Source organism: Calidris pugnax, unplaced genomic scaffold (assembly GCF_001431845.1).
Source record: "Calidris pugnax isolate Ruff unplaced genomic scaffold, ASM143184v1 scaffold74, whole genome shotgun sequence".
Taxonomy (NCBI): Eukaryota; Metazoa; Chordata; class Aves; order Charadriiformes; family Scolopacidae; genus Calidris; species Calidris pugnax.
The window spans coordinates 1950606-2004088 of NW_015090790.1; the positions used below are offsets into that span (position 1 = coordinate 1950606).

The 53483-nt window shown below is 42.6% G+C and overlaps 2 long non-coding RNA genes across 3 annotated transcripts; both read left to right on the forward strand.

Moving 5' to 3' along the window:
* Positions 1–30180: 30180 nt before the first annotated feature.
* On the forward strand, positions 30181–32436 carry LOC106902795. The gene is made up of 3 exons (XR_001414592.1): positions 30181–30412; positions 30865–31029; positions 32284–32436. It is a non-coding gene; the product is annotated as an uncharacterized LOC106902795 (long non-coding RNA).
* Positions 32437–40601: 8165 nt separating this feature from the next.
* LOC106902788 lies at positions 40602–44489 on the forward strand. 2 transcript variants are annotated; one of them, XR_001414589.1, is made up of 5 exons: positions 40602–40747; positions 41018–41190; positions 42539–42673; positions 42816–43195; positions 44413–44489. It is a non-coding gene; the product is annotated as an uncharacterized LOC106902788 (long non-coding RNA). The 2 variants fall into 2 exon arrangements; XR_001414590.1 differs by having other exon boundaries at positions 43045–43195.
* The last annotated feature ends 8994 nt before the right edge of the window (positions 44490–53483 follow it).

Sequence of the window (53483 nt, forward strand, 5' to 3'; positions counted from 1 at the left end):
GAGAGATAAACATGGTATAGCAATAACTAACAGCCCTATTTCAAGTGCAGATTTAATAAGAACACCTTCTTAGCTCAACAAAATCACCGCCCTCCAACAAAACCCTCGCTAAAATGGGACCAGGACTTCTGTACCCAGAAAGAAATGGCGTCTAGATGGTGCAAGAGACTGTTCATCATGCTGCTATTGCATATCACATCCACCCAGGTGGCGGATCCTGTTTAACTAAATGAGAAGTGCCTGCAAGATTTCTAATGAAGATGTGGTAGTTTTTTCTGTAACTTAGCAAGCTGGTTTGATTTTTGAAAGAAGTGCTTGGAAAAGCCACATCTCAGGCTCTCTGCCTGTTGGAGTGCAGTCTTGCAGCACCCCAAACGCAGAGCAGCCCCGGTGACAAGAACTGGGATGAGCTGCAGCCAAACCACTGCTGGGCAAAGCCACAGCAAGGAGGTGGGGCCACCTTCAAGCCAGAAAGGCAAGTCGAGGAGGCAAGGGCAGGATCGGGTACAAGGGCAGGCATAGCCCAGCCTGAAGGAGACTTCTCCCAATTCTTTTCCCTGCAGTCTTGTCCCAGGTTACAGAGCTGGACCTGAACAGGGGCTCAAAACCCCTCGGAGCAGGGGAAAGAGACGGCAGAGTGTGTTGGTGCACAGAAAACTAAAATGCAGTCATATTTGTTAGGGCATGCAAAAGAACTTGAAGAAAACCTGAAACCAGTGAAAGTCACAAATCTGAAACTGGGATCAAATTCTGTGTAAGTCTGGCTAATTTTATGACCTGTATCACTGAACCTGAGCCACGTGTTCAACAAATCTGTCTTGTTTTATGTATTCTGGCTTACGTTGGTTTAAAAACTGAAGTTTTAGAATGTTTGGATAAATAATCATTTATAGCTTCCTGGTTTCAGCCACTTTTTTGGCCCCATACAGTTACTATTATAAGTACTCTCTTCATGCAGAGATGGAGGAAGCCTGTATATGTGAACCTGGGTGGGACTTGAAAAACCTTAGAAAATGTCACTTTTTACTTCAAGGGTTATTTCTTAGAAGGCAGTCTGTGTAGGTTTTCAGTATGAAGTGATCTCTGAATTAAAGTAGCCACACTATGCTCCCAAATGCGTAATTAGAAAAAAAAATGCATCTTTGTAATACCTCACCATAAAATGTTTAATGTCCAGTGAAGATATTGCCCCGGATTCTGCAAGGACTTCGCTTTATGCACTGTGCTCACATGTCCCTTTGGAGTCACGGGGGTTCCACTCAGTGCTAAAAGTTGAACATTTCTGAATCTTGGCAAGGTCATAAAATGTTTGAAATGTGTTTTGAGAAGCCTGTGAGACTGTTGGTAATAGAATTATGATGCAACTTCCTTTCTTAGTGTTGAAATGCTCTCTGTAAAGATGGTAAATAGATTGAAATGTAAAGAAATTATTTAGGTCAAGGTTGATAGTTGCCTAATGGGTCTCCAGGGCTCTCTTAACTCCAAATAAAGTCAAGAGCAGCCAGAAGTCTTTAACACCTCTGCAAACCATTATGTTGTTAGCAGGCATAAACCTTATCGAGTCCTTTTTTCTCTCTTTGCTTCTGTACCAATATCAGGGAAATAAAGACACTGATTTCCTTTGAAGATCAACTAATGAAAAGTGCCAGAAAAGCATTTGTGAATAATTTCCATGCAACATTTTCAGATGCAGAAACCCATGTAGAAAAATATTATTAGATTGAATCCTCTGATGTTTCCTTACCGTGAACAATTAAAATATGAGGTATAAACTGCCAGCAGAGTCCTTGATAAAACAAAAGTGATACCTTGCAAAAGCTGTTTTCACACTCTTCCCCACATGGTGTAATCACACTCAAAATAAATGAGAGTATAGGATTATAACAACATGTTTGTTGTGCTGGAAAATCGATGTCAAAGTCCTATACTCATCCTCTATATCAGAACAGTAAAAAACATTACACCACAGCATGGATATGTCCCATATTTATCATAAAACTATTTCACCAAGGCATAGAACCAAAGAAATTAATCCTGAAGATGACAAGAGAGAGGCTTTCAAGAGGAATATCTAACAAATACCCACCAGACAGAAAGCATATCACATGTTCCCATGACCAAGAGCCACAGCCTCTGCAGTGGGTATCCCCGAGGGCTGGGAGAAAGGCGGGTACCTCATGGGCAGGAGGTGGCCCTGGGTCCCAGTGGCTGAGTAAGGCTGGAAGAGGTGTCCAGCTGCCTCCCACAGTGGTCCTGGGCTGTCCCTTTGATATCCCCATCTGGGTGGTGCCTCCTCTGCCAGGGCTTGTGCACTGACAGCCATCACACCAAAATCCCTCTGCGCAGCCAGGAGGTCAGGGAACAGCTGACCCCCCATCTCTCATTGCTCATGTGCTGCAGCTCCTTGATCCGTCTTGTGGGGACACTGAGTTAAAAACAGATTGACAGGCTGAGAGAGCTGGGGTTGTTCAGCCTGGAGAAGAGAAGGCTTCGGGGAGACCTTAGAGCAGCCTTCCAATATCTGAAGGGGGCTCCAGGAGAGCTGGGGAGGGACTCTTTGTCAGGGAGTGGAGTGACAGAACAAGGGGTAATGGTTTTAAATTGGAAGAGGGGAGATTTAGGTTAGATACCAGAAAGAAATTCTTTGCTGTGAGGGTGGTGAGGCACTGGAACAGGTTTCCCAGAGAAGCTGTGGCTGCCCCATCCCTGGAGGGGTTCAAGACCAGGCTGGATGGGGCTTTGAGCAACCTGGTCTGGTGGGAGGTGTCCCTGCCCAGGGCAGGGGGGTTGGAACTGGATGATCTTTAAGGTCCCTTCCAACTCTAACAGTTCATGCTCTAGGTAATCCTGCTTCAGCAGGGGAGTTGGGCTAGATGATCTCTATGATCCCTTTCAACTCTAAAAACTCAGTGAAATTCAGTGAAGTATCTAAAAACCATGCAGGGCTGGGATCTAGAGTTTTTTTCCACAAAGACTCTTCAGGCATATGAATAAAGGTCCATGAGATGGAGAGGGGAGAAGAGAGTGTTTGACCTGAAAAAAGTTCTGTATGAAGGGCAGAGTTGACTGAAGAGTACAAAGTTTGATTTAAAAACAAAAAAATCACAGGACAAATCTATGGACTGTGGGTACAGGGGGGGGAGCTGCAAAATGTTTAGCTAAGGAAGTCAGGGAAAAGACGTGGAACTGTTTTTTAATATCTCTGTCTGGGAAAAGATTTTATAGAGATTAAAGGCCGTGCATGTTTGCAGAGATAATGCAGATTGCAGATAGGTCTGGGTACGTTGGTGTGACGTGCGCTGAGGTACTGCAGACTCTTGCTTGTGCTCCATGCCCACCAAAAGCTGTGTGTCTGCTTTCACCTGGGGCCAAGCCCCAGCAAAAAAAGCACCCTGGGAGCAGAGTATATTGACTTTAAATCAGCCCCAGGCTAATGTGATAATGTGGCTTTTAGTTGGCTGCCCAGGCAGAGCTCGCTTGGGTCTGTGGGGACTATACCATGGAATGTTATGCTATTTAAAGGCTGCTTGAAAGGTACTTGTATAATAAAAAACCATCACGTATTCCTTATTGCTTTATTTATTCAGTGATACTACTACCCCTGAGTGCCAGTTTGCTCCACTAAATTTAACTGTTAGCCTCCTCTTTCCCTCAGAAATCTGCTCATTGGGCCATGGCCTCTGGGAAAGCTGCGTGTTGAAAACCAGTTGGTGTAAAAAGCTGGCTGCTACAATCAGGGCAGAAGATACTTGGATTGAAATGGTGCAAATCAGCGCATGGCAAACAAGAGCGAGTAGTGCCGCGTCAGCGCAGAGCATCTCTGAGTGTGTTTTTCTCAGCCTTTTGCCAGCCTGGGTCCATCTTTGCTGATTATCTGGAGGTGGGAACCAGTCTTTAGACAGGTAATGGAGTCCAAAAGGCTCTTTGCTGTTTTCTAAAGGAGCTTTCTCCAGCCTTTTCATCAGCAGCTTGCTTTCCTCTTTGAAATCTTACCTGATGTGTGTAAAATTGGTTGGAGGATTAGCCCCCTTAAAATTTGTGTGTGAATCCCATGCGTGTCACTGCATTTTGCCTGAAACAGCTGTGGATGCAGCTTTTCACACCACTGAGTGGTACTTGTCAGGAGAGAGCTCCAGGGTTTCTCTCTAGTGAATATATGGCCATTTTTGTAAGAGAAAACAAGAGTTAAACATGTGAAAGGAACAAATGAATGAAAAATGCAAATCCTTAGTTCGTCTACCAAACTTTTAATCTCTCTCAGGTCTCTCTCTGCCCAACTCAGCTGTGTTGTGCTTCCAATAAAATACTTGCTATTCAACATGGCCAAACTTAAAGAAAAATTGGGGAGGGGGAGATGTATTTTTTTTTAACACAGCTGTGGCTACATGACCCTCATCCTTCCTCTCATACTGTTCTGTACTCTGGTCAATGAGCCACTCAGGGCTTTTCTTTTTGGGGGGAGAATTTGAGACATTGAGTGCTACTTGAAAAAAATACTATCAGTAGCCAGACATTTGCAGTGTGAGTAAAGATCTGTAGTTAAAAAGTTTAAGTTAAGTTAGAAACTGGGGTAAAATGTCTGAAAAAGGCAAACCTGGATTTACTCTTCCTGAAAACATGGTGAGAAAATGCACAGACTCATCATGTTTCTGTGTTACTAATTGGTTTATTCTGATGAACTACAAAAATGGCTGTTGTAAAATTGGACACATGCAACATGGCAAAGTTTTATAGTTGTATGGAAATATATCTAAGCACATACATTATGCTACTCAAAATCTGGAAATAAGCTAGCTACCTGTAACTAACTTGAAACAAAACATTAGAAGGACAGAGAAGGGATTGGTAAAGATTTCACTGTAAACATATGGGGAGTTTAAGAGTTCATCTCACAAATGATGTCTTAGCCGCCTCCTTTCTTTTTCACCAGTTTGGTGGTTGCACTTGGGAGCAGATTCATACTTGTAGTGACTTTCAAGAAAGAGATACAAACTACTGGGTGGAAAAGCCACCTAGTGGTACAGAGAAATGCTGCCAAGCAGGAGCAGGTACCTCTGAATTCCAAGGAAGGATTTGTTCTCATACTGAGCCACCGTGCTGTTGAATGCTATAAAGGCTATTTGTTATTATTCATGGGAGTTTGGAATGTGTATCACACACAAAGAGGAAACACACAAACATATTAAAGCGATTTTCTGAAGGACAGCACCACAAAACTTTATGTTGGATCATTGCCTAGTTTATATATGCTATGTAAACAATAATATTTCATTTAGAGCTGGTTCAGAGAATTAAAAGAATAAAAAATTAATGAGTTTGCCCCCTTTTTATTTCCACCTGTCCAAATAAATGCAAGAGTTGCTGTAAGTCCAGCTGTCCAGCGCTCTGAAAGAGAAGCAAGCCCATAAAGCATCGGGGCTATTTACTTTAAATAATCTTCATTATGTCATGGCTTTAAAGCACAATAACTTAATGCCTTTGCAGAACTAAGGAAGAGCACTGGCTTAAAGCTGGATCTCCATTCTGGATCTCACTGGATGATTTCTACATCTGTTGAAAAGAATTGGGAAAACCATCCAATTTGGGAAAACAAAAATTCACTCCCTTAGCAAAAGGCTGCTGGGTGAAGTGGGTCAGGACAGCGCAGGGTCACCCCGTGAAGGTCTGTCTCTTAAGAAAGGCTGCGAGGAGCTGGCAAATGATTACAACAGCTCTACTGCTTCAGGACCCTTCACCTCAGCACAAGCAGTGGAGAGTTATTGCAAGAATGAAGGCATACCTCCTTTCGGCACGTCAATGATTAAACCTGAGCCTTTGTAAAGAGTAATAGAATAGGTGGCATGTTCTTATCTAAATAGTTGAAATGCAAAGTTACACCCCGTGTGCTGGAGGCTTGGTTTTCATAACATCAAGGTCTCTGCAGCTTTGTGCTCAAACCGTAGTGTTTTCTCACTTGCAGATTCAGCTGTGAACATACAGATCAGGGAGTTATGAACGAAGTGGACTATGAAGATGGAGCCTCTTGAGGTTAGTGAATTTCATCTTCAGAACAGGAGTCTTAACAAGTCAGGATAGGCAATTAGAATAATTACTCCTAAATGTTCAATTACATAAATGCATCTGTATGCACACACCAGACCTGAGGTTTGCTACACATAGTAAGTGCATAAGTGTGCCAGTCTGTGCATCAAATAAATCACAGCATTTATGTATGTATACCAACAGAACTGCATCTGCTGAGCTAAAGGAGGAACGAAGACGTGTAGGAAAATGCCCAGAAGTACCAGCATTGCTCCAGCTGGCATGGAGCTTGGTAGCCAGAGAGGCTGGGATGCAGGAGATGAGAGCAAGGATAACTGACCTAACAACTGGCTTGTGCACACAGAGACCTGCTCCAAGTCATGGGATGTTGCTCTGAAGACATAGACCTCATCTATGTTTACAAGTTCCTAAAGGGTGGGTTGAAGGAGGATGGAGCCAGACTCTTCTCAGTGATTCCCAGGGACAGGACGAGGGGCAACGGGCACAAGCTGGACCATGGGAAGTTCCACTCCAATCTGAGGAAGAACTTGTTTGGGGTGAGGGTGGCAGAGCCCTGGCAGAGGCTGCCCAGGGAAGGTGTGGAGTCCCCTTCTCTGGAGATCTTCAAGCCCCGCCTGGATACTCCTGAGTGATGTGCTCTGGGCAGCCCTGCTTTGGCAGGAGAGTTGGACTGGATGGTCTCTAGAGGTCCCTTCCAACTCTGTCGAATCTGTGAATCTGTGACACTAATTTCTTTCTTCTTTCTTGGCCAGAGCAAGCCTTTTAGGCATCCTTAAGGCAGGTACGGTGTGGACGAAGAGAAACCTAAACCAAAGGGATGGAAATCTATGGCAAAAAATAAAATGGACCTGGGAAGGAAATTCTGGAAATGTGCCCCAATTGTAGGGTTGTGAGGAGCAGCGTTCTGTGCACAAACATTACACATAGCTTGGAGTGAATTAGTCAGCTTTCCAGACAAAGGTAAACAGAAATCTGTGAGACTGTGAGAAGGCACATATAAACCTCCCAGGACACTCGCCTTTGGCTCTCCGTGCACATTAAAATTAATTAGGAAATTTTGGGGATGGATATGGGAATGTTTTTCAGAGTGCCTGAGAGCACTAGCATTTATAGGTGGACTCAAGGCTCCACTGATTTTCTCTAGTTAAGTCCTTTCTGTTGACTAAAGATTTCCAGAGGTGCAGTAGCCCAAATCTCGGTGGGCTGTCCCTGTGAGCGCTTCCCATGGGTCAAGACATCCTGCATGACTATAGGACCTGCACGTGCCTGTGCAGTGGGTCCTCTGCTTTCCAAAAAACTCAACTGCTTGATGTGTCCAGCGGCTTGATGCGCTTCCCAAAACCATGGGATTTACAAGCAAGTCTCACCTGTGTAGGCACCATGTCTCACCGCAGTCACACAGGAAGTCTCACAGCATGCAAGCATCCCTAATTAACACCGTTTACAAGCAGAGTAGCCTCATCTCTAACCCATTTCCAACCTGTGAAAGACGTGGAGGAGTCACGCCAGTTTGCACTCCATTTGCTTCAATGACTGTGAAGAGAAACGCGGAAACCTCCCAAGCAAACACTCTCTGGTGTCATTTCTGTAGTACCTTTTCCCAGTATGCCCAGATTCCCAAATCTCCCCTAGCGAAGATCCCTCCTTTCAATGTGTTTCCCGCATCTATCGCCAAAAAAATGTAATCAGTAGAAATTTAACAACCTCCTGTTTACTTCAAGAGGGGAAAAATAAACCAAAACCTCTCACACCAAGCTGTTACCATCCCACTGTCTGGATTTTCAGTGAAATTTCTTTGCTGCCCTTCCACAGAGCAAATTCCCCAACCATCTACTGTTCCCAAGTTCTTATCTGTAAATCTCCTCACTGACACAAGGACTCATGGCGTTTGAAGCTGTTTCTGATTTTCTGCTCTGCCAACCTGTGTAAGGCAGGCCGGCAACATTCACGTGCTACTTCTGCATCGCGTCCCTCACGTTATGCGGGGAGTTGTAAAAGGTCTTAAACAAACCTGGCGAAATCAGTTGGGGTGATCCTGGAGTAAAGTGCTGCTTGACAAGTATAGCAAGAATTCAGGCATCACCAAAAGAGGTTACTGCTTCTTAATAAACTAGTGAGAGCCTTGAGAAATGACAAATTAAAGGGACCTTTTGCTTTAATTGCTTTCCTACTTCCTGTGCACTGGCTTGGGCTTTATGGGCATGCGGCGGGGACAAAAATAAGTTGTGGCTGGTAAATAAGTAAAAAAGGAGCACTGCTGCTTTAGTTAGTCCCCTCGTGTGGCAAGTGGAGATTTCCCCAGTTGTGTGGAGGAAAAGGGAGCCCTGAGTCTGCACCCTGAGCGATAACATTGATGGAAAGGAGGGGTGGGACTGGAAGGCGTGTGGTCAGTAACATTCAAGGTCTCCTGCAAGTTCCTGAGAGCTTTAAGATGTGAGCTGGCCCATGTAAGATGGGCAGAGGTGACCACTCTCAGTACGCATGATAGGCAGAGAGCAGCGCTGTGCATGTGTATCTCTTGCTGTCTGAAAGCCTCAAGGTGGGTACTGGTGTAGGCGTTTGAAAAGAAAAAATAAATACATACGCACATATATGAGGAGTCTGAAATACTGATATTGTTCTGGCCAAAGAGACAATGCTGGAAACTGGTTTTTAGGGTCCAGATCTGGCATTTGAGGCTAGGAGAGAATACTTCAAATGCAGATGTGATTGCCTGTTTGATATGTCTCGCTATTTCCATGCAGTCCACTTTGCTCTACTCTGAGCAACCACAACTCAGTGCTGGCAGGAATTACTTTTTGTCCTCTTCCAGCAGTTGCATCTTTGCTTTGTCTGTGCGTGACTTTTTGCCACGTTTCAGGTTAGTGTCCCAATAAAGCTTTAACAAAGCACCAAACTGCAAGACAAACAAGACATGTAAATATAATGAGTAAAACTGTGTTGTAGGACTGCAAGAACATGGGATGCTGGGAACTGCTCATGAAGGCAATTTGATTTAAAACAAGCTGTCACAGTGGAAATTACTTCAGAAAAGCCCTCCTGCTTTCTCCTGTTTCTCTGGGCATCTGCAATGCATGGATGAGGAGGATTCAGTATCCTTCCACATCTAAGTCCTGCCAATCTCACTGAGTCAGGAAGAACAACAGAATCACAGAATGATATGGGGTTGGAAGGGACCTCTGGAGATCATCTAGTCCAACCCCCTGCCAAAGCAGGACCACTCAAAGCAGGTTGCACAGGAACCTCCCCAGGAGGGTTTGGAATGTCTCCAGAGAAGTAGACTCCACCACCTCCCTGGGCAGCCTCTTCAAGGGCTCTGCCACCCTCACAGGAAACAAGTTCCTCCACAGGTTTAGGTGTACCTTCTTACATTCAAGTTTGTGCCCATTTCCTCTTGTCCTGTCCCTGGGCACCACTGAAAAAACACCAGCCCCATTCTCCTTACACCCGCCCTTGAAGTATTTATTGATCAGATCCCCCCTCAGCCTTCTCTTCTCCAGACTAAAAAGACCCAAGTCCTTCAGCCTCTCCTCAGAAGGGAGATGCTCCAGGCCCCTCATCATCTCTGTAGCCCTCTGCTGTCCCCTCTCCAGCAGTTCCCTGTCCTTCTAGAACTGGGGAGCCCAGAACTGGTCCCAGTGCTCCAGATGGGGCCTCCCCAGGGCAGAGCAGAGGGGCAGGATGACCTCCCTCCTCCTGCTGGTCCCACTCTTCCTGATGCCCCCCAGGATGCCATTGGCCTTCTTGGCCACAAAGGCCCATTGCTGGCTCATGCCCATCCTATTGTCCACAAGAACTCCCAGATCTTTCTCCTCAGAGCTGCTTTCCAGCAGGTCACTTCCAACCTGTCCTGGTGCAGGGGGTTATTTCTCCCCAGGTGCAGCACCCTGCACTGGCCTTTGTTGAAGTTCATCAGGCAGGGAGCTGTGCAGGATCTGCAAGCTTTCCGCAGTGGCTGAAAGGGATATTGGGACACACAATATCCTTTATTTTATTAAATTGCCTTTTTAATACACTCCCAGAGCAGAAAATATGAGTCAAGTATTTACCTTGAGAGTTAGGCTGAACACTACAGTAATCCTAACAACTCTGGAGTTCTCTATTAGTGGTAGGCTTTGGTGAACAAGCCTAAACTGAGGAATGCTTTAGCTGTCTGTGTAACTGTACTCATTATTTAAGGCCTTGATTTTTTTTTTTTTTTAAACAAGGCATGTTTTGTAAATTTTCTTTGCAGCCATAGGAATCCCTTCTTTTTAAGAAATTTCCTTAGGTCAGTGAAAACTAGACATTCTCTTCTACATATTGCCTGAGGATATTTCCTATTTGATTTCAGGTCTGTTATAGTTCAAGACTGAAAAGGCAGTTTTCTCATGTTCCCAGGCCATGCCTTTTGCACAGCTTGTGGGATTGGGCGGCCCTGCCAATACCCTCTGGCTGCCACCTCTCCTGGGGGAGCCCCTGGAAGCTGCTTCTGCCTCTGTTTCCTGTAAAAAAGCTGGATCTTGGAGGAAATTCAACCTGCACAGTCTAAAGGCTTTGCCCTGGACACAAAACAGTCTTTTCAAAACAGGATGCCTTTGGGGAGACCTCATGCACTTTGACTTGCAAAAGGAAAGTAAACCTTAAACTCACAGCCTTAAATAAGCCTTAAACTCAGTTTTTCAGCCTCATCTTGCTGGCTCTGGTGGTGACAGGTTTTCTCGGTACCATACTGTAGGCTCCCCCACGTTAGTCTCACACTTATCCCCCGATAAGCCATGGGAGACTTATCATTCCCTTTGATCACTTTCTTCTTATCAGGACTATAAAACCGGCTATTGCCTTCCCAGGTTTCTAGGGAAATACCTTCTCCTTTAACTTCTCTTAATTTGTTGGCAAACCCTCCTTTAAAAGCACACAGACATGGACTAGTGGCATAAAAATTCAGATTTCTCAGCTTTTCACGGCTACCGTAGGATTGCAGAGGAGCAGTACCCAGTGTGTGCCGTTACTTGGCATTTCCATAGGCGTGCAACGTTAATCTCCATCATACAAAATGGGCAAAAGACAGAGTTAAGCTCAACAGTGAGATCCTTTCCTTCTGCTCCTTTAACCCATCGTTTTTCAGGCTGGAACAAGAAAGTTTGATACCTTGGTGCTTCAAACAATGAAAAATAACAGGGCAGGTCTCAGCACTCCCCTAGAAACTTGTGGTCATGTAACATTTACAAATCATTGGGACAGACTTTCAAAAACGTTCAAAAACCGCTAGCAACAATGGTGGTGAATCCTCCTTGGAAAAATCCCTCCCAAGTGCTCATTACCTGCTGGCCTGCAGCATTAATTGCCATTTCCCTCTTGGTGTGAATAACGCGCTTCCCCACTAGATGTCCTCGTTGCTTCTGCAAATCACATGGATTTTGATTAAAAACCTTTTAATGACGGTCCTTCATTTAGACAGGCCTTCACCACGCTGGTGGGAGACACCCCTCCCAGCCAGGACCTGGACAAAACTCTTTCTGTAGGAGATTTGCACCAAAGTGCTTTTTGTCTTCATTAGGAGGATTTGCCATGCCGATACCTGTTGCCAGGAGCCCACCTATTACCCCAGCTCTTGGCACTGCTCGCCAAAAAAACCCTAAAATCATTGGAGTTGTTTAATTGTATTTACTCTTGTGGCAAAAAAAAAAAAAAAAAAAGAAAAGAAAGAAAAAGGCTATTTATAATTAAATATGACCCACAGCAGCCAGAGTTTTAACGCAGCTGGAAAGTCATTCATGTTGCAGTGTGGGTCTCCTGACACAGGGTGCTTTGGTCTGAGGCTCCAGCAGCCAGTGCTGGCGAGAGGCTGGTCCTGGCAAGGACCAGGTCCTGGCAAGGTCCTGGCTTCAACAAGAGTCTGCTCTGCAGGAGCAGAAAGAGTAGTTCTTATGTTCAGTTTAGTCAGTCACCTGGTTAAGGATAGCTCAAGAAACTCACTGACAACTGAAAAAGCAGGAAACTTGTTTTCTTCTTCTTACCTAAGAAAGGAAGACAGCTAAGGATGAGAGCTAACATTTCTGGAATCCTGAAAACCAGTGGGGAAAAAAAAAAAAGAGAAAGATGATGAGGGGCCTGGGGTATCTCCCTTACAAGGAAGGCTGAGGGATGTGGGGCTTTTTAGTCTGGAGAAGAGAAGGCTGAGGGGGGATCTGATCAATGCTTCTAAATACTTCAAGGGAGGGTGTCAAGAGGATGGGGCTGGTCTTTTTTCAGTGGTGCCCAGGGACAGGACAAGAGGAAATGGGCACAAACTTGAATGTAAGAAGTTCCACCTAAACCTGAGGAGGAACTCCTTCCCTGTGAGGGTCGCAGAGCCCTTGAAGAGGCTGCCCAGGGAGGTGGTGGAGTCTCCTTCTCTGGAGACATTCCAAACCCACCTGGACACGTTCCTGTGGGACCTGCTCTGGGTGGCCCTGCTTTGGCAGGGGGTTGGACTAGATGATCTCCAGAGGTCCCTTCCAACCCCATATCTTTCTGTGATCAACCCCAAAAGCAAGTTCTCCAAATCAGTAGCAGTATTGTGTGTTGGCAAGAGCTACAGCTGGAAGAGCCACTGGCATCAGGCAGAGTAGTTAATATTTGCTTTCCGTTCCTTTTCAAGTGCCAGGGATACCAGCCTCGCCTGCCTGATAGAATTGAGCGCAGCTACTCAATAGTTGCTCGTTAGGTAATTGGAATGGCTCCTGCACCGGTATTCAGCCGAAGGACGTGGCTGGGTCCTGTGCTAACATGAACCCAGTGTCTCCCTGCTATTTATGTCCTCCTTGCGAGCGCTGCGACATCGATTGATCCATGTGGCATGTTTGCACTTATTTTCTGTTTTCCAAACAAAACAGAATTTTGAGATCGCATTTTTGTCCGTGTCTTTTAAGACTACCTTTATCTGCCTGTTCATCACGGTCTCCGCGATGTTTATGAAGGAGCATAAAGCAATCCAGCAAAGCAGGGGAAATCAGCTGTTTCATGCTCTGACAGGATCATAGTGTTGGAGATTAGAGAAGAACTGTTGAAAGATGTGTTTGCTCCAGGATGCAAAACAGCCCTCAATCCACGTAATGCCTGAATGTTTTTCTTGGTGAGGCAGAGGGAGGCCTGTGGGTCGGATAGTGGCGTTATGAGCAGGAGGCTGCATTATCAAAAAGCAGCTTGCGGTGATAGGACAAGAGGAAATGGCCTCAAGTTGTGCCAAGGGAGGTTCAGCTTGGATATTGGGAAAAAACTTTGCATTGAAAGGGTTATTAAGCACTGGAACGGGCTACTCAGGGAAGTGGTTGAGTCACCATCCCTGGAGGTGTTCAAAAGACGGGTTGACATAGTGCTCAGAGACATGGTTTAGTGATGTTTTTTTATCAGAGTTAGGTTGATGGTTGGAACTAGATGATCTTAAAGGTCCCTTCCTACCTAGGCAATTCTATGATCTGTGGTCTTGGATGTGAGAAGTGGTTTAAATATTCTGATTTTTTGAAACATGGGCTTAAATAGTGTCCTCTCTTTTTTCACAACTGCTGATAGTTTATCACTGCGTACCAGCTTGCAAGACCTGGATGAAGGGCTGGATCTCTGCATGACCAGATCATGCTTTGAGTCCCATATCACCATTTTTTTCCTGTGGCATGAGTTCAAGCACTTTCTTCTTCCTCCTTTTTAAGACCCTGTGTGCCCTTGTTTGGCCAGATTAATGGTCTGCATTCCCCAAGGAGGAGCCAACACTGAAAGAGGTGCTGTTAAAGGGTATATTCCCCAATGGCAGCCTAAGAACTTTCCCCAGCCCTTCAGTTAGCCATGACAGCCGTTGTGTGGCTTCACCTACAGATTTGCTTTTATCACCTAACCACAGCCTCCATCCTGGTCTCATCACCCAACTCCATGCATGCCTTTTGCCGAATTTCAAGATGAATTTTATACTGATGATTGCTCTGAGTATTTCATGGAACATTTATGAATGGATGGAGTTATCCTAGATGTTTTGCACTTGTGGGATGATGTGTTCCATCTGCTGTTTGTGTTTGCTGAGCTTCATTAGTTGCTCTTAACAGCATCCAGTAGAAGTAACCTTGATGATTATGGAGGTCTTTGCAGTATCAACTCTGCAAGCAAGTAAATGTCAGCACTAAAATAAAAACTAACACTAAATTGTATCATAATATCAGGAATAATGTAGCTTAGGTTTGAGTTGGATGCCATGTATCTTCTTGAGAAGGAGAAATAAAACCAGATCATTTTTCCATTAATGATGTTTTTCTCTTTTTTTTCCCAGTACAGCGAGAGTTTACACAAAAGAAAACATTCACTACCTGGATAAATTCTATCTTAGCAAAGGTAAGAAGGGAATTCTTTAGGAAAGACCTGCCTTTTGCCTTTTTGATTCAGATGTGCTGCATGGAGACTGAAATTTTTAGGAATAAACAAAATTAATATAAGGTTTTTAGACACTGGCTGGAAAATCCCTGGAAAGCATTTATGTAATAGATATAACAGCATCGTATTATCAATCATCCAAGCACATTTGTAAGAGACGGTTTGTAAGTAGATGACAGTATCTTCCTTGCCGATGTGGTAAAAGATACTTGTGCTGAATTGTGGCACATGGCTTAGGCTTTTATGAGGCTCTGTGTTTATGATTAGTTTTACTGTGTTTAGGTAGGTATTATTTTATTATACAAGCCCAAGAACATGAGTTTAATGGGATGACCTGAGTGACTGGTAAGTATTAAGACAAACCAGGTAGCAGTGTAGGTGCTCTTCAAGCTTTCACAAGGCCATGTGTGCCAGAGCTCGGGTTAAAAAAAAAGTAAAATCCTGCTTTGGTCAGTCCATGATGGGTTCTTATTGTTCACAAGTGGCTGGAAAGAGAGAAGGTTTAGTAAAGAGGGAAGGTTTGGTCAAATTTGTACTCAGCGTACATGGGGTGTGCTGGTGGCGATCGGGCTGCTGCAGTGGCCTGGGCAGGCCCAGCACCCCCAGCAGCAGATTTAAATGAGGCATACATGCACTAATAGTCATTTGCTGAGGAGACAGCCTTCAGAGCAGCCAGGTCTGCACTGGTGGAAGGAATTCTGGCAAAAAAGGTTGGCAAGGAGCTCTTTTTGAAGGTTTTTTGAAGCCAGGCAGAGTAGCTGACCTGTGCTGGGAGCTGCTGAGGCAGCCTGGGCAGGCCCAGTACCCTTGGCAGCAGATTTAAACAAGGTGTAAACGAGCCAGGACCACTCCCACCCTCCTCCCTCCATAAAAGGGGCTTTTCAGGAGCTGGTTACTAGTCTTCAGGACTAGTTGCTGGGCACTGGGCAAGCAAGCAAGCAAGCAAGCAAGCAAGCAAGCAAGCAAGCAAGCAATTTTTTCCTGTGGCATGAGTTCAAGCACTTTCTTCTTCCTCCTTTTTAAGACCCTGTGTGCCCTTGTTTGGCCAGATTAATGGTCTGCATTCCCCAAGGAGGAGCCAACACTGAAAGAGGTGCTGTTAAAGGGTATATTCCCCAATGGCAGCCTAAGAACTTTCCCCAGCCCTTCAGTTAGCCATGACAGCCGTTGTGTGGCTTCACCTACAGATTTGCTTTTATCACCTAACCACAGCCTCCATCCTGGTCTCATCACCCAACTCCATGCATGCCTTTTGCCGAATTTCAAGATGAATTTTATACTGATGATTGCTCTGAGTATTTCATGGAACATTTATGAATGGATGGAGTTATCCTAGATGTTTTGCACTTGTGGGATGATGTGTTCCATCTGCTGTTTGTGTTTGCTGAGCTTCATTAGTTGCTCTTAACAGCATCCAGTAGAAGTAACCTTGATGATTATGGAGGTCTTTGCAGTATCAACTCTGCAAGCAAGTAAATGTCAGCACTAAAATAAAAACTAACACTAAATTGTATCATAATATCAGGAATAATGTAGCTTAGGTTTGAGTTGGATGCCATGTATCTTCTTGAGAAGGAGAAATAAAACCAGATCATTTTTCCATTAATGATGTTTTTCTCTTTTTTTTCCCAGTACAGCGAGAGTTTACACAAAAGAAAACATTCACTACCTGGATAAATTCTATCTTAGCAAAGGTAAGAAGGGAATTCTTTAGGAAAGACCTGCCTTTTGCCTTTTTGATTCAGATGTGCTGCATGGAGACTGAAATTTTTAGGAATAAACAAAATTAATATAAGGTTTTTAGACACTGGCTGGAAAATCCCTGGAAAGCATTTATGTAATAGATATAACAGCATCGTATTATCAATCATCCAAGCACATTTGTAAGAGACGGTTTGTAAGTAGATGACAGTATCTTCCTTGCCGATGTGGTAAAAGATACTTGTGCTGAATTGTGGCACATGGCTTAGGCTTTTATGAGGCTCTGTGTTTATGATTAGTTTTACTGTGTTTAGGTAGGTATTATTTTATTATACAAGCCCAAGAACATGAGTTTAATGGGATGACCTGAGTGACTGGTAAGTATTAAGACAAACCAGGTAGCAGTGTAGGTGCTCTTCAAGCTTTCACAAGGCCATGTGTGCCAGAGCTCGGGTTAAAAAAAAAGTAAAATCCTGCTTTGGTCAGTCCATGATGGGTTCTTATTGTTCACAAGTGGCTGGAAAGAGAGAAGGTTTAGTAAAGAGGGAAGGTTTGGTCAAATTTGTACTCAGCGTACATGGGGTGTGCTGGTGGCGATCGGGCTGCTGCAGTGGCCTGGGCAGGCCCAGCACCCCCAGCAGCAGATTTAAATGAGGCATACATGCACTAATAGTCATTTGCTGAGGAGACAGCCTTCAGAGCAGCCAGGTCTGCACTGGTGGAAGGAATTCTGGCAAAAAAGGTTGGCAAGGAGCTCTTTTTGAAGGTTTTTTGAAGCCAGGCAGAGTAGCTGACCTGTGCTGGGAGCTGCTGAGGCAGCCTGGGCAGGCCTAGTACCCTTGGCAGCAGATTTAAACAAGGTGTAAACGAGCCAGGACCACTCCCACCCTCCTCCCTCCATAAAAGGGGCTTTTCAGGAGCTGGTTACTAGTCTTCAGGACTAGTTGCTGGGCACTGGGCAAGCAAGCAAGCAAGCAAGCAAGCAAGCAGGTGGGCGTAAGCTAGGGTGCCACCTGGGAGCACCCACTGCAAGGCCCAGGGAAAGAGCACGTAGGGAAGAACTGAAGCTCCATCAGCTTGACAGGTGAATCCTGCTGCTGGCTTCCCCCCCTCGGAAAGGGCTTAGCCATGGTCTCCACCCCAAGGAAGGTCATGCTTTCATCCTCAACCAGAATGGACGTGGGAATGCAGACAGAGCTCCCATGGAAGCATAGGGCTGTCCAGGCCACAGGCTGCAGGGAATGCCAGGACTTTTTACTGGTAATGAGCAGCAGCTACAAGACCTGCTGTGTGAGATGTGGGCAGGTAAATGATCTGCTCAGCCTGGTGGCAGAGCTGAGAGGGGAAGCTGAAAGGTTGAGGTGGGCTAGGGAGGTAAACAGCCGGGGACTAGGAGCCCCTTTATTCAGCCCCAGCCAGGCTAAAGGTAGAAGCCTAAATGATAAGAATGAATGGAGGCAGGTTCATGGCTGGAGCAGCAACAGAACTCCCCGCTTGCCGTGTCCTGTACCTCTGAAGAACAGATATGAGGTACTGGTTGAGGAAGGCCAGTTGAGTGAGGATGTAGATAATGAGCAGTCTTCATTACAAATGCCTCCTCAGTCAGAAAAGAGTACACCCTGGATCACCACCACAACCACATGAAGAAAACGAAGGGTTATAGTCGTTGCTGAGGATGGAGGGACCAGTATGCTGTGTGGACCCTCCTCAGAGGGAAGTCTGCTGTCCTCCTGGAGCCCGGCTTAGGACGTTACCAGGAAACTTCCTGGCTTAGTACATCCTTCAGACTATTATCCATTATTGGTTTTCCATGTAGGCACAGGGGAATCTGGGACTTGCAGCCCAAGATCCGCAAAAAGAGACTTCAGGAAGTTGGGAAGGCTGGTAAGGGAGTCTGGGGCACAGGTTATTTTTTCATCACTCCTTCCAGTTGCGGGCAATGATGCTGGGAGGAACAGACGGACACAGTCAATTAATATGTGGCTCCATGGCTGGTGTCACCAACGTAACTTTGGGTTCTTTGACAATGGATTTGCCTCTACAGCACTGGGGCTGTTAACAGCAAATGGGAGGCACCTCTCTCAAAGGGGGAAGGGGATTCTTGCACAAGAGATTGTGGGGTTGATTGACAGGACTTTGACGGGGGAGGGGGTTAATATTAGGCTTGTCTGTGGCAAGCTGTGCAGTAACACGTCAGGGTTAGGGGGACAGGGTGCTCCCTGAGCCATGGGGATGAAACTGCATGGCAGTCAACATCTTATGGAGAAGAACCAGCAGCTCCTGAGGTAGCTGAAGTAAACAGAGAAACCCCAGAGAGACACCTGAAGGGGTGTTCCCCTAAGAAGGTGGCACAGCCAACAGCCCAGCTGAAGTGCCTCTACATGAATCCATGCAGCATGGGCAACAAACAGGAGGAGCTGGAAGCTACGGTGCTGCTGGAAAGCTATGATATAGTGACCATCACTGAAACCTGGTGGGATGAATCCTATGACTGGAGTGTGGCTATTGAGGGCTACGAGTTGTTCAGAAGGGGCAGGTGAGGAAAGAGGGGTGAAAGTGTTGCCCTCTATGTTAAAGAATTGATAGAAAGTGAGATGTCCCTAAATCTCTCCCTGAGGGCAGATGAAGACAGAGTCTAGAGCTTGTTATCATTCTGTGATTAAGAAATCAAATATGAATTAACTGCTTCTCTAAACTTTCCCTTTTTCAAAGTTTGTGGTTTTTTTGCCAACATACATCCTTGAAAAATATCAATACTTGAAAATGAAGCTTAAAGCAACTTTTGTAAAACTCAGAGGCAGGGCAAGGGGGAATAAGAATGGCTTAGAAGAAGCAGGATATGGCTGATCTGATGCAGGATTTATATTTCAGCTCATTGAAAAAATAAAGGGTGCCAAATATTTTTTTAACAACAGAGTAATTTGTAATGTTCTGTCATGTGTCAAGTTCAAAATGACAAAAGCATTGAAATTTATTTTGCAGCATACACCTCTTCTGTTATCTCACACCTGTATACAGGCATACAGCAAGGACATATGCTTTTGGATCTGTTGGAAGAGCTTCCAGGTCAACATCTGGTAAGACAAGAGTAACAAAAATATTACCTAAATCCTTCGTCATAATCCAGCAAAGATTTCTAGACATGCTTAATTGTAAGTGTATGTGTGATCCCTCTGGAGTCACAGAGCTATTGCAAGTAACACTGAAATCAGTTGGTCCAAAGTAATATGTGAATCTTTCCAGGATTTCCCTTATCAAAATATAAAATAAAACTAATTTTTACAACTAAGGATGTAATCTGTTTGTTTTTATTTGCTTCTCAGCCACAGAAAAAAGGTTTTAATACCTTCCAGTGCAGAAGCAACATAGGAAGTGCTTTGACATTTTTAAAGAGCAGATCAGTGAGTGTTAACTTCAAAATTCACAACTAAAGCCAGTTTAGCTGGTGGAACATTTTCTTTGTTAACAATTATAATTTTTTTTCTTTTTTCTTTCTTCTAGCTCAAGCTCATAAGTATTCATGTTGCTGACATTATTGAAGGAAAACCTTCCACTGCGCTTGGCCTAATTTGACAATTATATTTCATTTTCATGTAAGTATTTCAGCGATGTAACAGAGTTTTAGTAGAGGGAAAAGCAAAAAAAAAGTGTTGACTTGCGTGGTTGCCAAATGAGATGAATTTGTATAAAGCATAAGGTTATTTTCAGACAAATTGAGGTGATAGCTCAGGGAGGAGACACACCGGTGTCAACATAGCATGGAGATCTTTAGGTGAAAATTTCCTCTTGAAAAAAAAAAAAAAATCACCTAAAGATGTGAATTCAGCATGAAATAGTTCAGGTTTAACAGAGAAAAAAACTCCCTGATCTGATCTTTAGGGGCAGGGAACTACTGTTACAGCTGTCATTGAGTCCTTTCTAATTCTCTGTAGTTTTCTGCTATTGATGTCTTTGTAATTTTTCACTGAAGCCCAATTAACTCTCCCATCATCTCTGACCGATTGAAGAACTTGCCAGGACACTTGCTTGTACTTACAATTAGCCTTCACTTGATTGTTCAAGTGCTGTTGACTCCTCTCCAAAGGCAAGCCGATCAGCTAAAAAAAGTGCTAAAATTAGGGAATGGTGGAAGATCTCTGCTACAAAGGCTCTTTTGTTGTGGGCAAAAGAACAGTGTTCAATGTAAGTCCCATCCAAGACTTAAAATTGCATGTTACACTTTGTATTTATGGTGTTCCTCTAAATGTGATGATATTTTCCCCTCTTTTTTTTTTCCTTTAACATTACATAGTGACAGCTTAGCAGAAAATCCTTTAGATTTCCGACGTTACTACTAGTAACACTACTACTAGTACTTTTAGCATCAATCAGGCCCTAAACATTTTGACATGAGCCCTTTAAATATAATAAAGTGAAGCTAATCCTACTAATAAAATACCACAATGTAGGGTGAGTTGTTTGGCTATTCTCTTTTAGGGGCTTCTGTGTGATAAACCTAGTGGAATGTTTACATGATTTACTAGTTTTAATCCTTGTGGTTTGCACTGGTTAACAAAGTTTCAATAATTAATACTTTCTTTTAAATAGAAAATGTAGGATTTCTAGGATTCCCATGTCTCATGTTTTTCTGTCAAAACACTGCATAATCCCCAAGAAGGACCCCAGTGAACAGAAGAGGTCCAAGTCCCCCAAGTTCTAACAAGAAGTTTGCTTATGCTTGGTGCCCAGATAGTGGTCTTGATTTGAGTGGGATTATTCCCAGCACACAATCTAGAACACATACCAGTATTCCTTGCAAGGGGCAGGCTTGACATTTTCTTTCTCTTCACTCCAAGATGTTTCAAATATGTTTTACAATAATGTTAACCCTTTCTCTCCAGCTCTTTGGTTGCTTTATGTTCTAATAACAGCCTACTAATATTCCGTGTTGTTAGTGGGAGATAAAGGCTTTTATCAGCACGTCAGACACTTTCTGCTGGGAGAATGTTTTCAAGCACTGAAGTTTCTCTTTTAGCTGTGTTTTATCAGGACAGGATTGATTGGTGTGTAAAAATCAGCTCTCTGTCCATTAAATCTTCCTCTTTCTTTTGCTTGCTTTTCTTCCTTAATATCGCTGTTCTGTAGCATCCTTTCTGAACTGTGGTTACCTTGAATGGTTTTGTTATCAGTGAATCCTATAGTTTTTGGTAAAAGAACAAATCTTTTAAGTCCTGGCCCATTGTTGTGTAACTAAATTTGATCACCTGAAATCCCATATCTTTTCCATGTTGAAACATACTCGTAATACGTGAGCCATTTCTAGAAAGTTGTCCCAGAATTCCCTGTGGCTTGCAGAGCTGGACACCTCAATAGGAGATGTTTTAAAGACACAAAGCTGAATAAGAGAAAAAGAATATATCTTTCTTATAGTAATGTATCTCTCTTAAGGTCTGGATTTTCTAAAATGACAGAGGTGATTCCAATACTCAGTGCCCTTTGCTTGTTGTTTTTCTGTCCTAGACAATCCACAGATATTGAGCACAAAGTTGACATTCAGAAAGGATATGGGATCAGGAAGGCTCAATCTTCAGAATGTAACATAAGATAAAAACACAGAGTCATTTTGCAAAAATAATAAAAATATAAGTAATTGAATATATATAATTGTAGCAATAGTACTGGCTGTATTGTCTGACTCAGCTTCTCCAGAAATTCAGTGGCAAGGTTCTCTATAACTCCTTGGATTTGGTCCATGTCCCATTTTACTGAATTTATATTTTATTTCTAAATTTTGAAACTTGTACTTAGGATTTCAGAGGAAACAGGCTATGACATCTGTTTCTAATTATTTTTGGGATAGGCATGGCTCTATCAATGTGACTGATTTCAAGTCAGGCTGGCAAGCGGGCTGCCTTCTTTAGCCATCATCAAAACCTTATGACCAGGTCTGGTTGATTTGGAGAAGGCAAAATTTAGAAGCAATAAAGAAAACCTGAAAGAGGCTTTCAGAATTGCAGAACTGGAGCTGAATAGTCCACAGCTTCTTGAACCTGAAGGTAAATGATCTGCATTTTTTTGTTTTGCTTTATCAGGAGTGAAATTAATATAAGCATATATGTGTTGACTTGTAACACAGGAGAAAATAAGGCTATGCTTAAGTTTGAAGTGGAACATTGATCTTTACTGTAATGCTCAAACCTGAGGTTCTTTATAACAGCAACCGTACTTAAGATTAGTTGGAGTTTTGAATGGGCAGCAAATGCAGGAATGGTATGAAACTTTCCTGTTCATGGGAGAAACTTGTTCACTAGCTCATCATGGAATATTAAAACATTCCTAAGGAAAAAATGTTCATTGCATACTAATTTCTGTCAATGGTATGTTAACTGAGCTGCTGCAAAATAAACATCTTTATGGTAATGTGTTTTAATAACTGCAGTATAGCGTCTAATTATGTGATCGGGCCTAGAGGGCTGTGTAATTATGTAAATGCTGTATTGGTTCTTGTAGATGTTGACATTATGAATCCAGATGAAAAATCAATCATGACTTATGTGGCTCAGTTTTTGCAATACTCCAGGAATTTGCCTGAGTCTGAAGAAGACATGCAGGTATGTCATGTGATTTATCACCGAGGCATTTTTGAATGAACGTGCATCACGGATGCCAAGAGTATCAGTACTTTCTTTGCCCAGTACCTGGCTCAGTAACAGTTGTAGGTCATGGTTCGATCCTCCGATTCAGCTACTGACAGGGCTGAATTGGCTTGAACCTTATGATGCTCCTGTGTGGTAGTCAAGACTCAATGTGATAGATTTTTGATAATAGAGGTGGAACTGCTGTGCGAGTTGCCTTGTTTGTAGGTCATGGTTCGATCCTCCGATTCAGCTACTGACAGGGCTGAATTGGCTTGAACCTTATGATGCTCCTGTGTGGTAGTCAAGACTCAATGTGATAGATTTTTGATAATAGAGGTGGAACTGCTGTGCGAGTTGCCTTGTTTTTTCATTTAACTATTACAGAGGACACTTTCAAGCCTGGTTGTCTTCATGTGTGCTCTGAAGTCTGTATGTAAATATTGGGGTAGAGGCAGACAGATTTGCAAATGTGCAGATCAACCAGCTTTACATTTTATAGCTCACATGTAAAGCAGATGGAAGTTGTCACTCACAGGTCACACTGGTTGGAAAACCAACTTTTCTATTCTCTATATTCTCCTATGACAGTCTATGTATTAATTGATTATTCACATATCTCCATACTGATAATCTCCTTTCAATAGCTGTGCAATGAGGCTCTACTTTGAAGATGCCTTCATATATCCAGGTGCCAAGGTTTAAAACTTTGGCCTTGTTCTGTAATAGTGCCTGACCCAAAATTCATTAGAGTCCCAGGAGTTATTGTTTGTTTGTCCATAGCTTTCAATGGTGTTTATTGTGTGCTCAATGTGTGTTGTTTTATGGCACAAAGTAAATTACAAACAACGCTTGCAAAATCGAAAAATGAAATTTCCTGCTCTAATTAACAGGAAAAAGTAAAGGAGACCATGTTGGCTGCACAGGAGAAGAAGTTAGCGAAGTTGCTGATTGACACAGAGAATGAACCATATTATCAGAAGTACAAAGTAAGTTGCATTCCATGTTTAACTACTCACACAAAAAGAAATATTAAAAATATTCCCAGCAACACAGCTTTTCATCTTCATTACCTAAACTGAAGTGTTAAACTTTTAAAGAAGCGTTGGAAATATGACAGCGGATTTGATAAATGCCCTCAAATGGTTGAGGGAAGGATAGGATAATTTTTTTTCTGTTAGGAAACAGATACATGAAGTAAAATTTTCTTAGGTTTATATTGTACCCAGAGTTTGTAATAAAATCTCCCACAGGGGACTGTGAGGGGGGAATTTTCCCTTTCTCTTAGTGGGGTGTTAAACTTTTAAAGAAGCGTTGGAAATATGACAGCGGATTTGATAAATGCCCTCAAATGGTTGAGGGAAGGATAGGATAATTTTTTTTCTGTTAGGAAACAGATACATGAAGTAAAATTTTCTTAGGTTTATATTGTACCCAGAGTTTGTAATAAAATCTCCCACAGGGGACTGTGAGGGGGGAATTTTCCCTTTCTCTTAGTGGGAGGGAAGAACCATGTCCTAACAGCACTGATTAAATACAGATTTTGCTAGTGAGTGGCACCTATAATTTCAGGGCCAAATACTGCCTGGAGACAAGTATGCCTCTTCCCTGCTATCTTGCCTTTCCGTGCATCACACCTTTTGAAGTTAATGGAAGTCATACCAATGTGTTCAAAGGCAGAACTTGGCTCCGTGAGCTCCCATCTAAAGTTGTCTTCTATGAATTACTCTTCCTTTTTATCCCTAGGAAATTATGTCATCTATGGAAGGGTTTAACCAAGACAAAAAACCCTTTCTGCCTGGGTTGTTATCAAAAAGAAGCGAAGCTGAGCTGAGCAAAAGCCAGCAGCAGATGAGAGAAGAGTGGGATAAACTAATCTCTCAGGTCAGAGGCGTTTCTAGCTCGCTTTGTAACCAACAAGGTCGTGTTTGATGAAGAAGCCTAAGTCCAGCCCAGGAACGTGCAGAAGGAAAAGTGGGGAGGTGGTGAACGGTGCCCGAGAGGAGGCAGAAAGTGACTGTGCGTTGCCCTTCTGCCTCATGAGCCTCAGGACACTGAGATATCTGTGAAAAATAGCTTGCATCTGATTATCTTCAAGCGTCTTCTGATCAAAGGTTTTGGCCTATTTATGTTTAAAAGATTCTTTTGGGATGTAATTATGGCTCAGATAATGATGCAGCTGGGAAAAGTGTGTTAATATATTCTTTCCCGTGGCATGGATAGTGACAGTGAGATGTGGTTGGTCAGTGCTTTGCAGCGAGGTTGGCTGTGTCATCATCTCCCTCCGCCCCAAGTGGGATGTGTTGGGCCTTGCTGGCTAGTAGTTGCTCTTTATGGAAGAGATGTTACCCTGTTGGCTCCATGATGAAAAGCTGTCCAGAACATCACTGTTCCCCCTCTATTTTGCAACTAATTTACTATAAATTTCCCCATTGCTGGGCCTTGAGATGGTCACCAGCCAAGGATGGTAATTACCAAATTTTCTGTAGTGTCACAGAGATTACAGGCTGTGGAGCAAATCTGGGGCTCAGGTAAACATAGCCACTGTTCCCCCTCTATTTTGCAACTAATTTACTATAAATTTCCCCATTGCTGGGCCTTGAGATGGTCACCAGCCAAGGATGGTAATTACCAAATTTTCTGTAGTGTCACAGAGATTACAGGCTGTGGAGCAAATCTGGGGCTCAGGTAAACATAGCTGATTTGGAGCTGACTGCACTGGAAGCTCCTTTTCTAAATGGTGACGGGTTTTTTTCTCTGGGATGTCTAGAGCACTGGCTTGTGGAGCATATATCAGTATCTTGAGGATGGGGAAGAAAATAAGAGTGAGAATTTTAATCACTTCTTTTCCTTTTGAAGATTGATGAATGGAAAGCGAAGCTGGACCAGATGTTGCCCTCCCTTCTGGATGGAACTGTGGCCTGGCTTCAGGAGGTAGAACATCTGCAGGCCGAAGATTTGCCTGATTTGCAGGACTCATTTAAAGCAATGTTTGTCTTCCAAGAAATAATTGTAGTATTTAAGGTATGCTGATCATAAAGGAACATTCTGCTTCAGTCTGACCTAGCAAAGCACTTGTTATGGAATTTCTATTTGATATTTTGGGAAGTGATATGGATATGTTTATCTTTTGAAGATGAAAAGCTCTTCTGAGAATACCTTTGAACAATGATGAGTTTAATTAAATAACTGCTTGAGCATATAAAGACGATTTCTGACTTCACTGGGATGAGATCAAATTTCAGTACTATCTGAATGAGTAAATTACGGTATTCTTTTTTTGTGGTTCTTGCAACTTGTTTGTTTGTTAAGTACACAGGGTAATTGCATCCTTATCTTTAAATCTATGCTTAATACATACCTATTCAGAAAAGCACTTGGGTTTACATTCCAGTGAGTTCATGCAGTTTGTGTGTTTAAAGTTAAGTATTTGCTGAATCACTTTGTAATCCCATTTAAAGCAATGGGAGGTATTTTGATACCTCAGAATCATACAAGTTATTTATTCTGATCTTGAAATCTTTACAGTGATAATCGTTTAAACGGTCTCTTGAGTTTGAAAACATTGAAAAGAGTGGATGTGTTGATGTCTCGTTGACATCTTAATGCTGTACTTGGGTTTTTTTATGAGCAAGGGGGAAGCTGGATGTTTTTGTGACGTGCCCTTAAAGTGAATTTGAAGGAATGGGAAATTGGTGTTCTTGTGCGTGGCTTGACAACACCACTTTTTTTGTACTGTTGCCAGTCAGTTTCCAGCATGAGACGGCTTTTTAACTGACAACAACTTTGCCAGACTCTAGCATTACAAATTTTGATTTTTGTTGTTCAGCCGAAGTAGTTAAAGTATTTCTAAGAATGACACATAGAGAAACGTTGTTGGTTTAGGGTTCTCTTTTTTTACCATTGAATATGTAGATAAAATCATTAAGTTCCTTAAGAAGAAGAAAGCCAAGACAGTTAACTTCCGTCAAGTCCTTTTATCCTGATGGAAAGACATTCTGCTGAGAATTCTTTTTCACCTCCTTCCTCCTTTTAGTATGTGTCCTTTTATGTCCTTAAGTATATAAGTCCTTTTAGTATGTCTTGTCTCATGTAGGGATCTTGTTACCAAGGTGGTGCCTTATAATGGACATTTTACTTTCACTTAAGATCTAGGAGTTTACCCAGCAATGCTCATAACTGACTGGAATAGTATTAAGGTTACAAAATCAAGTGTTTAAAATCTGTGCACTATTTTTGGGGTTGAGGGCTGTCTCAGGATTTAGCTATTTCCATTAACATGCTTTGTGGCAGGTTTTATTACGTAGAAATGAACTTCTAGCGTATTTCTTTATATGCCACTTTTGAATATGCTTATATTCTGTGCAATGCATTTTATGGTTTATTTTTACATTGAGAATTTCGTGTTGAGACACATCCCCATAAAATAATCTCCAATCGTGATACCTGCCATCAGAAGCTTAATGCGATATGTCATCGGCGTGGTGTTAGATGGAAGTTTATTGAACAGTTAAATTAAGTATTAAGTGTGACACAATAAGTTGATATTCAACAGGTTTTGCTGTCAGTCTTTGTTAACAGATACCAAAGAACAACTTAATATCCTGAAACTGTTACAATGACACTTCTTGGTCCTAAAGATGATAGTGAAAGTGCAGAAAAAACTAATAGCACAGGTAGTGTACATTCATGTTCCTTATATTTAACTAGATGCACAATGATAAGAGAAATCAGTGGACTAAATATGCATTTTAGAAGGTGATGAGGTAAATATTTTCATTGCACTTTAATGAGTAAAGACACTGGAAGACTGCCTTGTGCTGACTAGCTCTTAATAGCTCTCACTCTAATGGCAGGTGTCTTGCAGACTCCTGGGTGAAATACTCTAGAATTAAAATGAATGGCTTACTATGTCTTATTCTTCCCAGGGCTTGATGGATTGTTTTGATTCTCACTTGGGCACCCTTCAATCATTTAAGAATGAAGATGAGAAGAATATGCCACTAGTCTTGCCCGAAAAGTTAGAGGAAATGAAAAGAAGGTTGTGATCCTCAAATTCCCTCTACTTCAACTATGTTGTATTCTAGCTCTGATATGGTATTCAGAACAAAGCATGTAATTTATCTGTGCCTTGCAGAAAAAGAGCATTTTCCACCTAAGCACAGGTTGACTGTCGAGTAGAGCAAGCAGGTTCACTCATTAGTTCAATGAATGTCTAATTATGTGTACAAAGTGGAGCTCATTAACAGGACGTTTTTGGATCCCGATTCTGGTGTGGATAGGAAACACCCACTAGATGTAGGAAACATGAATATTTTGAATGTAAAAATTTCTCTGGGGGTGGGGATTCTCTCTCTGATTTTTTTAACTTCCACCTTTTAAAATCACTGACATCTACAGGTTGTGCAAGCCCATATAGCTGCTGGAGGATATTTTCAAAAATGCCTAGTGAATCTGTGTGTGTAACCTGAGACCCTTTGACATATAGATGGCAGACACCCCTTTTTGGGGCATTTAATTTTTTTCATAAATTGAGCAGTTGATATTGACTCAAAATTGTTGCTACTTAAAAAAAAAGCCCCGAAAAAAAACTCTATTTCTACCTTAAAATTTTACTCCTCTCATAACAAAATAATGTTTACATATATATAATTCTGAGTTTTTAGGCTTAAAACCTAATACGTTAATGCTTTCTACATCCAATGATTTTGAGTCAGCTTTTAGAACGCTTCACTGTTTGCAGATTTAGTAATATTTGTTTCACAAACTCCAACACCTTTCTTGAATACCACTATGGACTGTGCTCAGCTATTGCCAATGAGGTGATGTTAAAGCTAAATATTTGGGACATGAAATATGGGACAAAAGAGTCTGTGGAATCACTGCTGGAAAATTGGAATTTAAGTTTAAAATACATATATCACACCCTGACAATAATTATTCTTCCCCACCTCTCCTTGATTCAAGCTTGTGTCTGTCCTCATCTGAAGACACTATGGTAGTTGGTAGAAGCGTGGTAGGCTTGTGAGATCTGGGATTTATGCAAAGAAGGACAGGTAGACTTCCATAGAAGCTTTCTCTGTGTCTTGCTGTTTTCCTCTGAATGAGATTTCTTTCTTCAGTTTGGAGAAACAGAGTGAGCTGTGACTGTTTGCAATTTTCTCTCTGCCCTTTTTCATTCTTTATTGGGAAGATTTGTCTCCTTCTAGACTACTTATTGGGCCAGCAATACAGGTGTTCCCTAAGTCAAACTTAGGGGGTAATTCAGTAGTTGCTGTCTTCAAAAGCAACCATTACCCACAGTGCTGGCTACTACTGCCTCTTGCTGTTACCGCTTCCTTTTCCAGCTTCCATACCTCCTTATGCTTTGTGGTGAATATGAATAGTCTTGTTTTGATATATTTTGTGCTTAGCTCAGCTTCTGAGCTCGAGTTATTAAAATGATGCCATGTATGGGCCTATGGGAGGGGATGGATTACCCTACCCCAAATACTGCCAAAGATGCATCAGGAATAGAGGCAGAGAGCTGAACATGCTGATGCCGTCAATTTTGCCCCACTTCCAGTTGATGGGGCTCCTTGTGAATTCCATCTTAGTGGAGTTTCTAAAGAGTTTCTCAGAGCCTTTTCAGACGGGCAAATCCCTAGTTAAATTAGTGGGAATTTCTCCAGCATCAGAACTGTGGAAGGAGGCAACGCGTGGCTGTATAAAATGTCAGGTTTCCTGAGCAGTGTTAACCTTAGCCTGTGGTGAGGTGGGAGTACAGAGTTAATCTGCTCTGAGTTTCTTGATTCAGATGGTTTCATAAATATTTATTACTATGTTATTTCTACAGTTGTGGTTCGTGGTCTTTCTCAAGCTGATAGAATATAGAGCTTTCTCAAGGAGCTTAAGGCTTTTTGCTGGCTTTCCCTCTGGTCCCATGAGTGGGGGCATGGTGGCCCAGGTTTGTCATGGCCACAAGAGACGGTTGTTTTGTAGCCTGCTAGATAGGATGTTTGTAGGAGTGAGGAGCTCTGGAGTGAGATGCAGCTCAGAGAGAGAGGGGCTGAGGATGAACCCTCATTCCCTGGATGAATGTTCAAAGCACTAGTCTTCTTTGCTCCCATTTCTTCCTCTCTCATCCTTCCCATCTGCAGTTTGGATATTACTTGATCTATGACAGGAGCTAGGCACGTTGATATTTCTGTGAATGCAGGGAAACCCACCTTTCGCTTTCATCACTTTAACTTCCGTCACTAAATTTTGCCTGAGTTGTTCTAGATGCCATTTCTTAATATTGCCCTAGGGCTGTAACTTTTTGAAATAAGCAGTCCTGATTCATGCATGGCTGTAACTCAGGCAATGGCATTCAGGATGTAATAGTCCCATTTTAGTTACTCATTGCACAAGCAGAAAAAAGATCAGCCTGTTTCAGACTAGAAGGTGCAGATGAGTTGCTGGATGGACTTCGCTCAATTTACATTTAACCTGCGGGTTATAGGCTCATATTAAAAGAAAAAGTATCCCAAGCTACATTTCCTACCTAGTTTTATGTGGGTTAGTGTTACCCATGCCAATTACTTTTCACTTTGGGCAGAATTTCATTGAAGAAAAGAGACTTGAAACAGTACTAGAAGCTGCTACTCGCATCTGTGAAGACTTGAAAAACAAAACCATAAGCAATCCTGACTTAGGTAAGTTCATGCGCATAAACTGATATGAAGACCTCTATTTTGAACTGATGTGCTGTCACTAGATTTATTTCCCGCTATGTTTTGTGTAAAATAGTGCTTCCATGTAATTAACCTCTCTCTTCTCAAATGGATAATGATATTCCCTATCTCATGTCCTAGTAAATACCTAGGGTGTAAACACCCTACAGAAAGTCCTGTCTTCCTGGAGTAATTATACAGAAAATATCCACTTACTAAAGATGTGGCTGGAAGGAAAATGAAATGAGCATCCCAAAGAGGTATGTGGTTGGATTTCTCTTTGTAATGACGGACAGGGGTACTTGGAAGCCTCCTGGAAGAAAAGCATTATACATGACAGTGGTTGTAGCCATTGCTGGTTTTTTCTGTTCCCCATTTCGGAAATAAACTTTTGGCACGGTTCTGCTTTAAATAATTTCAGTGCCTCTGTCTAGATCCCTGCTGAGATCCTGGCAAAGTGGAATTCAGTACATGGTTCCTTAAATGAAGCCGGAAACCATCTCATCGAAGTCAGCAAAGAGCAAGTTGGATCAAATATTGCCAAAGAGATGAAGAAACTGAACAGGAGATGGGCTAAGTTCATCAAGCGGACACACTTTGTAAGTTCCTAGTTTCATATGACACTTTTGCTATGCAGCCTTCAAAATCATATTTTTTAGATTTATCAACTTGCTGATCAGAGGTTAATAAATCTTTTAGTCAACTCAGAATGGCCTGTTTTAAAACAGGAGGAGTAGAGAATACACAAAGGCATTCCATTCTTAAGTTTCTGTGACTCGGTTAAATGCTCTTCATGACTCAATGGAAAATATTCAATTTTTTCAATGGAAATTTTAAAACCACTCATAAAAGGAAATCTTATTGCAGGATAAAGCTCTTCATTCAGTTCTAGAGATGGAAGTAGTCGATTTGTAAAGAGCTTGTGAGCCCTTGCTAAATTGTAAATCTCTGTCTCAACTAATTATTGCTGCATAGATATTTCTAGCATTGTGCAGCTTTACACCAGCTCACTTGACAGGTTTTTATTCTGCTGTGAATTCCTATACAACCTGTTTAATGTTACATATATTACATTTCCTGGAATGCTTTCACAAAAGTGACACTTTTGCTCTGCTTGGGAATATTAGAATATCGGGAATTGGGAATATTATTAATTTTCCAAGTTGATATTGGCATTTATTGAAGGTCCTGCTGTGACAAGAAATGGTGGCAAAAAATTACAATGCTTTTGTAGGAGATGAGTGAGGGAAATCTGGAGTTTCCTAGAAAAACCTGTAGTAAGAGTTGCTTTTAGGAAATACATTCAGAAAGAAGAGATAAAGAGGCCTCTTCCATCCTTACAAGGGCCGAAGTACACCAGGAGTTATTTTTCTGACATTGCTTAGGACGTTATGGCTATAATGTTTATTATATTTGGTTTTATGTGTAAAAAAGGCAAGGGCAAATGCTTGAGTGCTCACCTGTGACTGCCAGTACTTTTAAACTCTTAGCACACTCCCTGGTTTGGATTTGACCAACACCAGCTATCGTTCTGTTGGATAATTCCCTGGCATAGCTGGGGGGATACTGCAGCCCAGGAGTTCTCCATAGTAGTGTGGCTGTGGCTGCTTGTTTATAGAGGAGAGGGCGGGCCATATGGGCCCAGGTTGTGCTGTCCCAACTGCTCTCATGGTTGAAGAACTGTCTTGCATGATGTATTTGCTGGTACGTTTGGCATTTTTCTCTGCTTTGTTCCCCTTTGGGTCCAAAAAGCTGGAAAGTAACCTAAGTGGTGACTGTGTTGCAGGAGGATAGCAGAGAGACACGTGAACTGATGATGGGTATGAACATCTCACCCTGCTCTTCCTTTATAGCTTGATGAAGAAAGCACAGATGCTGCTGAAAAAAATGGGGAGCTTCGGGGCAGCCTGGAGAAAATTGAAGAGCTCCTTGGAGGGGTGGAGAGCCGGGCAGCGGAGATTGGATGCCTGCTTGGCAAGATCAGTCAGGAGAGGCCTGTGTAACCTGAGATAGAGGAACATTTGCAGGTAAAAATGGAACTATGCTGCTTAAAATACTTGTTAATCAAGTTCTTATCTTTCAGCACATTATAGTGGCTAGGGTAAAATGAACCGTCATCAGTGAAGCAGAAATGAACGTGGATTTTGTGCTGTAGCACGAGTAAGAATTCAAGGCAGTGCTACTGTTTTGATGTTATTTGCCAGGATTGCTCCCAAATGAGCTATAAATTTGTCTTCCAACATCAGTGTGTCCAGATGACAAGTGAGTGCCAATGAAGTGCTTGTCTTTGCAAGGCGCCAAGTTGAGAATTTCTCGTGGTCATATTTTGCATCATCTACCCTGCAGTACAGGGAGGAGGTTTGGGACAACTTGGGTGTATTCAAGGTTTACCTGTCAAAAATGAATACTTGAAGTATTTTCAGCAGCATGCTGGGTAACTTGTGCATTTCAGCTTATAGGCAGTTGCTCTAAACATCCACAATGAGCACTGATGAATTTTTGGTTACTTCCACTAGTCTCTATTGTTCCCCATGTTTCACTGCCAGGGGTTATTGTTTCCTCCCCCTAGCAGATGGCAGGTGGAAATATGTGTATATATAACTTAATTTTTTTTCACCTGCCAGTGAAGGTGAGACTGAACAAAGATGCCAAGCTTTGCACTGGAGAAGCTGAATCACTGTCCTATGTTGCCTTTTGCTATTTCTGCAGCAGGGCGTGTATAATCTAATGGTAGGAAGGTGACCACCAGAAGAAGGCTTGATTGGAGCTCTTCTGTCTGGGGGCTAAAATAGAGATCTTTAGTACATTAAATCCATCTACAGTAACTGTGAACTAAAATTGTTAGTTTACTTTTGGTTTTTTGTGCCTTCTTGCACTGTGTTTAGCTGACAGAGTTAGGAGAGTGAGCCTTTGAAAAGAATCTATTAATCTTTTTTGTAATTTTGGGCCTAGGTTTATAAAATAAGCCTCCTTTTTCAGTGTGATACTACTTTGTTAAAAACAACAAAGTAACAAAAGACATCCTGAAATACAGCCTCCAGAAGTGAGACTGGTATTGTATCTCTCTGTGAGCAGAAGAGATCAGGTTGCTTATTACCTGCAGTATAATAGGTTGAGATCCAGAATAAAGCACGGATTATCATTAGAAGAATGCTAAATGACAACTTCAAACAAGAAAACTTGTTGAATATTCATAGATCAAAACAGCTCTAATAATATTTCATGATAAATATTTAAATATGGCACACTGCTTTTGCATGCAAAATACCCAGATGCTTCCTGCCTTTTAGTACTGAATCTGAAAATCTGAGCCTTGATACAGGTTTTGCTGTCAGTCTTTGTTAACAGATACCAAAGAACAACTTAATATCCTGAAACTGTTACAATGACACTTCTTGGTCCTAAAGATGATAGTGAAAGTGCAGAAAAAACTAATAGCACAGGTAGTGTACATTCATGTTCCTTATATTTAACTAGATGCACAATGATAAGAGAAATCAGTGGACTAAATATGCATTTTAGAAGGTGATGAGGTAAATATTTTCATTGCACTTTAATGAGTAAAGACACTGGAAGACTGCCTTGTGCTGACTAGCTCTTAATAGCTCTCACTCTAATGGCAGGTGTCTTGCAGACTCCTGGGTGAAATACTCTAGAATTAAAATGAATGGCTTACTATGTCTTATTCTTCCCAGGGCCTGATGGATTGTTTTGATTCTCACTTGGACACCCTTCAATCATTTAAGAATGAAGATGAGAAGAATATGCCACTAGTCTTGCCCGAAAAGTTAGAGGAAATGAAAAGAAGGTTGTGATCCTCAAATTCCCTCTACTTCAACTATGTTGTATTCTAGCTCTGATATGGTATTCAGAACAAAGCATGTAATTTATCTGTGCCTTGCAGAAAAAGAGCATTTTCCACCTAAGCACAGGTTGACTGTCGAGTAGAGCAAGCAGGTTCACTCATTAGTTCAATGAATGTCTAATTATGTGTACAAAGTGGAGCTCATTAACAGGACGTTTTTGGATCCCGATTCTGGTGTGGATAGGAAACACCCACTAGATGTAGGAAACATGAATATTTTGAATGTAAAAATTTCTCTGGGGGTGGGGATTCTCTCTCTGATTTTTTTAACTTCCACCTTTTAAAATCACTGACATCTACAGGTTGTGCAAGCCCATATAGCTGCTGGAGGATATTTTCAAAAATGCCTAGTGAATCTGTGTGTGTAACCTGAGACCCTTTGACATATAGATGGCAGACACCCCTTTTTGGGGCATTTAATTTTTTTCATAAATTGAGCAGTTGATATTGACTCAAAATTGTTGCTACTTAAAAAAAAAGCCCCGAAAAAAAACTCTATTTCTACCTTAAAATTTTACTCCTCTCATAACAAAATAATGTTTACATATATGTAATTCTGAGTTTTTAGGCTTAAAACCTAATACGTTAATGCTTTCTACATCCAATGATTTTGAGTCAGCTTTTAGAACGCTTCACTGTTTGCAGATTTAGTAATATTTGTTTCACAAACTCCAACACCTTTCTCGAATACCACTATGGACTGTGCTCAGCTATTGCCAATGAGGTGATGTTCAAGCTAAATATCTGGGACATGAAATATGGGACAAAAGAATCTGTGGAATCACTGCTGGAAAATTGGAATTTAAGTTTAAAATACATATATCACACCCTGACAATAATTATTCTTCCCCACCTCTCCTTGATTCAAGCTTGTGTCTGTCCTCATCTGAAGACACTATGGTAGTTGGTAGAAGCGTGGTAGGCTTGTGAGATCTGGGATTTATGCAAAGAAGGACAGGTAGACTTCCATAGAAGCTTTCTCTGTGTCTTGCTGTTTTCCTCTGAATGAGATTTCTTTCTTCAGTTTGGAGAAACAGAGTGAGCTGTGACTGTTTGCAATTTTCTCTCTGCCCTTTTTCATTCTTTATTGGGAAGATTTGTCTCCTTCTAGACTACTTATTGGGCCAGCAATACAGGTGTTCCCTAAGTCAAACTTAGGGGGTAATTCAGTAGTTGCTGTCTTCAAAAGCAACCATTACCCACAGTGCTGGCTACTACTGCCTCTTGCTGTTACCGCTTCCTTTTCCAGCTTCCATACCTCCTTATGCTTTGTGGTGAATATGAATAGTCTTGTTTTGATATATTTTGTGCTTAGCTCAGCTTCTGAGCTCGAGTTATTAAAATGATGCCATGTATGGGCCTATGGGAGGGGATGGATTACCCTACCCCAAATACTGCCAAAGATGCATCAGGAATAGAGGCAGAGAGCTGAACATGCTGATGCCGTCAATTTTGCCCCACTTCCAGTTGATGGGGCTCCTTGTGAATTCCATCTTAGTGGAGTTTCTAAAGAGTTTCTCAGAGCCTTTTCAGACGGGCAAATCCCTAGTTAAATTAGTGGGAATTTCTCCAGCATCAGAACTGTGGAAGGAGGCAACGCGTGGCTGTATAAAATGTCAGGTTTCCTGAGCAGTGTTAACCTTAGCCTGTGGTGAGGTGGGAGTACAGAGTTAATCTGCTCTGAGTTTCTTGATTCAGATGGTTTCATAAATATTTATTACTATGTTATTTCTACAGTTGTGGTTCGTGGTCTTTCTCAAGCTGATAGAATATAGAGCTTTCTCAAGGAGCTTAAGGCTTTTTGCTGGCTTTCCCTCTGGTCCCATGAGTGGGGGCATGGTGGCCCAGGTTTGTCATGGCCACAAGAGACGGTTGTTTTGTAGCCTGCTAGATAGGATGTTTGTAGGAGTGAGGAGCTCTGGAGTGAGATGCAGCTCAGAGAGAGAGGGGCTGAGGATGAACCCTCATTCCCTGGATGAATGTTCAAAGCACTAGTCTTCTTTGCTCCCATTTCTTCCTCTCTCATCCTTCCCATCTGCAGTTTGGATATTACTTGATCTATGACAGGAGCTAGGCACGTTGATATTTCTGTGAATGCAGGGAAACCCACCTTTCGCTTTCATCACTTTAACTTCCGTCACTAAATTTTGCCTGAGTTGTTCTAGATGCCATTTCTTAATATTGCCCTAGGGCTGTAACTTTTTGAAATAAGCAGTCCTGATTCATGCATGGCTGTAACTCAGGCAATGGCATTCAGGATGTAATAGTCCCATTTTAGTTACTCATTGCACAAGCAGAAAAAAGATCAGCCTGTTTCAGACTAGAAGGTGCAGATGAGTTGCTGGATGGACTTCGCTCAATTTACATTTAACCTGCGGGTTATAGGCTCATATTAAAAGAAAAAGTATCCCAAGCTACATTTCCTACCTAGTTTTATGTGGGTTAGTGTTACCCATGCCAATTACTTTTCACTTTGGGCAGAATTTCATTGAAGAAAAGAGACTTGAAACAGTACTAGAAGCTGCTACTCGCATCTGTGAAGACTTGAAAAACAAAACCATAAGCAATCCTGACTTAGGTAAGTTCATGCGCATAAACTGATATGAAGACCTCTATTTTGAACTGATGTGCTGTCACTAGATTTATTTCCCGCTATGTTTTGTGTAAAATAGTGCTTCCATGTAATTAACCTCTCTCTTCTCAAATGGATAATGATATTCCCTATCTCATGTCCTAGTAAATACCTAGGGTGTAAACACCCTACAGAAAGTCCTGTCTTCCTGGAGTAATTATACAGAAAATATCCACTTACTAAAGATGTGGCTGGAAGGAAAATGAAATGAGCATCCCAAAGAGGTATGTGGTTGGATTTCTCTTTGTAATGACGGACAGGGGTACTTGGAAGCCTCCTGGAAGAAAAGCATTATACATGACAGTGGTTGTAGCCATTGCTGGTTTTTTCTGTTCCCCATTTCGGAAATAAACTTTTGGCACGGTTCTGCTTTAAATGATTTCAGTGCCTCTGTCTAGATCCCTGCTGAGATCCTGGCAAAGTGGAATTCAGTACATGGTACCTTAAATGAAGCCGGAAACTATCTCATCGAAGTCAGCAAAGAGCAAGTTGGATCAAATATTGCCAAAGAGATGAAGAAACTGAACAGGAGATGGGCTAAGTTCATCAAGCGGACACACTTTGTAAGTTCCTAGTTTCATATGACACTTTTGCTATGCAGCCTTCAAAATCATATTTTTTAGATTTATCAACTTGCTGATCAGAGGTTAATAAATCTTTTAGTCAACTCAGAATGGCCTGTTTTAAAACAGGAGGAGTAGAGAATACACAAAGGCATTCCATTCTTAAGTTTCTGTGACTCGGTTAAATGCTCTTCATGACTCAATGGAAAATATTCAATTTTTTCAATGGAAATTTTAAAACCACTCATAAAAGGAAATCTTATTGCAGGATAAAGCTCTTCATTCAGTTCTAGAGATGGAAGTAGTCGATTTGTAAAGAGCTTGTGAGCCCTTGCTAAATTGTAAATCTCTGTCTCAACTAATTATTGCTGCATAGATATTTCTAGCATTGTGTGACTTTACACCAGCTCACTTGACAGGTTTTTATTCTGCTGTGAATTCCTATACAACCTGTTTAATGTTACATATATTACATTTCCTGGAATGCTTTCACAAAAGTGACACTTTTGCTCTGCTTGGGAATATTAGAATATCGGGAATTGGGAATATTATTAATTTTCCAAGTTGATATTGGCATTTATTGAAGGTCCTGCTGTGACAAGAAATGGTGGCAAAAAATTACAATGCTTTTGTAGGAGATGAGTGAGGGAAATCTGGAGTTTCCTAGAAAAACCTGTAGTAAGAGTTGCTTTTAGGAAATACATTCAGAAAGAAGAGATAAAGAGGCCTCTTCCATCCTTACAAGGGCCGAAGTACACCAGGAGTTATTTTTCTGACATTGCTTAGGACGTTATGGCTATAATGTTTATTATATTTGGTTTTATGTGTAAAAAAGGCAAGGGCAAATGCTTGAGTGCTCACCTGTGACTGCCAGTACTTTTAAACTCTTAGCACACTCCCTGGTTTGGATTTGACCAACACCAGCTATCGTTCTGTTGGATAATTCCCTGGCATAGCTGGGGGGATACTGCAGCCCAGGAGTTCTCCATAGTAGTGTGGCTGTGGCTGCTTGTTTATAGAGGAGAGGGCGGGCCATATGGGCCCAGGTTGTGCTGTCCCAACTGCTCTCATGGTTGAAGAACTGTCTTGCATGATGTATTTGCTGGTACGTTTGGCATTTTTCTCTGCTTTGTTCCCCTTTGGGTCCAAAAAGCTGGAAAGTAACCTAAGTGGTGACTGTGTTGCAGGAGGATAGCAGAGAGACACGTGAACTGATGATGGGTATGAACATCTCACCCTGCTCTTCCTTTATAGCTTGATGAAGAAAGCACAGATGCTGCTGAAAAAAATGGGGAGCTTCGGGGCAGCCTGGAGAAAATTGAAGAGCTCCTTGGAGGGGTGGAGAGCCGGGCAGCGGAGATTGGATGCCTGCTTGGCAAGATCAGTCAGGAGAGGCCTGTGTAACCTGAGATAGAGGAACATTTGCAGGTAAAAATGGAACTATGCTGCTTAAAATACTTGTTAATCAAGTTCTTATCTTTCAGCACATTATAGTGGCTAGGGTAAAATGAACCGTCATCAGTGAAGCAGAAATGAACGTGGATTTTGTGCTGTAGCACGAGTAAGAATTCAAGGCAGTGCTACTGTTTTGATGTTATTTGCCAGGATTGCTCCCAAATGAGCTATAAATTTTTCTTCCAACATCAGTGTGTCCAGATGACAAGTGAGTGCCAATGAAGTGCTTGTCTTTGCAAGGCGCCAAGTTGAGAATTTCTCGTGGTCATATTTTGCATCATCTACCCTGCAGTACAGGGAGGAGGTTTGGGACAACTTGGGTGTATTCAAGGTTTACCTGTCAAAAATGAATACTTGAAGTATTTTCAGCAGCATGCTGGGTAACTTGTGCATTTCAGCTTATAGGCAGTTGCTCTAAACATCCACAATGAGCACTGATGAATTTTTGGTTACTTCCACTAGTCTCTATTGTTCCCCATGTTTCACTGCCAGGGGTTATTGTTTCCTCCCCCTAGCAGATGGCAGGTGGAAATATGTGTATATATAACTTAATTTTTTTTCACCTGCCAGTGAAGGTGAGACTGAACAAAGATGGCAAGCTTTGCACTGGAGAAGCTGAATCACTGTCCTATGTTGCCTTTTGCTATTTCTGCAGCAGGGCGTGTATAATCTAATGGTAGGAAGGTGACCACCAGAAGAAGGCTTGATTGGAGCTCTTCTGTCTGGGGGCTAAAATAGAGATCTTTAGTACATTAAATCCATCTACAGTAACTGTGAACTAAAATTGTTAGTTTACTTTTGGTTTTTTGTGCCTTCTTGCACTGTGTTTAGCTGACAGAGTTAGGAGAGTGAGCCTTTGAAAAGAATCTATTAATCTTTTTTGTAATTTTGGGCCTAGGTTTATAAAATAAGCCTCCTTTTTCAGTGTGATACTACTTTGTTAAAAACAACAAAGTAACAAAAGAGATCCTGAGATACAGCCTCCAGAAGTGAGACTGTTATTGTATCTCTCTGTGAGCAGAATAGATCAGGTTGCTTATTACCTGCAGTATAATAGGTTGAGATCCAGAATAAAGCACGGATTATCATTAGAAGAATGCTAAATGACAACTTCAAACAAGAAAACTTGTTGAATATTCATAGATCAAAACAGCTCTAATAATATTTCATGATAAATATTTAAATATGGCACACTGCTTTTGCATGCAAAATACCCAGATGCTTCCTGCCTTTTAGTACTGAATCTGAAAATCTGAGCCTTGATATATGTGCTTACTTTTGGATGACTTCACGATCAGATGATGCATATCCAAATGCATGGTTGGTACATTCGTTTGGAAAGCTGTGTGGATGGGAGAGCATGTTTAAAAAATACTTCTAATTGGCTCTCAGGCAAAGACATGGGAGGTATCGCTTTGACAGAGAGGCTGTTACAGCAAACAGAATCCCCTGCGGATGGCAGCAGACTTCTTTCTCTCTACACAGAGATTTTGAAGTGCAATATGCTGGCCATAATTGCAATGTAAGATTTTTCCTTGACCAAATATTGACTATCCACAATCAAGGCTTGCTTTTTCATTCAGTTCCTTTAAACAAAAAGACTTAAATACTGTAGAAGCTTCTAATGCTTTTCATTCAACCAGGGCTTGGCTGCAAGGGGAACCTCATGCCAAGAACAAGTTGTGGCAGCAGAAGAGATATTGCAATCCCTGACGCAAAATGTTTCAAGTCAGATGTCCCAACAGCATTCTTACACCACTGGGCTGCAGGCACGAATTAAAGAAGCCAGAGACAAAATAGAGGTACTCCTTCTTTATTGCTATTGTACTTTATACACACAGACATCTCTAATTTTAGCTTTATATGCTTAGGAAGACTCTTTTTCATTTGCATAAAATAAAAAAGGGTTTATACTATTGGAATCAGTCTCCCAGACTCCTGCTGGGGGAGAAACTAGAACATTTCAAAGATTAATATCTCAACTCAAACAACTTGACTAATGTTATGAAGCAATAGCTTTACGTAATTATTGATACTCAGGCATGTTCTGGAAAAAGTCTTTTTCTTCCAAGGCGGTCATGGGTGACGTGAACAACATCTTGTCCAAATCTGAGGAGAGACCCTCAGAGAGGGAGGCTTTGCTCAATTTTGAAGAATCCCAGAAAGAACTTGAGGCCTCCGTTTCAAAGGCTATGCAACTCGTCAGTCAAAAAAAAGTCCTGAAGAATATATTGCAAGATACGAGGTGGGTTTGTTTTCTAAGCCAGCTGAATTTGAGTATTTCTTAGTGGTATTTTGTATCTAAAAGGCTAAGGGACCATAGTGAGAAAAATATCAGATTTTTATTTGTTTGATAGCTATTAGTGGTTTTCTCAGCTTTTTGATTAAGGACTGTTAGCATATATTAACTCAGCAGACAGCTTGGATGAACAAATGTAGATCAGTATTCAGTGCCCTGTCGTAACTTAAATTACTCCATCATCCCATCAGAACTCATCCTGTTCTGAACTACAGCCATTTTGTTTGCCTAATTAATAATTAAGATTCCCATCAAGAATCATATGCCTGGACAGGTTTATAAAGTGTGATTATAAATACTGAATCTCCTCCTTTTCCTAGTGGCTAACTGGTAAAGAAAGTGCCTAATCTCAAGATCTGCATCATGGAATTTTAGAATGGTTTGAGTTGGAAGGGACCTTAAAGATCGAGTTCCAACCCCCCCACCATGGGCAGGGACACCTCCCATCAGACCAGGTTGCTCAAAGCCCCATCCAGCCTGGCCTTGAACACCTCCAGGGATGGAGCATCCACAATATAGCTGGGCAACCTGTTCCAGTGCATCACCAGCCTCACAGGAAAGAATTTCTTCCCAATATCTAATCTAAATCTCCCCTCTTTCAGTTTAAAACTGTTACCCCTCATCCAGTCACTATACTCCCTGATAAAGAGTCCCTCCCCACCTTTCCTGTAGGCTCCCTTTTAAATACTGGAAGGCTGCTATAAGGTCTCTTTATTTTCCATGTGCCTTAGCATAATTTCCAGGAGAACCTGCTCCATGATCTCAGTGGGCACAGAGGTGAGAGTTACCAGCCTGTAGTTCCTCAGCTCTTGCTTTTTTTCCTTTTTTAAAAATGTTTCCCCTTTTCCGTCGTCAGGAACTTCATGGGAGCTCTTAAAGGAGTCCTTAGTGAGGTATCAAAAATTGAAGTGTCCAAAAATCTGTGTTGCCTCATCTTGCACAGCAAGTTCTGGGTGGCCTTGTGCCAAGTGCAGAGCCTCACTCCAGGCCATCTCATAGTTCAGGGACCTTAATCCTTCTTCCTTGGTACCAAATTTGCTTGTAAAAAGAAGAGTTACAAGGACAAAGTCTGCCTTTCTCCAAGAAGCATTCACAGGTATTGTCTGCAACCTTTTAGCAGGTATGCAAGGGTGGAGAATGTCTTCATACACACCCATACAAGGACCATCGCAGCCCATACATGCAACATATACATGCTTTACCCATGGTTTTTGTATGCTACTGATATAATTTTATTAGGCAAATAAGCTGCATTCAGTTTTATTTATTTTTCATTGTGATACTTTTCTTGCAGGAAGCTTTTGATACTCTGGACAATGAAGTTCTTGACAAATTTTTGAAAGCAGCTGAACAATTGAAAAATATTTCATCTGATCATGAAAAGCTGGTAGTGGAAGAGAAGAGTACAGATGTTCATCAAAGATGGAAGGTAAGATGATATAGGAAAGAGAAGCCACTGTTTATTCTCATTAGGCCTTTAAAAAAGCAATTGTTTTGTCACAATTTGTTCTGGGGTTTTTATTTGCTTCGTGTTACCATCTCACAGGGATAATGTGTTTTGAATTTTACAGGCAGTTCATAATGAAATTATATCCTGTGTCCAGCTTATAATAGAAAGGGAAAAAAAGAATTTTAACACAACTTTAAAAAAAATCAATAAGCAATTAGGCAAAGAGAAGAAACTCCTAAGTATGGATAGAACCAAAGAACTCATCAAGGAACATGAGGTACCTGCCACACTCCTTTTCTGCTCACCTACCTCTCTTTGTGAATGACTTGTCTGTCCTTGTTCCTTTTTAGGCACACTTTTGCAGCTTGCGTTTGTGGAACTGGGTCCTTGTGCTTGGTGTCATGTAAACACAGAACAAAAAGGCCACCCAAATTATTTCTTCACCTTTTTTGAGTGCAGATGTTAGCCTTCTTGCAGACTTATCGTCCACAAAACAAGAAGGTATATCTTTTTTCCTTTTTTTTTTAAGACAGCCTTGAAGCATTAGAACAGATTTAGCTGTGCAAATTGTTAAAATGGGAAATGATTGTGTTCTCTGACTCCCTTGATTTGTTACAGTTGCACAGCTGGTGTTAGGTGCCCTCAGTTGAAGAGTATCTTCTCATAGTACAACAGACACACTTTATCTCTGTGTTTGTGCCGTGTATAAACCACAGAGTTAAACCAAGACATTGACAGTTCACTTGCCAGGATGAGTTGTGGTGAATCTTACGTATTCCATAAGCAGTGTTTTTTATACTTCTTTGCTTCTAGTATTTTTCTTCTTCCTCCTCTTTGAGATGCAGTGATATGGAGAGTTTACCACTTATAAGGGTAGGAAATTGCTCTCCTGGTGAAATTCTGCTCTTCACTGAATTCAGTGGAGTTTTAGTCTTTGCTTCTCAAGGGTTCATGTTCAGCTAATACTACATATGCAAGAGTAAAAAGACATCAGCATTCTCAGGTGAATCCCTTCTGCTCCTATTTTTGTTAGATTTTTAATAGATCTTGATTTCACTCTTGAAAGTATAATTATTGGTAAGGAATATTTTAAATAAATTTTCTAATTCTACTTTTTTCTGTAGTCAATTGGACATATATATCTGATGTCACTGAAAAGGACTTTGGACAAAAGTAGCTAAAAGGGTAGTAATGTAATAAATTTCAAAATCAAGCAAGAGTCAGTATAGTCTTGTGAATGATGCTCAGAGGTCTGGAGCACCTCTCCTATGAAGACAGGCTCAGAGACTTGGGGCTGTTCAGCCTGGAGAAGAAAAGGCTCCAGGGACACCTTATAATGGCCTTCCAGTACCTGAAGGGAGCTACAGGAGAGCTGGGGAGGGATTCTCTGTCAGGAAGTGTAGGGACAGGACAAGGGGTAACGGTTTTAAATTGGAAGAGGGGAGATTTAGCTGAGATACCAGGAAGAAATTCTTTGCTGTGAGGGTGGTGAGACACTGGAACAGGTTGCCCAGAGAAGCTGTGGCTGCCCCATCCCTAGAGGTGTTCAAGGCCAGGCTGGATGGGGCTTGGAGCAGCTTGATCTAGTGGGAGGTGGCAGGGAGTTGGAACTCGATCTTTAAGGTCCCTTCCAACTCTAACCATTCTATGATTTCTTTTTTTCCCTTTGTATTTATTTCACATTTTGTTCTTAAACTGAAATTTCTTTTTACCCATAGGAACTCCATTGTTGCTTCTGAGAATAGAGAAAAGCCCAGTTCTTCTCAACAAATTGATATCCTTATGGTACAGGAGGTAAGAAGTCCATACTTACTTATTAGAAGAGAGTGTTCTGTCTAGGGGAGATCATTGGCAAAAGAAAAACATGATTATTTCTGTTACTATTCTTATTGTGGTGGGACCTCAGGTTTCTGGTCAGACATCAAAAACTCATTGCGCTTGGGAATGTAGACTAAATATTAAAAAGTCAAATGCAAGGAACAGCGCCAGGCATCCCGAGGAGATGCAAGTCTCCAACCCTGTGTTACATTTTGCTAAAGGATGGGTTTCAGCTGGAAGAGTCATGTGTGAAGCTGCGTTCAAATGCAAATAGCCCATAGTCTTTCAGTAATTTGAACAAGTTTCAGAGAAGACAGAGAGGAAAAATAGTGAAGAGTTGGATGCATTTGCTTTAGAAAAATATAAGGAAAAGCAGAGTATGTTTACCATCTTAAATAATTTGAGAGAGAAAAGATACTGTACTTAGGCATTTGGATGCTGCAGAAGGTGTCTTCTTTATGATAAACATTAATGGAAACAATGCTGCAAACAGCTCATCAGGCACCCTCCAGAGTGGTGGTTTATAGGAAGGACCCCATTATATTTCCATCAAGTTTGAAGATATGTAGAAATTGGGTCTTGTGAAAGCAGATGTCTTGTAAGAATTCTAATGTGCCTGATAAAATGATGAAATCTGTTCTCTCGTGGATAATCAAAGTATGAATTGTATAACTAACGCCAACCAGCCTCAGAGCGAGTATCAGAGGAGTAGAGTATGTCCTGGAATCAAGGGTGAGAGACACGTGAAAGCATCTGGTATAAACAGCCTGACAAAAGCTACAGAATACAGTGCCTCATTGGTTGCTCAAGGGTGTCCATGGAGCTGCAGCAAAAATTTGCATAAGTAGCTTGTGCTTGTCAAAGACCTAGCATCTCTGGAAGGAATAAATTATCTGGCTGCAAGTGTTAAAAAAAAAAATAAATTGCTCCTTTGTGTGGGAAACTTTGGCTGGTTTGAGGGATGGGAATGTGAGCTTAACATTGACCTTGAGCAGACACCTGTGTATCCTTGAAGAGGCCTGAGAGTCCTGAGAAGAGGGCAGTAAATAAGATTAAGGACGAGTCAGACTGCCAGCAGAGGAAAGTGAGTGAAGTTACAGCAGAGAACAAAGAAGGAGGAAGTCATCCAATCGTGCACTGCTGGACTTCGAGTGAACCAATTATATATGGACACACGTTCCTAAGAAAGATATGAAAGAGTTTGTTAAAACAATGAAGTTGGGTCTTTTGGGCTCACGGAGGGGAGTGTGTCGTCGTGGCCGTCTCAACAGCGACATCTGGTGATGTCATCTGGTATCTAAGGACGTGCAATTGGATTTGGGATTCCAACTGAACCAGCGGTGGGTGCAGCCGTGGAGACGGAGCCCAGCAGCGGGAGCTGTGCAAGCCGGCCAGCAGGACAGCCACCTGGGTAAGGGGAGAGGGATATAGCAACCTGGATAAGGTGAGAGGGACACCTGCATTAGGTGCGCCGCTGGGAACGTGGGTACTTCTTTAAGTAAGGAAGAGACTATGATTATTTCGATGTGGAAAATGATTTTGCGAAAAGGAGATGTTAAGTTGGATGAATTGTCTGTAAGAAAGATGCCATTGTGGATCGAGTGCACCCTCAATAAGTTGACAGATGACACCAAGCTGGGTGGCAGTGTCACCCTGCTGGAGGGTAGAGAGGCTTTGCAGAGAGATCTGGACAGGCTGGATGGATGGGCTGAGACCCACGGGATGAGTTTCAATAAGGCCAAGTGCCGGGTCCTGCCCTTGGGTCCCACCAACCCCAGGCAGCGCTCCAGGCTTTGGGAGGAATGGCTGGAGAGGTGCCTGGTAGAAAAGGACCTGGGGGCGTTGGTGGCCTGTGGGCTGAACATGAGCCAGCAGTGTGCCCAGGTGGCCAAGAAGGCCACCAACATCCTGGCCTGTGTCAGGAACAGCGTGGGGAGTAGGACTCGGGAGGTGATGGTCCCCCTCTGCTCAGGCACTGGTGAGGGCCCACCTCGAGAATGAGGTTCCACAAGGCCTAGTGCCGGGTCCTGCCCTTGGGTCCTACCAACCCCAGGCAGCGCTCCAGGCTGGGGGCAGAGTGGCTGGAGCTGCCTGACAGAAAAGGACCTGGGGGTGTTGGTGGCCTATGGGCTGAACATGAGCCAGCAGTGTGCCCAGGTGGCCAAGAAGGCCACCAGCATCCTGGCCTGTATCAGGAACAGCGTGGTGAGTAGGACTCGGGAGGTGATGGTCCCCTCTGCTCAGGCACTGGCGGGGCCCCACCTGGAGAACCAGGTTCCACAAGGCCTAGTGCCGGGTCCTGCCCTTGGGTCCTACCAACCCCCCGCAGAGTGGCTGGAGCTGCCTGACAGAAAAGGCCCTGGGGGTGTTGGTGGCCTGTGGGCTGAACATGAGCCAGCAGTGTGCCCAGGTGGCCAAGAAGGCCACCAGCATCCTGGCCTGTGTCAGGAACAGCGTGGGGAGTAGGACTCGGGAGGTGATGGTCCCCCTCTGCTCAGGCACTGGTGAGGCCCCACCTCGAGGGCGGTGTCCAGTTTTGGGCCCCTTAGCACAGAAGAGACAATTGAGGTGCTGGAGCGGGTCCGGAGAAGGGCAAGGAAACTGGTGAGGGGTTTGTAGAATAAGTGTTATGAGGAGAGGCTGATGGATCTGAGGTTGTTCAGCCTGGAGAAAAGGAGGCTGAGGGGTGACCTAGCTCTCTCCAACTCCCTGAAAGGAGGGTGTAGCCGGGGGGGTTGGTCTCTTTTCCCAAGTCACAGGCGACAGGACAAGAAGAAATGGCCTCAAGTTGTGCCAGGGGAGGTTCAGGCTGGATATTAGGAAAAATTTTTTCACCGAAAGGGTTATCAGACATTGGAATGGGCTGCCCAGGGAGGTGGTTGAGGCACCATCCCTGGAGATGTTCAAGAGACGGGTTGATGTAATGCTGGGAGATACAGTTTAGTGATGGTGATGCTTCTTGTTTGTTCTGTGGGTTTCTATTTTTGTCAAAGTTAGGTTGACGGTTGGACAGGATGATCTTTAAGGTCCCTTCCAACCTAGAAGATTCTGTGATATGAGCCAACAACTATTAACTTTTTTATTGTCTCTGTTTGGAAGGAGATAGGTGATAACTTGTTTGACTGTGCCAGCTTAGGGGCGAAATATAGCACTTTTAATGACATGGTGTTTGCTTTATGACATGCTGAAAGACTTCAGAGCACAGCGAGACCAGGCAGAGGGCACTGCCTCTGCTTCTAATCCCATACAAAGTCTTGTGTCCCCCCTGCCCCAATCCCTTCAAAGGAACAGACTCAGGAGAATAAAGAAATTATGGATGCTAGGGGAACAACGGAGAATGTAATGCTAGAAGGGGAAAAGATTGTAGAGTCTGGAAAAGGTTCGACAGGAGGCATTAGCAGCCGGGGACTTAAGCATAACATCTGAGCTTGTCACACCAGTAATTTACGAGCCCTGTCAACAACCAAAGTGGGAAGGACTGACTTTTGCTATCATCAAAGAACTCCAAAGGGGAGTGCTCAACTACGGCCCTTCCTCACTGTGTTCTGTGACCATGTTGGCTCAGAGCGCGGGATGGACGGGCAGGCAGGCAGCGAGGAGATCTGTGGCCGCCGAGTGGAAGCAGCGTGGAGCTGGGGAGGGGAGAGGAAGGTGCTGGCGGTGGCAGAGCCAGCATCCTGGCCCCACGGCAGTGGCAGCAGGAGGAGGAGAAGGGTGGCAAGGTGCCCCCCAGCCCCGCCATGCCAGGTGGACTCGCAGCATGGTGGCAAGGAGCCCGTGCCAGGAGGAGTCTCCGTGCCCCAGCGAGAGGCAGCAGTGACCGCGGTGGATTCCAGCGAGGTGTGTTCGTCCTTACCCACAGCATTTGACTCAGAAGGACTGAACGTGGTATTGTGTCTCAACTAAGAGATAAACACAGTGTACGCTGTGTAGAACAAAGGGGGTAGGATACAATCTTTTAGCTTTTAGGTGTTTGTATGTGCCTCTGTTTTGAGATGCACCCCATTCAGTGCTGTTTCGTACAATAAATTTTAATCTTTGCTTCGATGACTTTGTTCTCTTTAAAATTCTAAGTGTGAGCTGGTGTTTCTCACAAATTAGGGGCTCATCCAGGATCAGCACTCGTGTTCCTAGTGTACGCTGTGTAGAACAAAGTGGGTAGGATACAATCTTTTAGCTTTTAGGTGTTTGTATGTGCCTCTGTTTTGAGATGCACCCCATTCAGTGCTGTTTCGTACAATAAATTTTAATCTTTGCTTCGATGACTTTGTTCTCTTTAAAATTCTAAGTGTGAGCTGGTGTTTCTCACAAATTAGGGGCTCATCCAGGATCAGCACTCCTGTTCCTGCGAGACGGGACAGCAAGAGGAGAAGGCGTGCCCTGCTCATCTTAGCAGTCTGTCTGCTGTCTTGTGTTGTAAAAGGCAGCGGGTCCTATCCGGATGGAGGACTCTCAAAGCAAAGAAGGGGGAAACTGATTATTAAACCTCTACCCTTACAGAAAGTCTGATTAGCAGGAAAAAGAGGCTAGATCCAGAACTCTGGGAAGTCTGCGAGGAACTTTGGAAAAAAAAAAACCACCAAAACCAAACAAACAAAAAAACCCCACAACAACAAGCACGGATGATGAAATGCAAGCTCTTGTTGCAATATTTAAAAGTATCTGAATGATTGGATGGTTAAATGATCTTTTTAATGATTGGGGTTTAACTGGTTGGATGCAATCAGCCTTACAAATTGTGCTTTTCTGTATCATCATCTTTCCCTGTATTATGATCTGTATTCCCAGCACATGATCAGAAGAGAGAAACTATATATGCTGTAAAAATAAAACATGAAATGTCTTCGCTTCACCACCCGGGGGAGTCCGTGCCCTTTGTTGCTGCAATATCGTTCACAGTGAATAAATATTTACCTATTTGAATCTAAAGATGGTGTAATTCTATGGACCTAATCCTGAAATGTTTAGTTTATCCCTTTTCAGACAAAGTTTGCACTAAAGTTAATGGCTCAAGATTTTTTGGTACTATTATAATGTCATAGAAAAAGAGAAAAAGCTTGTCAGAAGCATTCATTTTCAGATAGCAATGTATCTCTTTCTTAGATGAGGAGAATCAACCGGAAAACAGACATAATTGAGAAGATCTTAAGGCATTGCGGGCATTACACAGTGAATGGAAATGCTTTTATATAAGGGTTTGATATGACAAGTTAGAAATCATTTTCATTTCTTTTAAATTAACATCTCACATTCCCAGAGGCTTTGTCTTGGTTTAAAGAGCACAAAGAAGAATACTGTCCCCAGAAGAAGCTATTCTGTGTAATTTCTTTCTTCTTTGCTTGCAATCAATCATTCTTTCAGGGAGGCTGATCTTAGGTGCTGCTCCTTGGTTGCAGGGTACTTCTTGCCCTATGATACCCATGGCTGTAGCTCACCATAATATGATCATCCAATTTGCTAGGTTTAGTCATCTGTGCCTAGGTTCTTGAACACGGTATTTTGATTCAGTTTAACATGAAGAAGTGTGTTCTTCCATTCCTTCATTGTTAAATGCTTTTCAAGAAGTATTCATGCTTTGTCTCTGGCTTTCACAGTGTACAGCAGTGTGTAAGGAATGGGATTGCACTGCAGCACCTCACAGAGCTCCCTTGAATTGCTCCTCCTGTAAGCAGACTGGTGAGGAAGATCTGCAGAGGTCTCATTTAGGGAACACCTGGCAATGATTTTTCGGTCTATTTTAGCCACCGTTTAGAGATTTATAGTCACAGATTTTTGTTGGTCTCAGACCAGAAACCACAAACATATCATCCAAACTGAGAGTCCAACGCTGATTTTCAAGAGCTAATAATCAATTGAAGTTGATACTTCTCTTGAGACTCTTTTTGTTTTAGAAAAAGTATTTGTCTTGTTTTGGCCAAAACAAGAGACAATTAGCACAAAGTAATTGCATAGGTCACTGACAAGGATATTAACGTGGCAATGGAGAAATGCCAGATCACCAGAAATGCTGAGTTAAAGCTATTGCTTGTGAATAGCCCCTACCCCCATGGAATATCTTGCTATTAAAACTGGTTTGTTCTATAGACTTGTTAACAACAGAGTCAAGGTTAAGGAAGCTGACTGTGATCCACTGGTTTGGGCGTTCACCTGGCATATTGAAAAACCAACTGTGTTCCAGCCCCACAGACATAAAGCTTTCTGTTAGAAAGGCAGGAGTGAATTATGGATGACTCAAACACAGTACAGAAAATTACATTAGCATACTTTGCACAGAGAGGGTTAAGTATAATTACAGTAGCTGTACACAGAAAAGTATAGATGGGTAGAACAGTGGCCAAAGGCCTGCTGAGTAACCTTAGTGGGCTTGGGGAAACAGATTCCAGGCTTCCTTTGGTTTATATAATCTGAGTATTTGCCTGGCACACATTTTTGCCAAAGCCCAGTGTGTAGCCCAGATGTGGGGTTAATGATCGATTCATATTAAGCCTCGGATGAACGCTAGGATTAGACAATTCAGATCTGATATGCACCCAAATGCTCACAAGACTGAACAAAAACCCTTTGCTCCCTTCATATGGTAATTTTTCAGGCTCTCAGTCCTTGCAGTTTTGAATTGTAGGGATGATCCACCAAGTAGCCACAACTACGTTTTCGCTGGGGACTAGGGGGTGGAAAAAATACACGAGGCTAGGGAATTTTTGGAACCATGGTAAAAAAGTATCTTAATGCAGTTCTCAGTCTAGAATTATGTATAGCTGCTGCCTATCCGTCAGAGACTTCACCTGAAATTTAAATACCTCCGAATTTTTGAGGCATTTTATTTAAGGACACATTTAAGTCCTTTTAAAAAGTCTTCACCTTTTAGTTTAAAATCACATAAGATGATTTCAACCATCTCTGAGTGCATTATGTCCCTCCAACACCTGTTGTTTTTAAGTGGAACAGGAATATTCACCAACCCTTTCTTTGGAAAGCGAAAGCCATTTTGCCAGCAGCAATGCAACTTTCGACTACTGACTTATGGGTTATGGCAATTAGCAACCAATGCTGGTGATGTAATCATGTAAGCGTGATGCATTCCTGCTTTTCTAAACGTTCTTATCAGCGTTGTAGAGGAAGCTGGTGTCTTTGTGCATAGTTCTATAAAAGCTCTAGTGTCTGGGTGAATTAATTCCCCAGTCTTTCCTGTCTCCGCTTTCCTAGACTCTCTCTGTTTTTCTCATAATCCCTCTGAAAAAATAGTTCCAGTCTTACCAGTGCTTAACCTTGTGTTTTGTTACTTGTCAGTTAGCCTTGTGTTTTGTATTTTAATACCAAGAATACCCCTTAAGCTGCAGGACTCCGTAACTCTCATTCAGCCTGTGTTGGTATTTGCCAGAGCACTTCCATTGCTTCAGCATCTTCTTTATACAAGAACATTTCCTGGTTTCTTTATATTTACGCTGGAAGAAAGATATTCATAGATAGAAATCTTCTTCTCCCATCTTTCCTTCCCTCCCCACCCCACAGCCACTGTAGTATATAAATGGGGTGCTCCTGTGAATATCGAGCGTAGAAGTTGTGGGGTTCAGCTCTAGTGCTTCCTCCCCACAGTAACCCAGCTCTATACAGTGATGTTGCTGAAATTTATTGCTTCCTAGGGGAGCGCGAGCTCTGTGTGCCGTAGGGCTCCAGGTTCTCTCGCAGCCCTAGTCAGACTCCTTTGTGTATACGGTTCATATCGTTACTATTCATTCTATAAATTAATCTGCTATATTCTTTTAACAACGGAAACTAAATGCATCATGCCAAAATCAAATCAATGTCATCCATATAAGTCACCAGGGGTCTCTTGATCGCTCTCTCTAGCAAGGCTTTCGTTATTCAGACATTCCCCACAAGCTGTCAAATGGTCCAACTCAATAACAACTAATAAAGCCAGCACCCCTTAAAAATTTCCCTGGGGGATCTTTTTAAATTGAACAGGGAGTAATAAATCTTGCAGTGTCAATAATGGTGAAAATGTTAATGTGGTTGACTCGACAATGTGCCTCCTCAAGTGCCAGGTGGAGATTTCGCAGGGGGCAACTCCTACTGCTGACAGAGCACCAACTTCTCCATGTCTGGCACGTCCTGTTCTGAGGTACCTACTCCCTGAGGAGTGTCTGGGATGGGCAGGAGCTCCGCCTGGAGCCCAGTGAAGACACCGAGGCGCATCAGCGGTCCCTCTCGCTCTGTCCCTGCCCAACCAGAGCTGCCAGGGAGTTTCTCGGCCCGGGTCAAATCGCCACCATGGTCATGATGGCGTGAAGGGAAAGCAGTGTGAAAATCATCTTTGTAGCCACCGTGGTCTTCACCGGCTGGGGTGTGCTGGGGAGACCGTTGGGAGGAGGAGGCTGCTGCTCTTGGCTGAGGGCTGCTGCGTGGGGATTTCCCTTTCCTTTCTGTGCCCCGCATTCTCCCCTCTTTCTCCCTGCGGTATGAGGTTGGGTGGATGCCATCAGCTCCCAGCGGACCCGGCTTCTCCAAGGTCGATCCATGGTCACAGAAGCCAAAACCTTGAGTAGCAGCTGTGCAGCCAGGCATTCACCTGCTCAGTTTGTCTCCTCCTTGCTGAGCCCCTTCTCTGACTGGGAACGTAGAGGAGAACACCGCCTGTGCTCCTCATCCTTCAAACATTGCTCTGAGGGACAGACGGTCTCTGTGCATGGTTAGAAGTGGTCTAAACGATCCCTGGGTCTGGGGCAGCTGAGAATTCAGCACCCAATGCCAGTGTTCCCCCCAAATCTGATGCACGCACACTCAGAGATGCAACTTTTGTTCAAACAAACCAAGTTTATTGACAACTATTGACAAGAGTGAAAGTCCCAGAAGGAGTGGACTCTCTTGAAGACGCGGGGCAGCCGAGGGGACACAGGCACGGCTCTGTCCGTGAAGACCTCTTTCAGCCTCCCTAGAAGAGCAGTCTTCTGAGCTGAGCTTGCACTTCCGC